General features: G+C 37.4%; 1 protein-coding gene across 1 annotated transcript; it reads left to right on the forward strand.

Annotated features, from left to right (window-relative positions):
• The first annotated feature begins 5,392 nt into the window (after positions 1-5,392).
• On the forward strand, positions 5,393-56,856 carry TMEM26 (transmembrane protein 26). The gene is made up of 6 exons (XM_063101569.1): positions 5,393-5,583; positions 28,411-28,489; positions 32,582-32,695; positions 36,554-36,774; positions 53,771-53,847; positions 56,441-56,856. Exons 1-6 carry the CDS (start codon positions 5,393-5,395, stop codon positions 56,854-56,856), a joined length of 1,098 nt encoding a protein of 365 aa, XP_062957639.1.
• The last annotated feature ends 15,233 nt before the right edge of the window (positions 56,857-72,089 follow it).

A 72,089-nucleotide genomic window follows, 5' to 3' on the forward strand; every position in this document is an offset into this window, starting at 1 on the left:
CACAGTCAAATGATAAGCATTTCAACATAAAAAAAATTCCTAAAAAATTCTAGAGATTACAAAAATACTTATCAACAAAGAGAAGACAATGATATGTACAAAAATCTTCTTATCAGTAATACTGGAGGAGAAATGTCTTCAATGTTCAGGAAAAAGGTATTACATCTGAAAAATATATTGAATAATAATGATATCTTTTAAATATTGTTAGCTGATTTTCAATATTTAGAATTGACCAATCGACAAGACACAGTAGACTTAATTATAGCTAAAGAACACAATGTTATTTTTATAGACAACAACATAATTAACAAAATTTGGGTAGTAGAGGTGGAGTGTGGAAGAAAGAAGGTACTGTAGGAGTATTGGATTCCCCAAATTACAAACTGAGAAGTAAAGAGTTTTGTAAGTTGGTGAATGAAGAAATACAGGAATATAAACTATATCTTTGAAGGTATCATTGTAACCACCAGAAAAAAATTAAAATGGAAGGTATTAATCATGAATAATTCCTCCGGGGAGCAGACTTGTACCTTCCTATATTGTATGACTTTTTCCATACATTGTACTACACATACACACATACACACATACACAAACACACCACACACACACACACACACACACACACACACACACACACACACATGCATGAGTGATGTCTGAACAGGATCAAAATGGAGCTAAAGGAAGAATAAAGATCACCAGGAGATTGGCTTCTGAGACCATCCTGCACCTTTGGTGGTCTCTGGATGCACAGGTGACTCTGAACTGCATGCCTGTGGGGTGGCCATGAGTGAGCATATAATTGCATGCACAGTGTGTAGTTAGTATTAATTAGGCAGAGACATTCTTGGCTTTGTAGGTTTATGCTGTGTGCATGCATCCCACCCCTGGATGTTACTAGATGTGCTGGTCAGTGTCTACCTTGCCCCATTCCTTCCCTGCTCAAACTGCTCTACTAGAATCTCATGTTGAAGGATGGAGAAAGCAATGTTAATGTGGTCTTTGCCTAGGGGTGGCCAATGACTGGACTATGGTCAATTAATAGCTGCTCCATGGCCCATAGTGTGGCCTGGTACCTAGAGTTGAAGGAAGTCAGTTAAATTCTTTTTTTTAGGAGTTTGAACTCAATATGGAGAACTTCGGCTGGAAGCCAATAATGTCAGAGAGTTGCTGTACAAAGGTCCATAAACTGCAACCACGTGCTACTCCAGTCTATGGCTGTCTTCCAGTCTCAGTTGCCCAAGGCCTTGTCTTATTATACCTCCTGTTCTTGATCCCACGGGATTCCATGTCCATTTTTAGACCATGCATTTTCTTACAGGAACTACTCCTCTTACTTGAACTAGCTAGAGAAAGTCTCTTTCTTGCACCCACAATCACTCTAATCAAAAGAGAAGCCTGACAACTCTGTTCACTTTGCATTCAGAAGGGAAGAGCAGCCTGGAGATTGCTGCCCTCGGGGGCAGTGGGATGAGCTGGTCTCACTTTAGTGCAACTCCAGCCTGCACCACAGAATTGGGTGCATGAGGCTGAGATTGCGTTTTCAAGAGTGGATTTTTAAAAATTGCTTTATTGTTTTCTTTTTATCTTTCTTTCTTTTTTTGTCAAGACTATTAGGGTATTAAATTGGAGATCTCAAGATATTTCTCAAAGCCTCCTGTCTTCTAAAATTGGCTTAGGAGAAAATGTAAAAGAAATAACCTTTAGATTCTCTTTCCAACCAGCCCAGTGACAACCACCGAGCCACCACTGGAAGTGCCCTAGGCCCCTGAGTTGGGGCAGTGAGAGGCCAAAGGCCTCAGCCATGCCCCCTGACATCTACAACCAGCCTAGCAATGATCACCAAGCCACTGCTGGAAGCGCCCCAGGCCCCCAAGTTGGGGCAGTAGGGGCCAATGGCCTTAGCCACATCCCCCGACATCCAGAACCAGCCCAGCAATGACCACCAAGCTGCTGAAGGAAGTACCCTGGGCTCCCAAGACACTGCAGTGTGGGGGGACCAAGGGCTTCAGCCACACCCCTTGACACCTGCGTCTGGCCTAGCCATGACTGAGTTGCCACTGGAAGCCCCCTGTTCTCTCCTGCTGGAAAGAGGTAGGTGCCACAGGCCTCAATCATGCCCCCTCCTTCCTCCTCTTTCTACTCTATTTCCTTTCCCCTTCTCCTTTCCCCCTCTCCACCAACTGCTCCACAACATCTTAGAATGAGGCATGGAGCTGGGGAAAGCTGGACCCAGCCGCAACTAGGCAAGCTGCTGCCACCACCCAGGGCACCACCAGGGTAATGAGGTATGGAGCTGGGGGAGGCTGAATCCAGCTGCAGCCGGGTAAAGAGCATAAGAAAAGCACCATTTCCTCGTAGGTAGCCCACCGTAGCCATTGCAATTGTCATGGCTGCCACAAAAGTGGCTAGTCTGTATAGCAGCAGTCACAGCCACTGTGCAGATGGCATGCCAGAATCTCAACTGCATTGAGAAGAACCAGCAGAGACCAAAAAAAAAAAAGAAAGAAAGAAAGAAAGATGAGGTCCTCTCTCTTCACAACGCACACTCCAGAGAAAGCATCTGATTTATGATAACAGGGGAGGACTGGCGCACACCTGTCTCAGTACTGGACAGATCACCTAGGCAACAAACCAACAGAAGAACAGTTAATCTATCAGACACAAAGAACAAATCTATGGTTATCAGAGGGGGGAAGGGGAGCAGAGAGAGGTGGAAAAATGATAAGGGGCGTAAAGAATAAGTATGACTTGTAACAATGAATATGATAATAAATAATTTTTTTAAATAAATTAATTTTAAAAAATAAATAAATTCTCTTTACTGACAGCTTTGTTTTTCAGATCCAGAGACAACAGAACCTATACTGAATCTAAACCTTCAAAATAGGGAAGGACAAAGATGTTTGGAAGATGTCACACTGACCTCCCTCTTTTCTTTAAAGAAACGCTTCTCCCAGAGAGCCTTTCCTAGCAGGCCTGAGAAGGAGAAAAGCAACCCCTGGCAGCAGGTAACTGGTCCAGCACCATCGTCCAGGCCTTGGCATTCTCCTCTTGAATATAAAAATTTCACAGAACATTATCAGGCAAGGCCACTCAGTGATGTGATGGACCAAGTAACAAATAGGACTGCCCGATAACAATGCCTGAGCACAGTCAAAACATGAATACTGTACAAACCACAAAAATGGCCAAACATTCCCCTATCAAAATTAGATTTATAAAGACACCAGTCATAAAAGTAACCCTGCTTCCTGATATCATCCAATCTGGAAAAAGCTTCCCTCTCTTAATTACCTCATTCAAGCACAAACGCTTCCTTGTAAGTCATTTCTAACACTTTTTAACCTTTTTAGCACCTTTTTACTGAAATGTCCCATGATTCCCCTTGGAGTTCGTCTCTCCCTAAGAAAGGAATAAACCCAGCGTGTTCAGCTCCCGATGGTGTTTGCCTGGACTGTTTTGAGAGGCCTTAGGTATGTCATGTTCCTGTGCCCCACTCCTGTGGTTACTTGTCTCAGATCATCAAAGAGCAGTTCCCTGGACTAACTTTCTTGGTCCCAGCAATAATCGCCAATGTCTACCAAGCACTTACTACCCGCCGGGCACTTCATACAAATTAATTCATTTGATCTCCACAATGACCCTGCGAGTAGATAGGCTTAGTACCCAATTTATAGATGAGGAAAGTGAGGTACAAGAGCCACAACACTATTAAGTGACTGAGCCAGGCGTCCAAGGCAGCAGCCAGCTGGAGGCACTGAGGCTCTGGCCCCCTCCATGTCCACTGCTGCCCCCACCGCCTTCCTCTCCCCCGCTCTGTGCCAGCAGCCTGCATGGCAGGAGGAGCCTGACTGATAAACAGCCCCCAGAAATCATTGCTGTGTTTCCTGTAAGATGTTGTAGGAGGATGCAAACCCACACTGGGAAAAAAAATCCTCCCGGATCTCACTACCGGAAATAACTTCTCAGCTTCTTCTAGGCAGCTGGTTTTTTTTTTTTTTTTTTTTTTTTTTTTTGCACCTAATGTAGATATTAGTCATATAACTTAGAGTTTTTTAACTTGATTTTAAGAAAGGTACGAGATGATTTTAAGTTAAATAAGCTTAACCAGGGAAAATGTTCCCTTTACGTTTTCCTTTCAACGTTACTAATGTGGTCAAGAGAGCACTTGTGTTTGGTAGTGATACGACTATCATTTCTTTATTTCCCTTTATATCAAAGGAAGAGGGAGTCTGAGGCACAGAGCTTTGGAAGGCAATAATTAATATCTAGTGGGATTTTAGTAACTTAGCTCATTTTATTTTAATTATTTTTGTAATTACCTGCTATCTGTAGCCAACTATACTGGCTTTCCATTTGCAGGTGATATAAAGTTTCTTTTTAGAGTAAGTTTATGTCAGTAAAAGTTTGAGTTCATTAAAAAATGTTCCATAAGTATTAGTACAGGTGGTAGGAAACCAAACAAGGGAACGAAAATCATGAAGGTGTTTCGAGGAATCCTGACTTCAGTTTCTACTCTGCCTAGGATGCTGGAAAGACCACAGTTTAATTCGTGGGTTGATCTCAAGACTGCAGATCCCTGATCCATGAATTTCACCTTCTAAGTCTCATTTGTGGCTTAATCTTCCGTCTCCTCCGGCCCTTTCCCCTCTGCCCTCTTATCTTGCTACCTATATCCTTTCAGGAAAAAAAAAAAAAAAAATAGTGGTGGAGGGCAAGAGACGCCATTATAAAGAACAACCTCTTTTAGTAACACCGTTTCCAAAAAGTGAACGTGACCAGGGCTACCCAGTCCCTGAGTGGGGTGCTGTCAGAGAGGCCCGCGCCTCTGACTTCCTCTGGTCTGTGGGAAACTTCAATCCTTCCAGCCGGGCCAGAGCCGCGTCTCTAAACTGCTTGCGCAGCGGATTCCCCGGTTCTGCTGCGTCCCAGCTCGGAGGCACCACGGAGCGTCTTCCTGGGAAACGTGGGAGCGGATTCAAGCACATGGGTGGGAAAGCAAGGAGTGGCTGCAGGAGAGGGATGCGCTCCCCTTCTGCTTCCTGGCTATGCAGCACCTTGACCTTCCAGCCCCTCAGACTGGGGAAGTTCTTGCGGACCCCCTGGAGGCGCGGGGGTGGGGACCGACGACGGGGCTGGAGACTGCCCCCCAGGATTGGGAGGGGGATGGGGAGCGCTGGAGAATAACGCCCAGGAGCAGGGGCGGCGCAGCCCCAGACTGCCGGGTTGGGATTCTCCCCTCTTCGAGGAGTTCTCAGGAAGTTTGGGGGGAGGGGCGAGCCACGCTCTCCAGTTCCACGGGCGTCGGGCGGTGAGAAGGGACCCCAGCAACAGCGGTCTCGGCGTTGTGACGTGGGGCCGCGGGCAGGGCGCGCGGGCCGGCATGGGGGTCCTGGTCCTCCTCAACGCGCTGGCCACCCGGCTGCTGTTCGTGCTGCACTCGCTGGTGGGGGTCTGGCGAGTGACCGAGGTGAAGAAGGAGCCGCGATACTGGCTGCTCGCACTGCTCAACCTCTTGCTGTTCCTGGAGACGGCGCTCACTCTCAAGTTCAAGCGCGGCAGAGGCTACAAATGGTGAGGGGCGCCCCGAGAAAGGGAGGGCGCACGGGGGCCCTCGGGATTGTCCCCCATGGCACCTGCGGGCAGCCCTAGAGCTCGGCTCCCCCCAGCCCGCCGATTGTTTGCTCGAATTCGGACCCCCTTTGTCCTCGCTGGGAGCTGGGCAGGCGCGCGAGATGCTTGCGCGTCTCTTGGGGACGCGAAGGGTACCCTGAGGTTCCAGGGCAACACTGGGAAGGCTCGAGCCTGAGCGCAGCCAAGCGTCACCCGGTCCCAGGTTTGGAAACTTGGAAAGTGAGGAATTTTTTTTTTTTAAAGGAAGCTCTTGTTTTGCAGAAAGTGCCCCCAAAGAGAGGAGTCGTGGGACAGGATAGTGCTGTATGCCCGGCTTTCTTTTCAATTCTGGATGTGTGGGTGTGCGCGGGTTTTTCTGCGTGCGTGGAAGCGTGGGAATGCACTTCCCAGGGCGTCAGCGACCTTTGCAAGAGCTGTGCGCAATGGGCACCATTCAGGGCAAGGAGCCCCTCGCAGTGCGGTCTGCGGTTTCAGAAGTTTCCCTTCCTTCCCGTCCCTGGCGTCTAGAGCTCTCTGGCAAGGCACTAGCTTCAGGTGTCCGGGTTTGGTGGATTTGGAGCTTGGCTAATGGTCAGCCTATCTTTCCAGGGACGGGTTGAGACATTGGTGGAGGGACCAGCAGGTAGTGGTTCAGTCTTAACCTCAACGTGGAAGAACTACAGGCTCTGCGTGGTGCTTTATTTTCTCCCTGGACTTGAATGGAAATAGAAGAATTGAGAAAAAGATTCTCTTGCCGTTTACAAAGACCCCCCCGCCCCCCCACTTCTCCGTCCACTCCCTATTCATTTTCATCCCAAACTTTTCCAAGTTAGGCCTCTTCCTGTACTCATTTTTTAAAACGGTAAGACTGTGTTTTTCATTTATGTCAATAGTTTAAATACTATCTAATGCTATGAGAAAGAAGAAAATAGTATTAGCTACTTAAGAATTCCATGCACTATGGCATGATGGTTAGCCATCATGACCAGGAAAATAAAACAAAACAAAGCCCTGTACAGTTTTGCATATTAAACTAAGAAAGGCTGTGTGTATTTCATGATAGTCAATGAAAGAAAATGTGTTGCCTTTGAATATAATGTGTATCTTGCTTGAATTTTCCACTGTTGAAAAAGTTCTGAAATTATTAATGCTCAGATTGTTCAAGAACAATTCTAATTTAATACAGTGAGGATTGGAATGTTACCAACCCCATCCCTCCTCATGTTCCTCCTCCTGAGCAGTTTATTAAACTTGAGACATTTGTGGTACTTTCCAGTGTGCATTTTGGACATGTCAAAGAAGAATGGTGTCAGCTTCCAAGTAAGCTTCTTAGTTAAAGAAACAAAAGGGGAGAAAAGCGTTTGTCCCCCCAGCAGGTTGTATAACATTGATTTAGTTCTTCTGAGTAGCTTTAATACACTAGGGCAGAAATATCTTCTGTAACAGGATGCCATCTGAGACTGAACAACGTTCCATGTAAAGTAGTCTATCACCAACCATTAGAGCTTTTGGGAGAACTGTCAACCTTAGAAGAGGGGCCAGCTCAGCAGGACCTGAAATAATCCCTCTCTCCCTCCAAGAGTAGACCAGAGGCCTCAGTTTGTCCAAATCCACTCCAGTTGTGTAGAAATACTGTAGCCAATAGAACTTCGCCTTCATGTCTACATCATCACTGACTGCTGATTCAAACTGACATGTAACTTACAACCAAAAGAGGAAAAATTTTGCGGAAAAAAATGGGTCATGATCAATGAGTTGGGTTAAACAGAGAACTGGGGATATACTAGTGTTTAGAATGTGTGCCTCAAAAATCACAGATAACAGAGTAAAATCTGGGCTTTCCTACTTACTTGCCGTGACACCTTGAGCAAGTTATACAGTGTCTCTGAGCCTCAGTTTCTCATCTACAGAATACTTACTTCTTAGGTGCTTGGAGAATTCTATGAAATAATATAGGCTGATGGTCAATGAATAAAAAAGGAACAGTCTTTTCTAGATACTAAGGTTTTTCTTTGTTTTCTTATTAAAAAATATTCTTGTACCAACTAGACACATTTCATGTCAGTATAAGTGAAACAACTTTACTTGAGAGACTAGCCAATAAACCTTTGGTTCAGAACAAAAGAGTAAAAAAAAAAAAAATCTCGCCTTTATTTCAGAAGAATAGACCCTTGATGTATATGACATTACACCACTAATTCAGGAAAAGAATCTTGCTGGCTCAGTATCTAGACTAATATTTGAAATTCAGCAAAGAAAAAAGTCGATAGACTTGGATTATAAAATTTCAGTAATAAATGAGTCTTTGTAAATGGTCTAAATGGAAATGTGACTAGTAATGCTTTGTTCTATTGATATTACCAGATGCAACTCAGTTTGCAAATGTGGTCATTTGTAGGGTGAATAAAGCCTACACAATATCCTGTTGTAAGTTTGAGAAAAAAAATCAGAAGATGAACTGCTAAAAAATATAGGAAATAATCTTTGAAATAACATGGGAAAAAGGGCTTGATTTGGGGCATATTTCATTTTTAGCTTGAAGTTTTCTGAGTAAAGCAAAGCATAATTTTTTGTTGTTTTTGAGTGTTGAGAAAAATTTCCATCAGGAAATCTAAGCTGATGGAATCAAACAGAGATAAAGTAAACGTGGCAACATCTCTACATCTATATAGGAAAATATTAACATATATAGATCTAAGTGTTGATCTATATAAGTACTGATAAACATATAAATCTTTGACCCATTGGTCTTACATTTTGGAATCTACCTTAGAAAATCAAAAGTACCTATATGTAAAGACATGAGCAAAAACAATTATTTACATCTTTTGGTGGAAAATAAAGCTGAAAACAAGTTGATTATCCATCAGAGGAACAGTTGAAAATTGTGACATAATCATACTATATAATATTTTGCTGGTATTAAAAAAAAATTTTTTTAATGAGCTAGATTTTAATCATTGGCTTATAGAGATATCCATGATATATTGTCAGGAGACTAAAGTTGCAGTGTTATGTATATTGTGATTCATTTTTTAAAGATTAACTTGTAACAGAATTGCCCTTTGTATCAATCGAAAGCACCATTTTCTACAGTAGAAGAAGAAGCCATCATTCTCCCATACTGAAATAAATAAATAAATAAATAGAATGGAACAGAGTAGAATAACACCTAAATGGTGGACTAAAATACGGTCATTTATGGGGTTTTAAAAAATCTCTTTTCCTTGAACATCAGAACCGTGAACCTCCTTTGGACTACTCTGGGCTCCTTTGAATATTGTTCTTTTTACTAAAATTTATGCCTGAAGCCAAACAAATCAAATCTACAGAAATCATGGAACAATAAACAGAGCTATATAGGAAAATATGAACTAAATTCCTTGCAATGTAGCAAACATATTACACTTATCCAAAGAATGTTTCTTTAGCTATCCCTTGGAAAGGAAAAATGGAATTAGAGTTGCTGAGCTCAGCTGTCCAGGGACATGCAACATTACATCAACTCTACTAACTTGCCAGCTGGAAATGTTAAATTTGTTGGAATCCTATAGGATAGAGAGGGTGAGCCAATGACACATCTCTTAAGTTTAATAAATATGTCCTAGTGGAATTTTCTCTTTTTTCACTTGCTGTTTATTTATTTCACCTGCATATCCCAATCACATTTCTGTAAGATGGAAATTAATATCACTTAGCTTAATTTTTTCTTGATTTTATTTCCTATTGTGTGGATGGCAATTCAATAGATGTGAATTACCATTTAGGTAAAGTCAAATAGAAGACAGTATTTTAGTTGCTTTCCAGCCAACAGTGATAAAATATTCCTCAGGGGATAGAAAAGTTACCAAGATTGTGACAAGTTTGAAGCCTGTTCATATGAAAGCAGGTGGTATCTGAGAATAAGTAGAACTCTAAGTTGAATTTACTGGCAAAAGTACAGAATTTTAAGCACTATCTTTTTTTTAAAACATTTTTAAGAACATAAGGAAATAAAATTTTTGAATTAATAGATAATAACTCACCTATTTAGTCACCTTTCTTTGTTATCTCTCTTTCTCTTTTCCTTTATAAATTTCAGCGAACTGCAAATTGCTTAATAAGTAAGCATGACACTATGCTATACACTGTGTGACCAGGCTCAAATGTGTGGGACTAAGAATAATTATGAATATTCAGAATTTACTATGTCCCAGGCTTTTTCAGTTATCCCATTTGATCCTGACAACAACTGTAATTATTTTGTTTCTTCTGTCTTCTCCCATTTTTAGATGAGGAAACTGAGGCACAGAGCTACTAAATCATTTCATCCAAGATCACTTAGCTGACAACTGGGAAAGAAAGAAGTGAAGGTTCCAGTCTCTCACTCTGGCCCATTGCACTCTTTAACAATTTAGAGGTGAAAAGATGGGATGCAGAGTACTGGGTAAGGGAGAGGGAACTTTACAGCGCTTGAGTTATAGCAGGAAAAATGGGGAAGATCTGCATCTGTGTGGGATGCAAAGGCCACATAGGTAAGGGACATCCTGAGTGAGTAGGGGAATATAGAGAATCTTGAGCAGATTTCTCTGGAGGAAGCACAGAGCCTTATCAGTCTTTATTCAACAACGATGTATGGAACATCGACTGTGTGTTAGGCATTGTTCTAGTATTGAGAATATGGAAGTGGTTAAAAGGCAAAATTCTGCCCTCAACAAATTCACATTTTAATTAAGGGGCTCAGAAAATAAAAGATGTGAATAATTAATAAACAAATAAACTGATAGGTAACAATAAGCAAGTAGACAATTGAGTGATTTGTCTAAATGATGGGAATTATAGAGTGAGGGAATAGGCAGAGGAAAGTCCCCTGGGTGGCCAGAGAGACGTGGCTGGGGAGGCGACACATGGGCTGAGGCCTTAAAGAAGGGAAGGAGCCAGGCATGGAAGAGTGCTCGGGAGAGAAGAGACAAGTCAGAGAGGTGGAGAGTCTTCATGTGCCTTGGGCCATTTCTGACACACCTCCAGATGACCAAACTTTTCTTTTCCACTCTTCCCTGTCTCTTCACAGGAGACTTCCTTCCTGTGACTCCATTAAAAGTTCTTCCTAATTTTTTTGAACTTTCCTATACCTCATTTTAGACACTGCATGTTAGAAATTGTCTGATGGCTTGTAATTGATACCAGAAAAGACAAATTAGGAATCAGAAGGGATTTTATCCTAAATTGATCTTAAATTCAAACCAATTTTGTAAAAAAATGCAATGAAATCTGTTTTTATTATTTAACTACATTTGAAAAGTTCAACAGTGAAATTAAAAACCTAGCCTTGAGAGATGCATGCTGTTTGAAGTTTGATCTTAACACATTTTGAGCAGTGCAGGAGAATTTTGTATGATGTAATTCTATAGTATTTAATAATATGTATTTTCCTCCACCAAAAGTGTTTCTAAAAATTCCAGAGAGAAAGTCAGGAAATAATAACATTCCCTCCCATCCCCTGGTCTTTTTGGACCCCAGAGAGCATGAGATGGAGAGATTTGGAAGGAGACCCTATGATTTCCATATGGCCAACTTGGGCACTGGAAATTGTCCCAGAAGACAAACTATTTCTCTCCCTGTTCACACTTGCTGTCCAAATCTCTCCTTAGCTTTTTAGTTATTCCAGTAATGCTTTCTGCTGTGCATTGGATTTATCAGCCCTGCCTGCAGTATGTATCCAGAGTTTTATAATATTCGTTATCTTCTTATGCGTTTGTGGATACCTGTTTATGTTTTCTGTCCTGAGCCTTGAGCTCAGTACAAAAGGGTGACTTAAATTTGCATTCTTTTTGGAAGTACACATTGAATATCACCAGCAAATGACTTTGCTTTTAATAGTCTAAGACATGATATAGGAAAAAGTATATTTTTTAAAAATCGGTACTGGGCATCACTCCCAAGAAGTCATATTTTCTTCTTTTATTTCATAATGGACTTAAGATGAATATAGTAATTATGTCTGCATTTATAATGGGACCTCCAAGAAATTGAACCGTTGAGTGGTGATGATGCTTTCTCCACGAGTATGCTCTACTGAGACATTTAGAACTGAAAATTAAAGTTACTCATATTTTGCATCTCCTTGTACTTGACTGGGAGAAAAAAACAAAGTACAAATTAGTGTGGGCAGCTATTATGAGTCAGTAAAATATATCCCTAATTTTAAATTTTGCACATTTTTCCTTCTCATGACAATGACATTATTATGCCTACAACATCAGGACAAATCTGAATAATTTAACATTTTTTCCAACAATGAAAAATTCACATTTACATAAAGGTTTATTTTCCTCGTGTGTGTGTGTCCCTCACTACTCTGGAAGTTCCTGTGATGTACTGGTATCAGGAGAGTTAGGCCTCAGGTGTATAAATCATTTGGTTACAGAAAACTGATGTTTCTTTTCTTTTTACAATAAAGAAAAAAACATTTTGTGTAGGTATTATAAGATGTACTTTTTTGGAAAGTAGCATTGAAATAACACTGAGGCCATGAGGATTATTAATATAAAATGCCAGGGTGGGCACTGATTTTGTTACTTTTCTCTGAATATAAACTTACTATCCATAGTTGTTTAAGGAGGGGGGTTATATTTATCTTTGGTTTGTCTTACTGACCTCAAAGATATAGATTATGTATAATTGACTTAATGTTACACATACTCTTATTAGAATACAAATTAAGTAATCCTTAAGAAAACAAGAAGTCCTCTCTAACATCAGTGCTGTTGCCAGCCCTGGTAGGTTTCTGTAGTATTCCTTTGCCTTGTTAGTTCTTGGATTGAGCCGTATATCCCATGCACATGTTTTAATCCATATGGAATAGCCTCCTAATAAATTGGCGTGCCATTCTCTGACAGTCTGCTAATAATAGTGATGAGGACCATCAGGATGGTGATGGTGAAGGTGATCACGATAATAGAGCTGGTAACTATTATCAATTATTGAGCACTGACAATGCCTGAAACCTGCTTCACATCCATTATTACCTGTAATCCTCACAATGACCCTGTGAATTAATTCCCATCAGTATTTTAGGATGAAGACATTAATACACAGCAAGGCTAAATTATGTATCTGAGGTCACAATTAGTAGTAATAAATCACAAAATTAATCCCTAGTGTCTGGCGAGCACTCACATTTACTGAGCCTGGCATTTGCATAGCATGCCTGACCTTACTAAATCCTCACAAGATCTCTGGTCGTGCCATTGCTCCTGCTTGCGGATGGAGAGGCTGAGGCTTAGAGGCTTGGAGAAGGTTGCCCCTTCCCAGGATCGAAACTTTGGTATAACTGTGTTGAGTTCTCCCTTTACTCTGTTAGCCTGTTCCTTGTGCTCTGCATTCAGTAACCAAATTGGATTTTGCCTGTGGACAGTACAACTACATAATTTGTAGTGCCAAGTATTTTCTTTAGTGGGGAAAGAGTCAAAGTTTTGTTGTTTCAAAATTGGGTAGGTAAATCCCAGGCGACTTGCAAATGGAGGACTGGCAAGATTTTGCTTAGAACCTAATGTAAAAATGTTTATACTGAACCAAACATGGCTCAGAGACACTCTTGCACAAGCAGACATCCTTATAAAACCAAAACAGGATGTAAAAGAAAAATTAAAAAGGGGGAGAAATTCTAGACTGTCTTCACTTTTGGTTCTAGTGTGAAGAGCTAACCTCATACAGAACAGAAATAAATACCATTGTCTTCATGTAGAATAAAATAAACTAAACCATTACGTCAATAATATTCATAATGCATTTCATCTTCTCAGAGAGCATTAAAATTTCTGTAGCCAGCAGCAACTTAAGTTCATTTATTCATTAAACAAAAATTGTACTGCATGCTGTGATCGTGTTCTTGAAGAAATTTGAAACATACGAGGTTATATGAGAACAGTACAAAACGATATTCTGAGAACCAAATAATTTTCTACAAATGAAGCCCAGCATTGCAGCAAGACTGCAGAATCAAGGTGCAATCAGTAAGGTAGGCTTGTTAGACAAGGAAAACTTTTGAGGTAAGTGATTTCTGTACTGGTCTTTGAGTAGCAGGTGGTTGGTTATACAAGAGTGGAGGAAAAAAATGGGCCTTTCAGGTTAAATAAATATGATGGTGGTACTTAGGGAACCAATTCATTTAGAAAGGTGTCATCATTTTCTTTACCTTGGAAATATTTTATGAGAAAAGTATTATGTAAATCCTAAAATTGATTCATATTTTGTCCCTATGACTAGTTTAGTCTTCATGAAGCATACTGCTGATCGAATGTGAGTGACTTCAGTTGTAATAAAGCTTGTGCTTGCTTTCAACATTTTTCATAATTTGGGAATATGACTTTATTTTAAAAGTAATTGACAACAAGAAACAATGGAAATTATAATTAAGAGCCCTAATATGCACCTCAGAAGTATCTCCTCTTTATAAAACCTAAATGTGGGCATTCTTCAGGGGCCTTAGAAGTACTGAGAATGATTCATTCCATTGCAATGGGTATTCCTAATCCATGTGAAATTTTCCCTGTCTCTTCTGTGATTATTTGTCTTTTCTCCCATAAGATCACTGAGAAAACAAACTTATTATCTGATCTTGGCACTTTCAAAGCATACCCCCTCTATATTTAACTTTCCATTTCTTTGGGAATTCTCACGAGGTTATGGCCATTTAGTTGTGGCCTCCCTTGCCAGTGGGCAGGTACACACCAAAGGCTGGAAGTGGAGGTGGTGTTGAGTGACATGCTAGTTAAGACAAATGGGAGGTGGCTGAGGTCAGACTAGTGACGTCCCAGGCATTCAGAGGCTATGTGTTCTGCAAAAACATGGGGTTCATTAGAGGGGTCGCAGAAAAGTAGATGAAATACTGAGGCTGTCATATTGTCCACCCCATTCCTGTGAACTAATAGAAAGCCTTTGCTGAGCAAACTGGATGGAAATCATATGTTAAGGCCCACTTAGAGAAACCAGTCTACATGTAAAGGGGACAGATAGTCCTTAAATTGTTAGATAGGGTTTAGGGGCTCACAAAGGGTATCTTGACCTACTTTCTTGATTTCCATGAAATAAACCCATTACTGTAAAGTGCTCCAGAAATTTTATTGAAAACACTCAAGGGAGTTTAACGTGAGATTTCGAAACTTGGGTATAGAACCCTTATCACTACACTCTTTTATTTATTTATTTATTTTTTATTTTTATTTTTCAAGTTAAATCATTTTTTCTTTCTTTTTTCTTTTTTTTTTTAATTTTATTTTGTCGATATGCATTGTAGCTGATTATTGCTCCCGATCACCAAAACCTCCCTCCCTTCTCCCTCCCCCCCTCCCCCCCAACAATGTCCTTTCTGTTTGCTTGTTGTATCAACTTCAAATAATTGTGGTTGTTATATCTTCTCCCCCCCCCCGGTTTGTGTGTGTGAATTTATATATTAATTTTTAGCTCCCTCCAATAAGTGAGAACATGTGGTATTTCTCTTTCTGTGCCTGACTTGTTTCACTTAATATAATTCTCCCAAGGTCCATCCATGTTGTTGCAAATGGCAGTATTTCATTCGTTTTTATAGCTGAGTAGTATTCCATTGTGTAGATGTACCACATTTTCCGTATCCACTCATCTGATGATGGGTATTTGGGCTGGTTCCAACTCTTGGCTATTGTAAAGAGTGCTGCGATGAACATTGGGGAACAGGTATACCTTCGACTTGATGATTTCCATTCCTCTGGGTATATTCCCAACAGTGGGATGGCTGGGTCGTATGGTAGATCTATTTGCAATTGTTTAAGGAACCTCCATACCATTTTCCATAGAGGCTGCACCATTTTACAGTCCCACCAACAATGTATGAGAGTTCCTTTTTCTCCGCAGCCTCGCCAGCATTTATCGTTCATAGTCTTTTGGATTTTAGCCATCCTAACTGGGGTTAGATGGTATCTCAATGTGGTTTTGATTTGCATTTCCCGGAAGCTGAGTGATGTTGAGCATTTTTTCATATGTCTGTTGGCCATTTGTATATCTTCCTTAGAGAAATGCCTACTTAGCTCTTTTGCCCATTTTTTAATTGGGTTGCTTGTTTTCTTCTTGTAAAGTTGTTTGAGTTCCTTATATATTCTGGATATTAATCCTTTGTCAGATGTATATTTTGCAAATATTTTCTCCCACTCTGTTGGTTGTCTTTTAACTCTTTTAATTGTTTCTTTTGCTGTGCAGAAGCTTTTTAGTTTGATATAATCCCATTTGTTTATTTTTCCTTTGGTTGCCCGTGCTTTTGGGGTCGTATTCATGAAGTCTGTGCCCAGTCCTATTTCCTGAAGTGTTTCTCCTATGTTTTCTTTAAGAAGTTTTATTGTCTCAGGGTGTATATTTAAATCCTTAATCCATTTTGAGTTGATTTTAGTATACGGTGAGAGGTATGGATCTAGTTTCATTCTTTTTTTTTTTTTTTTTTTTTTTAAATTTTATTTTATCGATATACATTGTAGCTGATTAATGCTCCCCATCACCAAAACCTCCCTCCCTTCTCCCTCCCCCCCTCCCCCCCAACCATGTCCTTTCTGTTTGTTTGTTGTATCAACTTCAAATAATTGTGGTTGTTATATCTTCTTCCCCCCCCCCGGTTTGTGTGTGTATGTGTGTATGTGTGTGTGTGAATTTATATATTAATTTTTAGCTCCCACCAATAAGTGAGAACATGTGGTATTTCTCTTTCTGTGCCTGACTTGTTTCACTTAATATAATTCTCTCGAGGTCCATCCATGTTGTTGCAAATGGCAGTATTTCATTCGTTTTTATAGCTGAGTAGTATTCCATTGTGTAGATGTACCACATTTTCCGTATCCACTCATCTGATGATGGGCATTTGGGCTGGTTCCAACTCTTGGCTATTGTAAAGAGTGCTGCGATGAACATTGGGGAACAGGTATACCTTCGACTTGATGATTTCCATTCCTCTGGGTATATTCCCAACAGTGGGATGGCTGGGTCGTATGGTAGATCTATTTGCAATTGTTTAAGGAACCTCCATACCATTTTCCATAGAGGCTGCACCATTTTGCAGTCCCACCAACAATGTATGAGAGTTCCTTTTTCTCCGCAGCCTCGCCAGCATTTATCGTTCATAGTCTTTTGGATTTTAGCCATCCTAACTGGGGTTAGATGGTATCTCAATGTGGTTTTGATTTGCATTTCCCGGATGCTGAGTGATGTTGAGCATTTTTTCATATGTCTGTTGGCCATTTGGATATCTTCCTTAGAGAAATGCCTACTTAGCTCTTTTGCCCATTTTTTAATTGGGTTGCTTGTTTTCTTCTTGTAAAGTTGTTTGAGTTCCTTATATATTCTGGATATTAATCCTTTGTCAGATGTATATTTTGCAAATATTTTCTCCCACTCTGTTGGTTGTCTTTTAACTCTTTTAATTGTTTCTTTTGCTGTGCAGAAGCTTTTTAGTTTGATATAATCCCATTTGTTTATTTTTCCTTTGGTTGCCCGTGCTTTTGGGGTCGTATTCATGAAGTCTGTGCCCAATCCTATTTCCTGAAGTGTTTCCCCTATGTTTTCTTTAAGAAGTTTTATTGTCTCAGGGTGTATATTTAAATCCTTAATCCATTTTGAGTTGATTTTAGTATATGGTGAGAGGTATGGATCTAGTTTCATTCTCCTGCATAACGATATCCAGTTATCCCAGCACCACTTGCTGAAGAGGCAGTCCCTTCCCCAGTGAATAGGCTTGGTGCCTTTGTCAAAGATCAGATGGCAGTAAGTGTGAGGGTTGATTTCTGGATTCTCTATTCTATTCCATTGGTCAGTGTGTCTGTTTTTATGCCAGTACCATACTGTTTTGGTTATTATAGCTTTGTAGTATAGCTTAAAGTCAGGTAGTGTTATGCCTCCAGCTTTATTTTTTTTGCTGAGCATTGCTTTGGCTATTCGTGGTCTTTTATTGTTCCATATAAATGTCTGAATAGTTTTTTCCATTTCTGAGAAAAATGTCTTTGGAATTTTGATGGGGATTGCATTGAATTTGTATATCACTTTGGGTAGTATGGACATTTTCACTATGTTGATTCTTCCAATCCAAGAGCATGGAATATCTTTCCATCTTCTTGTATCCTCTCTAATTTCTCTCAGGAGTGGTTTGTAGTTCTCATTATAGAGATTTTTCACCTCCTTGGTTAACTCAATTCCTAAGTATTTTATTTTTTTGGTGGCTATTGTAAATGGGCAGGCTTTCTTGATTTCTCCTTCTGCATGTTCACTATTGGAGAAAAGAAATGCTACTGATTTTTGTGTGTTGATTTTGTATCCTGCTACTGTGCTGAAATCATTTATCAATTCCAACAGTTTTTTTGTAGAGGTTTTAGGCTGTTCGATATATAGGATCATGTCATCTGCAAACAGGGACAGTTTGACTTCATCTTTTCCAATCTGGATGCCCTTTATTTCCTTCTCTTCTCTGATTGCTCTGGCTAGTACTTCCAACACTATGTTGAATAGGAGTGGTGAGAGTGGGCATCCTTGTCTAGTGCCTGTTCTTAAAGGAAAAGCTTTCAGCTTTTCCCCATTCAGGATGATATTGGCAGTGGGTTTGTCATATATGGCTTTAATTATGTTGAGATACTTTCCCTCTATACCTAACTTATAGAGGGTCTTTGTCATGAATGAGTGCTGAACTTTATCAAATGCTTTTTCAGCATCTATAGAGATGATCATATGGTCCTTGTGTTTGAGTTTATTAATATGGTGTATCACATTTATTGATTTGCGTATGTTGAACCAACCTTGCATCCCTGGGATGAATCCCACTTGATCGTGATGAATAATTTTTCGTATGTGTTGCTGTATTCTCTTTGCTAGTAATTTAGTGAGGATTTTTGCATCTATATTCATCAAGGATATCGGCCTGTAGTTTTCTTTTTTGGTTATATCTTTACCTGGTTTTGGTATCAGGATGATGTTTGCTTCATAGAATGAGTTTGGGAGATTTGCATCCGTTTCAATCTTTTGGAATAGTTTGTAAAGAATCGGTGTCAATTCCTCTTTGAATGTTTGGTAAAATTCTGCTGTGAATCCATCTGGTCCTGGGCTTTTCTTTGTTGGGAGCCTTCTGATAACAGCTTCAATCTCCTTTATTGTTATTGGTCTGTTCAAATTTTCTACATCTTCACGGTTCAGTTTTGGGAGCTTGTGTGTGTCCAGAAATTTATCCATTTCCTCCAGATTTTCAAATTTGTTGTCGTATAGTTGTTTATAGTAGTCTCGAATGATTCCTTGTATTTCAGATGAATCAGTTGTAATATCGCCTTTTTCATTTCTAATTTTTGTTATTTGAGTCTTCTCTCTTCTTTTTTTTGTTAGCCATGCTAATGGTTTGTCAATTTTATTTATCTTTTCAAAAAACCAACTTTTTGATTCGTTGATCTTTTGAATTGTTTTTTGGTTTTCAATTTCATTCAGTTCTGCTCTGATCTTAATGATTTCTTTCCGTCTGCTAATTTTAGGATTGGATTGTTCTTGTTTTTCTAGTTCTTTAAGGTGAAGTGTTAGGTTGTTCACTTGCCATCTTTCCATTCTTCTGAAGTGAGCATTTAATGCAATAAATTTTCCCCTCAATACTGCTTTTGCAGTATCCCACAGGTTTTGGTATGATGTATCATTGTTTTCATTAGTTTCAATAAACTTTTTGATTTCCTGCTTGATTTCTTCTTGGACCCATATGTCATTAAGTAGAATGCTGTTTAATTTCCATGTGTTTGTATAGTTTCCAGAGTTTTGTTTGTTATTAATTTCTAGTTTTAATCCATTGTGGTCTGAGAAGATACATGGGATAATTCCAATTTTTTTGAATTTATTGAGACTTGATTTGTGACCTAATATGTGATCTATCCTGGAGAATGATCCATGTGCTGATGAGAAGAATGAATATTCTGAGGTTGTTGGGTGGAATGTTCTGTAGATATCTGCCAATTCCAATTGGTCTAGAGTCTTGTTTAGATCTTGTGTTTCTCTACTGATTCTTTGCCTAGATGATCTGTCTAATATTGACAGTGGAGTGTTCAGGTCCCCTGCTATTATGGTATTAGTGTCTATTTCCTTCTTTAGGTCAAATAGAGTTTGTTTTATAAATCTGGCTGCTCCAACATTGGGTGCGTACATATTTATGATTGTTATGTCTTCTTGATGGATCAGTCCTTTTATCATTAAGTAGTGTCCCTCATTATCTCTTTTTATGGTTTTTAGTTTAAAGTCTATTTTGTCAGATATAAGAATAGCCACTCCAGCTCGTTTTTCTTTTCTGTTTGCATGGTAAATCTTTTTCCATCCTTTCACTCTTAGTCTGTGTGAATCTTTATGGGTGAGGTGGGTCTCTTGTAGGCAGCATATAGTTGGGTCCTGCTTTTTGATCCAGTCAGCCAGTCTGTGTCTTTTAATTGGGGAATTTAAGCCTTTAACATTAAGAGTTGTTATTGAAAGGTGTTGATTTATTCCTAGCATTTTATTGGTTGTTTGGTTGTCTTAGGTGTCTTTTGTTCCTTGCTTTCTGATTTACTGTTTGGTTTCTGTGTTTGTTGGTTCCTTAGGTTGTAGATAGTGTTTTTGTTAGCTTGTTTTCTCTTCATGAATGCCATTTTTATTGTACTAGCGGGTTTAGATTTTTCTTAGGTTTTTATGGCAGTGGTAGTTATTTTTCAGGAACCAAACCCAGTACTCCCTTGAGGATTTCTTGTAAGGGTGGTCTTGTGGTAGTGAACTCCCGCAGTTTTTGTTTGTCTGAGAAATATACTATTTGCCCCTCATTTCGGAAGGATAGCCTTGCAGGGTAGAGTATTCTTGGCTGGCAATCTTTGTCTTTTAGTATTTTGAAAATATCATCCCATTCCTTTCTAGCTTTTAGGGTTTGTGATGAAAAGTCTGATGTTAACCTGATTGGGGCTCCCTTATAGGTGATTTGACGCTTCTCTCTTGCAGCTTTTAAGATTCTCTCTTTGTCTCTGAGTTTTGCCAATTTGACTATGACATGTCTTGGAGAAGGCCTTTTTGGGTTGAATACGTTTGGAGATCGTTGAGCTTCCTGGATCTGAAGATCTGTGATTTTTCCTATACCTGGGAAGTTTTCTGCCACTATTTTGTTGAATATGTTTTCAATGGAATCTCCATTTTCCTCCCCTTCTGGAATACCCATGACTCGGATATTTGATCGCTTGAGGTTGTCTGATATCTCTCTCAGATTTTCTTCCATGTCCTTGATTCTTTTTTCTTTCTTTTTGTCTGCTTGTGTTATTTCAAACAGCCCATCTTCAAGTTCAGAGGTTCTCTCTTCAACTTCGACAAGCCTGCTGGTTAAACTCTCCGTTGTGTTTTTTATTTCGCTGAATAACTTCTTCAGTTCAGCAAGTTCTGCTACATTTTTTTTCAGGACATTGATTTCCTTGTATATTTCCTCTTTCAGATCCTGTATACTTTTCCTCATTTCATCATGATGTCTAGCTGAGTTTTCTTGTATCTCATTCAGTTTCCTTAGAATTATCACTCGAAATTCCTTGTCAGTTATTTCAAGGGCTTCTTGTTCTATAGGATCTAGAGTATGAGATTTATTAACTTTTGGTGGTGTACTTTCTTGAATTTTTGTATTTCTGGTGTCTTTTTTTTGGTGTTTATTCATTGTGGCAGGGGGTTTCACAGTCCACCGGTTTGAGACTAATGACTAACTAGGATGTTGCTGTGGTTACCAATTTGGCATGGCTCCCGCCGTGACTGCTCAGTTGGCCTCTAGTGTCTTGTGTGTGTGGTTGCCTCGGGTCTTGGGCTTCTCCGGGGATCCACCTTTCTGGTCAGCTTGTACTCTGCTGGGCTGGTGGATCACGTACCACAGGGTGTGTGATCTCTGTTGAGCTTTCACTTTCTGTACAGGACTTCTCCCCGTTCTGTGTGCTCTGGCCCAGGCTGTTAGATCGTGCAGTGGTGACCCCACCGGGTGTGTGGTTTCTGTCGAGTCTCCGCCTCCCTGGCCGCACGTCTCCCCCCTCTGTGCACACTGTGCTGGGCTGGGGTGTGTCTTCTGCACCCCTCGTCTATCAGCTGGGCCTTCAAGACCCTGCTCAGCACCTCCTCGCCCAGGAAGTCTACCAGGTTTCTGCTAGGCACAGACGACCGGTCTCTCTGGGTGCCTTTGTAGCACTGTGTAGATCTTTCTCGGGTCTTGTTCACCTTTGTATCCCCCCGGTATAAACCGAGTCTAGTGCCCGCCTGCAGCCTGCTCTCCGGCAGGTTCAAGCGGACCTGGGAACTCTCCTACCACACTATTCCCAACCAGAAATTCGTTAGGCTTTTTTCCAAACTGGTGGTCGCAGAGATGGTATCTGCCTCCCAGTAACAGGAAGTTTACCGGGGCTGGCGTCCAGGGTGTGGTGGAGTGACAGTCGGCCCGCCCGTACTTCCTAGCCCTCCCAACACTGGTCGGGACGCCCCACACCCCCAGCCCCGCCAGAGAACCGCGGAGGGAGTGGGAGAGGAGGCCGGCCCGCAGGGTCCGGAAAGCCCCGCGCCAGGCCAAGAAATGGGCTCAGTGATGGCCGAGCAGGGCGGAGCTGCCCGCACCTGGGAAAATGGAGGTAGCACCGGGGCAGTGAGTGGCCTGGTGGTGCAGGCGGTAGCCGCGTGGGCATCCACCCCCCGAACAGAGCTGTGCCACGGATCACTCACAGTGCTGTGCCAGGTCGGGCGCTCGCTCTGTCTCTGGTTTGTTGCCTTCCGTGTTCTCGGCGCTGCCGCCTCGGGCTGTTCAGTCGCGGCGCCGCTCCAGCGCTCCCAGGAATCTTCTTTAATGCCGGCAAAACCTCGAATCCTGAATAGGGCAGCTGGCCGCCTTCAGTGCGGCCCCAGCCTCCGGGATCCTGGCTGCATCCACAGCAGCCCTGGCGCCGTGTTCCCTGTTTCAAGACTCGCTTTTGCAGCTAAGAATCAGTTCTTTTCCTGCTCCACACTTCAAAGCTGTTGCCTGTAAATGAGGCAGCCTCTCCTGCCGGGGGCAAAGTGGCGTTGAGCCCCCACGACCGGCCAGCAGCAGCAGTCCTCCCTTAAGAGATGGCCAGAGGAAGGTCCACAAGTTTCCCGGCTGCCTGAGGCCCAGTGGCCACCTTTTCCACCTCAGCTACTCCGCGCCAGCCGCCGCAGCCGCCGCCATCTTGAAACCAGGTTCCTTTTTCTCTTTCTTTTTTCTTTCAACTCTGAGGGGGCACAGCGGTGGCCGTGAGGCGTGGGGAGTCACCCGTGGCGGTCCCGCTCCGCCCCACCGGCCTGCATGCGTCAGGGGTCACGTGCCGCGTCTCCCTTCCCTACCGGCAACCAGGAGCTCCCCTTTTCCGGAAGTCGCGCGAATCCGCGCCCACTACACTCTTTTAGAGTGGAAAATACTGAGAAATGAAATACAAATGAAGTCTAGATTGACATAGAAGTAATTTTCAAACACTGTTTTTGCTTCACTTAAATATTATCCATTTTCAGATTTATGCGTATGATCAGAAGACAGAAAAATGAAATGGGGTGGCGGGTAATATTATGGTTCATTTTTTTTTACATGCTTATTTATATTGTTATATGCTTTTAAAATGAACAAATGTTACTTTTTCAATAAGAAACAACAATAATTTTTAGAAAGAGAAAAACGGAATCCTAATTCTGTAGTGTTGATGAGTTGAAGTAAATAAAATCCATTGCAGGGCTAAATTGCTAAATTTCATGACATAGTCATTTTGTGAAAAGCACTATAATTTGCTGAAATGACAATTTTGTATAATAAATAATGTTTTGTGTTTGGATGAAATGAACTGAAAAAGAAGCAATGAGTATAGATAGTTAAAGAGCTCAGAGCAGTATCTAGCATGTACCAAGACATATATATATATATATATTTGATTAATAAAACAAAACAAATAAATTTGATAATAAACAGATAAATACATGTACAATTTTTAAAAATCCTTTCAGTTGATGCTCTTTCTTGGTGCACTTTGGAGAGAATTGGTAGTTAGGCTAAGAGCTGTGGAATTTCATAAAAATGAAAACAGAAAACAAAAAAAACCTGTGGAACGAAAGAATATTTTCAGGAAGGTTTTTAATTTAGAAAAAATAGCTGGGCAAAGTAATTTGGCATTAAAGTATTAACATTGGGCAGCTTTGTTATTCTGACAAGATGGTGGTAATTGGGATTTGTAATAAAACTGAGTTTCTGGGCAGATAGCTCATTGATAATAAAATATCAATTTTGTAAAAATTTCCCTCTTGGATGTGTCTTATTTATTTAATCGTGTATTTATGAGTTTTTGTTAGTCTAATATATTGTATTTTTATAAACAAGTGTCCAGAAACCTGATATAAGTTATTTCTGAGTGGGCCAGACCCCACTATGGTATTAGTCTTCATACAATGTGCTTGGCAACTACCTACTCCTGATGCCATCAAGGCAAAGATTAAAGTAAAATTACTTGGTAGCTCTTGAGGAAGGGCATGCAACTTGAATAATTACACAGAAAAAGGTGGGGTCAGGCCTCAAGAATACTGCAGACCTTCAAAATAATAAATAATAGCTATGATGTCACACTGAAATATTAAATTTCCCATAGGAGTAAAACAACATTAAATTAATCTCCTGTTATTCTCTCTTCCAATAAAAATCAACTTACAATGATATTTCAAGAAGAGATTTCTAGTCAAATTAGTAAAAGAGCATCAATAAAGTAGAAATTGTAAATCACCTAGGGCCTTATCGAATCACTAAATATTTGTGGGAAGCCCGCCATATGCTAGACACTCTGGAAGGGGCAAAGGGTATAAATATGAGCGGACAGGCACAGTTTTTGTGTTTGTATTATTTAGAATTGCTTGGAGACAATTAAGTGATCTCAAATATACACACACATACATATGCACATATAATTATAAATTTTCAAAATGTATGGAATGAAAGTGAACAGGGAGAGCTAATTTAGACTTGAGCAAGTAAAGTTTTTCTGGAGGAGTTGTATATAGCTGACATGAACTATGAGAAGGAGGCAGTCAGATGAAAAGTGGGGGAGAGAGGTATTTCTAGGGAGATAAATACAAGGTCTGAGTTAAGAAGGTACTTAGCTTTTTTCCAGAACTGGAAGAAGAACACTGTTATAGAAGCATAGTGAGGAACAATTACAAGCAAGAGAGCCCCAGAGGTAGGCAGGCCACTGATTGTGCAGCATCTTGTAAGTTGTGATGGGAAAATGGCCCACGTGAACAGTGACTGTATGACAGTAATTGCCTTAACATTGAATGTGAAGTTAGGCGTAATGATGTCCTCAGCAGTACAAACAATGTCCCTTGATTCAGAGTCTTAAATAGGTTTAGATGTGAGAATCATGGTTTGAAAATAGAATTGATTACATACAAGTTATTTGAAGAAACAGTTTTCTAAACTGGTATCCTCTGAGTCCTCTTTAAGCCTAAGTACAAATATGTAGCCAGGAATAAATTTGCAGAGCTGAGCCCAGGGAAGGCAGCAACTACATTTATTGAGCATCTCAAAAAATGTCAGTTGTATGGCACACATTATCTCATTTAATCCTCATAACCACCCTATGAGGTCAATATTACTTTCCCCATTTTATAGATGAAGACATCGAGTCTCAAGGCAGGTAGTGAATTTCCAAAGAAAGATGAATGGAAGAGACAGGATTCAAATTTGGTTCTTGTAAGTTTGTAAAATTTCTACTGAATCATATGGAAGTGTACTAATTCTTCCAGGGTCACAAATGAAGGGCATACTTGATAGGGAGCATTCTGAAATAAAAGGTAGGTCCTTGTAGATGCCAGCAGTGTCCGTTCATTTCATTTTCTGAGTTCTTCCTTTATTCATAAATTTAGGCATTCAAACATTTAAGCATTTACTTAATAAGCATTAATTGAAGACTTAGTAAGATACTGTGATATCACTGGAGAGAGGAGAAGATGAACGAGTGGGAGGAGAGAAGGGTTATAAAGATATATACGATCCCGGATCTGCCTTTGAGGAACTTATATTAGGAAAGCTAAGTCTTAAGTATACATAACTGTAAAACAGTACAGCATGTGTTGGGTCACAGGAAAAATATAGGTTAAGATTAATTTCTGCTGTGCCCTTTAACATCGCAGGTAGGATGTTGATGGATAGACATGTAAGAGAAGGGCATTCCAAAACAAACTTTCATAATCTGGGGATACATTTGCTCTAAAGCCATTCAGCACCTCTGTTCTCAGATTAACCAAACTGGGAGAGTACAGAGAACTTTGTTCTAGCAGACACCATAGTTAATTAAACAAGGCTATGGATTGAGTTGACTATAAATTTTTGGTCCCTTGATTTGATTCCTCTTCCTGCCCCCTTTCTTCCTTATGTCAAATAAGTTTCATGAAGAGAAACTGAAGTGAGGGGAACTTTCCAAAATATTTTTTTATTTTTATTTTTTAAATACACAGCCGTTTGGGACCATTGAGTTGCTCAGCTTGATAGGACTAGGTAAGGAAAGAGGAAGGGGAAGTAGAGATAAGATAAGACTTTGAATATCAGATTATGAAGTTTAGATTTTCTAAAGTAAGCAGTACAGAAACTCATCCTGTATCTTGAAGTTTGTTTGCTTGTTTACATAACCAGTTTTGTAATTAGAGGAAATACGTTGAAACAGTATAGTATTTTTTCCAATCACAGAAATAAATCTCATCCATAGAGGATGTTAACAGTTATTCTGTCTTTTATTTTTAACTTCCTTCAAGAGCTATTTTATGTTATATGTTCACTCTATGATTTCCTTAGATTATTATTGTAACAGTATTGTTAGGGGAGTTAATCTCAAAATTAATCCCAAGAGAGTTAACAGAATTGCAGTCCAGCCAACAATTGCTGTGTACAAACAAAATTTTACATATTCCAACTGCCCCTCCCACTAAAATTCACTTCCTTTCCCAATTTTACAAAGGAAACATTCTCTCCTGATGTTTCCTTTGATATGTAAGGTCAAAGAGTTAAATGTTCCTTCTTTTGTAAGAGCGTGCTTAACTTGAGCTTTTGATATCTCTCTGTAGCCCAGCCATCTTCCAAGTCAGGTTTTAATAATATCATGACCTATAACCTTTTGTTTCAAAGTTGTTTTTTTCAGAAAATCAAAGGTGGGGGAGTATCTATATTAAATATTGATTTTTAAAAGACCTCTCTTTTTCTTGCCCTTTATCTCTTCCTCTCCCTCAAAGTTGAGAGAAGATTTTAATGAAAGGGTAAATAGCCTTTTAAAAATCCATTTTAAATTTTCTTTTTTTATTTCCATTTATTTCCATTTCTCTCCTGGATTATAATAAGAAATTTGGGGAACATTTTATTTCAAATAATTTTATTTGTTGAGCAACTAACACTTATATTTTTTAGGTCATTTTAAACCATCACACGGGTGTACTAAAAGCATTTTAATAAAATTATATTGACTTACAGTTTTGACTTTGAGATATTCTGTAAAGCAAAAGTATGATCTAAAATAAAGTACAATTTAAAGAAATAAATTTGGAGAGTGTCTTACTTTTATCCTATTTAAAATTTTTAAGGACACATTTTTATTGCACAATGTCCCATAATAATGCTAATAATATCTACCTATTATTGAATGCTGACCTCTGTCAGGCCCTGTTTTACAAAAAATGTAAGAAAAAGCCCTGTGAGATAAATGTGACTTCTATGGGTTGAATTGTGTCCCCCACCAGATTCATATATTGAAGGTGTAACCCGAAATGTGACAGTATTTGGAGGTTAATTTGGTAATTAAGGTTAAATGAGATCCTAAAGGTGGGGTCCTAATCCAATAAAACCGGTGACCTTGTAAGAAGAGGAAAAGAGAGAGATCCCTCCACACACGCACTGAGAAAAGGTCAGGTGCAGACACATGCAGAGAGCACTGTCTACAAGCCAGGAACTGAGCCCTCCCTAGAACCCTACCACGCTGGCACCCGAACTATGAGAAAATACATTTCTGTTGTTTAAGCCATGAGTGTATGGTATTTTGAATGGCAGCCTGAGTTGACTGATACGGTGACTGTCCCCATTTTGTGAGCTGAGAAACAAAATGAGAGATCAATGGCAAAACGCATTTGACCCTGCATGTGTCTGAATACAAAACCCCACTCTTCAGATTCCCCTCTGAATTTCGAGCCAGAAAATGGTGAATCTATAGATAGCCTTTTTAAAAAAATGCCTAAGCCTTCTGTGGTTGTCTTTATTTTTACTTTACAGGTTTAGCAAACGTGCACAGAACAGGTGGATTGTTCTCATTCCTCATCCTTATCTTCTGATTTTCGTGTTCTGGCAGGACGTTATTATTTGGAAGCTCAGAATTCCAGGTTAAAGTTGAAAAATATAGCCAGTCTTCCTGAAATTGCAATGTTGAAAAAAATTCACGATTTACTATTGCTGTGTTTGCTTTTCATAAAATGTACAAAATATCCAGTGTTGTGCCTGAAACTAATTGGCAGTGTCCCATTAAACCATATTAAAATTAACATCTATTAATTGGATTAGAAATTCAGTGAGGATGACAGCTGCTAGTGCCTTTTACAGTTGCTTTGTTTCTCTATAATCATATGGCAGAAATCACATAAAGCTTTTCTTCCCATTGAAATAAACACTTCAGAAAAAAAATGGTTTGGCTCAGTGTGGTCAGGGTATGTGTATTTGTTTTTCTTTCTTTTTTTCTTTTATTTTTTTTTTAAGCTGAACTGTATTTTTTCTTCCCTCTTTCACAGGTTTTCACCAGCCATATTTTTATATCTGATTACCATCGTCCCGTCTTTATGGCTTCTTGAAATGCATCATGAGACCCAGGTACTTCATTCTGGAAAGTAGGAAATTTCAGCAACACACTACTTTCACAGCGTGATCTGATTTATTTCAGAAATGCACTTTTCTGATGGATTGAAGTTATTAAGAATTGAATAAATAAGAGGCCGTCAGCAAAAAAAAAAAAAAAAAAAAAAAAAAGAAAAAAGGGAATCCACGATATGTCAAAAAAACAATAAAAACATTACATTCATTTAAGGTTATATAATTAATTATCATTTTGTGTTAGAGATCTTGTTCCTAAGACTCCCCTCTCCCTACCCCACAATATGCTACAGTTTACACAGGGTTGTGGAAATTTGGTTTTAACCCTTGCAGCTTCAGTGAGTTTCTGTGTTGTGCTAAGAATGGGCAGGCCTCAATAATCTGGCATCCTGCAAAATGACATTTTTAGGAATTACAAAAACAAAAACAACCCTCCTCTGTACTCTGCTATATAAAGTTAATCAAATGCATAGGGGCTACTTAAAATAGTCTGTTCTAAAATTCAGTCTATGCAGATTACAGGAGATTCACTCTGGGGGGGTCCCATGGGCTGTCTTAGTGAAATAGGAATTCTATTTTAGAGCCCTGAAAGGGGAGGTTAAAAGAGAGGAGTAATGGGACCCACTATGGGGAAAGGTGGGTTTATATGTATTAGACCATATTGACCTAGAAAATAAACAATGGATTCCAATAAGAGTCCCTAATCTATATAAAGAGATTTTGAATTGAGCTGCTTCCTACATGGACAACTGTAGTTGGCAGGCCCTGGGCTGGGCTCAGTCATTTACTGTAGTTAATACTTCTAGGGAGGCCAGTTATTAAAGACCATCAGACCCAAGCTTGGACTTCACGGTTCAGGTTACAGGACTATGTTACAGATACACTGGTGGTTATGATATAGTATTATTTGGGAACCTTCACTGGTAAAATGCTTTAGGCAAGATCTGTGACAATTTGGCTCTATACAGATTTCTTTGCTACAGTTGGTCATCTTATAGTAAGGTTAAGCTTCCAATATATCATTTTATCTGGAAAATGCTTGCTCCAAATTTTATGCACACTGAGGAGAATTTAGCTCTAGGGACTAGTTTGAAGAATTCCACAAGCGCATACCAAAATGTAGGCATGAATAAAGCATTTTTCCTTCTTAAATCTCCTGCTAAAAACATTAAAGTCACAGGCTATCTCTGTCTATAGCAAAAGTATTTTTGTAACTGTAGATTAGTTGGTTCAAGTTATTACGGCTTTTTAAAACTGAAGGAGTTAGGGGACTGTTTCAATCTCCTTTCTACTTATTACTTTCGGGGGTATGAAAATAAACTCTGGTTGTTTGAATCAATTTTTCCTTCACATCCAATTTTGTGACATGGCTATCATCCACAATAACAATTCATTTCCCCAAATGCTTTTATAATATAAATGCATTGCACAGTTAATTGATATACAGGTCAAATCCCATTACAACAGATAGCATGCAACCAAAAGCTCTCTTTTTAATAAAAAAAAATTTTTGAGCCCCAGGCAGTACCTCTCTAATTTTCCTACTACAAAAGAAATTGAACCTTTAGTAATAATGGATTTGACTCGTTTTGACACGGAGAATTAAAATAAATGCCCAGAGATTGAATTGGGCAGGGTGAGCAGACATGGCAGTGGAAGAAAGTGACAGACACAAAAAAGTATTGGAATTGTATTTAAAGAAATAAGAACAGAATAAAGGGAAGTACAGCAATTCTCTTAGTGGCTCACTTCGAAAATTTTAGTTGTGATGGTAGATGATAATCGCTTCTCTTCATATAGTCCCTTGTATTTCAAAATATTTTCATATACATTTTCTCATTGTGGACCCAGCAACTCCATAAGAAGGCATGGTGCCTACATTTCTATGTTATAGAAGAACACTCTGAGGCTCAGAAAGATTAAGTAATTGTACTAAGGCCATACAGCAAATCAATAGCAGTGCTGGGGCTTGGACCCTAATGGATGTCTAGTCCCTTAAACCACACCATCTTTCTCAGTTATGTTTCTGTTTTGGAGGAGTTTGCATCAAAATCACCTGAGTTTTTCTTGATGGAAAAGAGTAATTAATTTCCTTTCATATTTTCCATTCACTCTGCATCCTAAATGTTATAGTCCGTGATATGGCATTGAGAAAACATCCTGTCCTATTTCCCAAAGACATTTCTCATGTCTCATGACCAATGTGACACCTTCATTCCTGAATCTGTCTGGGTACACATGTATGGAACAAAATGATTATGATGATTGTGACCTTAACTCAGGTCCATTTATGAAGTGGCACAATCAAAGTAATGGAAACGATCTGGCCTTTATAGTGTCACAATCAGGTTTGACCCAAAGGAATAATTTTGAAGCTAATAAAGGTTTAAAGACAGCTTATGAAAAAGTGGCATGTTGGTACCCAAATCATCTACATGAACTCACTTATACCGTGCTGAGTGTAAACAATATAACCACAATAACATCACATAGTCAGGTTTAAGGAGTCAAATTACTTGTTCTTTGCAGTTCTGTTGAAATTGTCACTTAAAGGAAAGTCTCATCAATCTATAAAAAATAAAATAACAAGTGTGGAGAGGAACGCAGATAAATCTTAATACTGTAACATGGATTACAAAACTATTTTCTTCCGAGTTATTTTATACTGCACTAAAGAATGACTTTTTTTTTTAATAACAAGATGTTTATGGATTGTTAGTTACATGAATGTCAAAAACATATCAAGGTCGCCATTTTTAATGTATAGTACACCACTTTTAATATACAGTCTACTTTCGTGCGTTCTAAGAAAGTGGTCAAAACTTTTTTCCTGTTGACCATTAAGTTCTTACATGAAGTCACAAAACTACTTTTTAATGATGATTTGTTGCTTGGTTCAAAGATTTAATTTTTTATCTTCCTTATCTTTTCTTGGATCTTAACTACGTACACACACACACAGTGTACAAACAGCTGTATTTTTGCTCCTAGAGATATGGCACATGGCCATTTTTCTTAATTATTCTTGTCATTTCACCCACAACACTAGTTGGATGGAGATTAGGAAAAAACAGCTTCTTGGCAGACTTTTTCAAGCAGCTCATAGATTAATAATCCATGAAGTATTCAGAATAATTAAGGAAAGTACACTTTTTACAGCTTTAGCTTTTTTTAAAAGATAATTTCTCTTTAAATGCAAATGTGATCACAGATGGATGTGTGGTGGTCATGGTGGTTGAGAATGTGTGTGTGTGTGTGTGTGTGTATTTCAAAAATATGTTAGCACAGCAGATGTTTAAAAAACCCTTCGACCATTTTTTTTAAAAAACCACAGTTTGTAAATTATGCATTGAGCACAGCTACATTTTTCAAATGCCACCCCTTTCTTCTCATATACTTTTTCCTTCTCTTATTCTGTTTCACATTCCCAGCACTGGCTGGATATAAATCATCTGCAGTCCACTTGCAGAAATTCACAAACAAAATGAATGAACAAGAAGAAAAACAGGTCATTTCTTTTAGGTATATCGTTAAATTTTTATAATACCTAAATTGACTTCTAAACACAGTAAAATATATACATTGGTGGGTGAACATGCTTATGTTTTGGTTGTTATTGTGCTTGAAAAGCAGGATTGAGAGCAATTGGATTATTTAAGCAAAATGGTATTTTAGATAAAGAGGCTTCTGGATAAGTAAAAAAATGATAAAATAAATGCCTTGACCAGGATCATACATGTTTTATTGTTGCTGTTGGTTGTTGAGTCGTTTTACAATTGTTCCAGAGTTTAAGAAAGGAACGCCAATTATCAATCTGTGAATTCTACACCTCTCCACAGCGATTCGGAGCACCTACATCCTCATAGACCTAGGAAATAATAAGACATGGATAGTTGACACTCTTCTCATATTAATTGAAAAGTGGTTTTCTACCTCAAGCCTGTATTTGGATTTTTGGAAATGTTTAGGCATATTGTATAACACTACATATCTGCTCATAATCTCTTGGAGAGATTGAAGCTATTTTAAACTTCACCTAATTGTGGTATTTTTTGGCATCTTGCCTTCCTCACCCCCCCCCCCAATTCTTAGTATTGCAGTGTCCAATCTGAAGGGATGTCAAAGAATACCAGCAGAAAAGACAACTTCAATCAAACGCTGACATCCAATGAACAAACCAGTGGAGCAAATGATCTCATTGAGACGGTGAGAACTTTTCCCACCAACATTAAATGATCTAGCTAATGGTGGACTTGGTGAAGATAACATGCTATATACCTCTTAGCTCACTCTTTCTTCAAGAAACTTGCCAATTGTTTAGTTGTTTGGCTCAAGAATTCAGAAAATAATCATATTGTTTATATTATTAAACATATTTAATATGCATAAGTATATAAATATAGATATATTTAACAGGCAACATTAAGGAACACTTAAATCAGTCAATATATGTGCAAAAAGAGACATAAACTTCTGAAGGAGTGATATAGTTAAGATTGGAATCCAATATATGTAATTTTAAGACAATTTTTTTTAGAGTAGCTGCAGGTTCACAGCAAAATCGAGTGGAAGGTACAGAGATTTCCCATATCCCCTTGACCCTCAGACATGCACAGCCTCCCCCATCACCAGCAGCCTGCACCACAGTGGCACATGTGTTAAAACTGATGAACTGACTTGGACACAATGTCATTATCACCCAAAGTCCATAGTTTACATTAGGGTTTGCATTGGTTTTTACATTCTATGAGTTTGGACAAATGTATAATGACATGTATTCATCACTATAGTGTCATATAGAGTATTTTCACTGCCTTAAAAATCCTGTGCTCACCTATTCATTCCTCCCTCTCCCTCCAACTTCTGGTAATCACTGATCCTTTTACTGTCTCTGTAGTTTTGTCTTTTCTAGAATGTCTTATAGCTATAATCATACAGCATGTAGCCTTTTTAGATTGGCTTCTTTCACTCAGTAATACCCATTTAGGATTCTTCCTTGTCTTTTCATGGCTTGATAGCTCTTTTCATTTTAGTGCGGAATAATATTCTTTTGTCTGGACGTATCACAGTTTATATATCCATTCATGGACTGAGGGATATCTCGGTTGCTTCCAAGTTTTGGCAATTATGAATAAAGCTGTTATAAATATCTGTGTACAGGTTTTTGTGTGGACATAAATTTTCAGCTCTTTTGAGTAAATACCAAGGAACGTGATTGCTGGGTCATATGGTAAGATTATGTTTAGTTCTGTAAGAAACTGCCAAACTGTCTTCCAGCGTAGCTGTACCCTTTCGCATTCCCACCAGTAGTGAATGAGTGTTCTTGTTGCTGCACATCCTTACCAGCATTTGTTGTTGTCATTGTTCTGGATTTTGGCTGTCTGTTAGGTGTATAACGGTATCTAATTGTTAATTTGAATTCCCCTGATGTCATATGGTATAGGGCATTTTTTATATGCTTATTTGCTGTCTGTATATCTTCTTTGGTGAGGTGTTTGTTAAGGTCTCTGGCCAAATTTTTTAATCAAGATATTGCCTTTCTTATTGTTGAATTTTAAGAGTTCCTTATATATTTTGGAAAGCAGTCTTATCAGATGTGTCTTCTGCAAATATTTTTTCCCAGTCTGGTTTGTCTGTTTTTTTTCTTTTGACATTGTCTTGCACAGAGCAGAAGTTATGAATTTTAATGAAATCCAGCTTCTTAATTCTTCTTTCATGGATTTTGCCTTTGGTGTTGCATCTAAAAAAGTCATCACCATACACAAGGTCTTATAGGTAGATGTTTCCCTATGTTATATTTTAGGAGTTTTGTAGTTTTGCATTTTAAATTTAGGTCTATATTTTGAGTTAGTTTTTGTGAAGGGTATAAGATCTGTGTCTAAATTCATTTTTTGCATGTGGATGTCCAGTTGTTCCAAATGAAAACAATTATCATTTCTCAAAACAATATCATATCTATTGCCTTTACTCCTTTGTCAAAGATCAGTTGAGGGTTTATATGGTTCTGTTTCTTGGCTTTCTATTCTGTTTTATTGATCTCTTTGTTCTTTCACCAATACTACACGGTCTTAATTACTGTAGCTTTACAGTAAGTCTTGAAGTTAGGTAGTGTCAGTCCCCTAACTTTGTTCGCCTCAATATTGTGTTGGCTATTCTGGATCTTTTGCCTGTCTGCATAAACTTTAGAATCTGTATGTCAATATCCACAAAATAAGTTGCTGAGATTTTTTTTGAGACTGCTCGAATCTATAGAGCAAATTGGGAGGAACTGACATCTTGACAATATTAAGGCTTCCTATTCATGAACATGAAATATCTCTCCATTTATTCTTCTTTGATTTTGTTCATCAGAGATTTGTAGTTTTCCTCACATAGTTCTTGTACATATTTTGTTGGATTTATACTGAAGTATTTTATTTTGGGGGATGCTAATGTAAATGGCATTTTGTTTTTAGTCTCAAATTCCGCTTGTTTGCCAGTATATAGGAAAGAGATTGACTTTTGTAAATCAACTTTATATCTTACAACCTTGCTATAAATGCTTAATAGTTTCAGAAGTTTTTTGATGATTCTTTGGGGTTTTCTACATAGACAGTTATGTAATCTGTGAACAAAGACACTTTTATTTCTTCCTCCTGAGTCCATATCATTTTATTTCCTTTTCTTGTTTTATCCCACCCTATATATTTTTTAGTTGTTTATTAATAAAATAGAGAAAGTTTCCGGCCAAAATAGAATCACTTTCTTTTTCTCCACATCTCATGTTTGGCAAACCGACCACGGCCTGTTTAAAAATGATGTAAAAGATAGGAAAGACCAGGAATAAGGCCTTTATCACCGAAACATGTTACCAACAACATGAATAAGATGGGCTATTGGTTCTGTGAGGTTTAGTAGAGTGAACCTTGGATTCTAATTCAAGTTCCAATCATATCTATATCACTTTAGACAAATCATTTAGTTTCTCTATCAGTTTTTCATCTGAGAATTAAAATATTAATATTTATCTTGCTAATGTGCTTCCTGTATGAATTAATTAAGATGTTATGTGATGTTTTATTGAAGAAATATAAAGAAGTGTGCAAATGACAGATTATTGATCTTAATTCATGGCTTCCATCTGGTTAATATCCTGCCCTGTCTTTTCTCCTCCCTTTACTTGTGCATTTGATGTTGGCGAGTGATCAAAAGGAGAAAACAGATTTTTTACAAACATAGTTAAGTCATTTACATAAATAAGTTGGAACCATTATCCAATCCACTTGAGACCTAAGTTTTTATAGTCCTTAAAATATTATAAACTATAGGATCAATTATATACTTTGAAACATACTTAGAATGTAATTGGGCGAGAGATGTCATCCAGAATACATGAGTGGGTTGTAAATTTTTCTCAGACTCCAAGAATAAGGGCAGAATAAAATTTGTTTGCTATTTTATGGATTATTGGATTATATGTTAAATATTCAGAATAAAAAATAGCTTTATAGTTATTCTCTTTCTTTACATTTAGATAATGGATAAACATTTTTACATTTTTTCCTGTTAGATATAATATAGCTTTAAAACATCAGCAAACAAAAGGGAATATTTCCACCATGCTAAAAGTATTCCCAGAATAACTAATTCAAATTTAAAATCTAAAAAAGAAAAATATAGGATTTCTTTTTATTTTGATGTGGAATTTATAAAATTTGGTATGTATTATACTTTATTACAGAGTATGATAAAATGTTAAATAGTATGATAGTATGATAGTATTTAAATAGTAAATATGTATGATAGCATATTAAAACATTGTAGAATTAGCTCTTTAAGTATCATATGGTACAATCCCACTAGCAAGTGTAAGGTTTAAATTACTTGCTAGTTATAAGGTAGCCCCATTTTGGGTTTTTTCCAGAGTGTTTAGCTAAAAGGAGTTTTACTTTCTTTAGTAAGTGAAGAATAACTCCTGAAAATGACCATTCACAAAAGCAGAGTCTTTATTAAGAGCCATGGTGAAGGAGGTATCTCTCTGGTAGCTCATAATCCTTCTGTCTGTATGACATTTCTGTTAAACAGGCCCAAGGTTTTGTAAATAACTTATCTACAGTATGTGAGAAAGTCTGGACTTTGGGACTCCATCAGACATTCCTGTTAATGCTAATAATTGGAAGATGGCTTCTACCCATTGGAGGCGGGATCACTCGAGACCAGCTCTCTCAACTTCTCCTTATTTTTGTGGGGACAGCCGCTGACATACTGGAATTCACAAGTGAGACCCTGGAAGAACAGAATGTAAGGTAAGCAAGCCCTGCGATGAAAAGACCTTCTTTTCAAGGTCAGGATCACATACCTGTCTCTTTGTTCTGTTATTTATATTCCACATGAATAAGAATTTTAGTATATCATATGTCCAATGTTAGAATCATAGAATTTGTTGCTATTTAGATACATGTTAAGAACCAGCACTGTCTTTATATTTAAAAAAAAAAATACATAAAGGAGGTTTCTGCTAGAGCAAGGGACACATTAATATTCCCTGTGGGTAAGAACAGAAAAGCTCTGCATGTTTGCACGACCACAGGTCATAGTGGGGCTGTGACCATCTGAAAACCTTCTACAGTGGATTGACCATCCCTAGTTCCTCTTTCACATTCCTAAATGTCAGGAGCATAGCCAATTTAAAATTCTCTTCTGGAGCACAGCACAGCTACAATTCGAAGAGATCACCTACAGGGGATGCGGAGAAATCTCTCTTCTATCCAGTTGAGTAATTTACATTCCACGGTGTGAATGGAGAATGGGGCAGATGAGGTTTTATTTTACTAAATTTTATTTTTAGTCAGTTTTGCTCCAAGTGCCCAAAGGCTTTCTGGTATAGATGCCTATAAATTAAAACTTATTGAGTTGCTACTTTTATTTTTGCCACAAGCAAATAAACTCAGAATCCATGATCACATCTGTTTATGGAACTCTTTCTTACCATTAGGGATTTAAGTCTCAGTGCCTGAATGTATTTTAAGCTTGGGTTATTTTGCACTCTGCTATAAAAATAAATTGAAATGAGGCTGGCTTTTAATGCTACAGTTTACTGTGTTTCTCAAACAACAAAACATAAAGCTAAGAAAAATATACTAACATACTGAGTAAATTTAATATCCCAATTATAGCACAAATTATATTTATAACTATGAGTTACTTTAATGAGATTATTTCCTGTTTCATTTATACTAATTTTTCTTATAGTTTATTAAGTTGACGTATTTTTTGAAAAGAATTCAATCTAAGTTGATCCATTATCTCCAAAGTGTTAATTTTAGTTTTGTAGTTTTAAAAACTTACATAGGGTCCATGTTTTACATTGCGTGATATATTTTCAAATACTTTAGAACAACTATAATACAAAGCAATTATAAGAAAAGCATGAAGAAATCATGACCGAGCACATAAAAACCACAAATATCTATCGTGACAAGGGCATGACAATATAAAGATAACTAAATACACCTATATAGAAATAAACACATAAATACTAAATGTTCAGGGAGATGGAAGAGAACATAGGATAGTAAAAGAGGTATTGGGGAGGGATATATTTTATGGGACCAGTCATAAAAATGTAACAAATGACAAACTCAGTTATCTTAATGGACTGTTCACTAGTCCCATCCAGAAGTGACACAAAGAGACACTTATAGATCTGTGTTTGTTAATAAATGTTGATTATTAAGTTAATAAATAAAATTTTAGTTCCCCAGAACAAAAAAAAAAACCCAAAAAACAAAACCTTGAAAGCCATAGACATTTTTTCATTCACCACCTACTAATTGGTTATCTAATATATGCCAGGCGCTGGGCTGGGATGAAAACGGTGAGCAAGAGATGAGCAAAAAGATACTCAGTCCTATCCCAATCAAAACTACTTCAATTCAGCAGAAATTTAGGAAGCTCTTGATGTTTCAAGACACCTTAAATACCCCCATTTTGTATTTCCCTGATGATTAGTGATATCAAATATTTTTTCATCTACCTGTTGGCCATTTGTCTTCTTTTGAGAAATGTCTATTCATTGGCCCACTTTTTAATTGGATTATTTGGTTTTCTGCTGTTGAATTAAGTACCTTACTCGTCCATGTTGTTACAAATGACAGGATTTCATTCTTTTTCATGGCTGAGTGTATTCCACTATGTATATATAACACATTTTCTTTGTCCATTCATCTGCTGTTCAACACCTAGGTTGATTCCATGTCTTGGCTATTTGAATAGTGCTGCAATAAACATGAGGGTACAGATATCTCTTCAGTATGCTAATTTCCTTCTCTTTGGATAAATACCCAGCAGTGGGATTTCTGGATCATATGGTAGTTCTATTTTTACTTTTTTGAGGAAACTCCATGCTGTTTTCCATAATGGCTGTACTAATTTACATTCCCACCAACAGTGTATGAGAGTTCCCTTTTCTCTGCATCCTCACCAACATTTGTTATTTTTGTCTTTTTGATAATAACTATTCTAACTAGAGTGGGATAATACCTCATTGTGTTCCTGAAAAACATTATGTTGAGGAAAGTAAGTTAGGTGTAGAAAGATAAATGCTACATGTTCTCACTCATAGGTGGGAGCTAAAAAAATAAATAAATAAGTTGAACTTTTAGAAGTACAGAGTAGAATTACCGTTACTAGACTGGGAAGGGAAGGGGTGGGGGGATAGGGAAAAGTTGATAATGGACACAAAATTACAGCTAGATAGGAATAATACATGCTAGTAGTATATAGTAATGCTAGACTATATCTATAAGTAACAATAATTTATTGTGTGTTCTCAAATGGGTAGAAGAGAGGAGATCAAATGTTTTTATCACAAAGAAATGATAAAGATTTGTAATGATGAATATACTAATTACCCTGATTTGATCATCACACCTTGTATACATGTATTGAAATGTAACTCTGTACCCCATAAATATGTACAATCAATACATTTCAATTAAAGAATAAATTCCTTTAAAAAATAAAAATACCTATTGTTCACAAATATAAATAAATAAATAAAAAACCCCAATTCCTTCTGCCAATTACAAAGTAATCTGAATGTTTCAGGAATATGTGCTTTAAAATTTTAAGCTTGTATCATATCCCAAGAAAGCTGGTGTTTAATGGGGCCAAATAAACTGTCATGGTTTGTATGGTTTATGTTTTTAAAATTTATCCTCAGTTATTATTGTCTCAGATTGAAGTCATTTTTATTTTTAATATTACTGCATTGGGTCAGTGTCTTTCTGTAATTTCTATCCCAGTTCTATTTGCCTCCGTTATTCATATACCCCTTCCCACCCAAAGTCAAGGTCCAGAAAGAATCTAGAGTTTCTCTCTGTTCTAGAAACCAGCTAACAAGTTCTGATTTCCTGTTTCAGGTCTCACCTGTACTGCAAGAATTGACACTACAAATGTCTATTTTTTCAAAGGAGATCCTTAATCCCCTCCCACTGGGACATAGCCTTCCCCTTTGAGCTCAAAGGGATAATCATGAAGAATAAGCTTAATATATAAGTAAAAGATATTTGTACGTAACAGTGGAAGGGATTACTTTATGGTAGTTTCTTTAGCATTGCCTGTTATGATATCTTATTTTCTCTTTTCATTCTGTATTTCGGGCTGATAGTTTTAGAAGGCCTGCAATGATGTCTGGCTAATATGTCAAATCCTATTTTTAAAATTTAAATCTATTTTCTTCCTTTGACCCCCATTGAAGTTCATCTGCCTAATTTTTATGAATTTACATAGGCTGGTATATCCTATGGTTTTGCAATATTTTCTTAGCAGCTTTACAGGGTTATAGATTAAGCACCTTAAAATTTAACTGTTGTAATTCTACAGCTCAATCATATTTTGTGAATTTTAGATTTGTGGAACCATAACCACAATCCAGGTTTAGAACATTCCCATCACTCCAGAAACATTCCTTGTGGTTGTTTGCAGTCAATCTTCACTCCTGCCACCAGCCCTTGGCAACCACTGATATACTTTCTGTCTCCATGGATTTTCTTTTTGTAGAAATTTCATGTAGATGGGGGCTGGCTGGTTGCTCACTTGAGAACATGGTATTTCTAACACCAAGGTCAAAGGTTCGGATCCTGGTACCGTCCAGCTGCCAAAAAGAAAAGAAAGAAATTTTATGTAGATGGAATTATAAAATAGGTTGTCTTTTGTCTCTGGCTTTTTTCACTTAGAATAATGTTTTTGAGTTTCATCCATGTTGTTTTGTGTTTAGCTCCTTTCCAATTGCTAAATAAAATTTCATTGAAAATTAATTCCACATTTTGTTTATCTATTCCACCATTTGGTAATAGATGTATGTGTGTATTGCTTCTACTTTTTTGCAATTAAGAATAATGTTGCTATGAACATTTACCAAACTTTTGGCTAGATATGTTTTCATTTCTCTTGAGTAGATACTGAGGAGTGGAATGGCTGGTTTTATGTTAAGTACATGTTTAACTTTTTAAGAGACTGCCAAACTTTTTCGAAAGTAGCTATACTATTTTACATTCCTGCCAGCAATGTATGAGAGTTCCATTTTCTTCACACCCTCATCAGCACTCTCGCCCCAACAATCTTTTTGATTATAGCCATTCTCGTAGATATGTAATGGTATCTCACTGTTACTTTAATTTGCATTTCCCTAATAACTAATGCTTTTGATCAGGTTTTCGTGTGCTTATTAACTATTCATATATCTTCTTTGGTGAACTGTCTGTTCAAATTTTTGCCCATTTTTTTATTGGATTGTCTTTTTATTGTTATTGACTTACAAGAGTTCTTTATATATTCCAGGTACAAGTTCTTTATCATATATGTAAATCTAAACATTTTCTCCCTGCATATAGCTTGTTTTCATTTTTATAATGTCTTTTGAAGATAAGATTTTTAAAAATTTTAAGGAACTTTGAAATATCAGTTTTTTCTTTTATGTAACATGCTTTTTAGCTGTTGTATCTAAGAAATATTTCCCTAACCCCAAAGTAGAAATATCTTCTCTTCTTTTCTCTTATGGAACTTTTTAGCTATTACATTTATTTCTATTATACATTTTTTTATTTCTTTTTTTTTATTGAATTATAATTGATTATACATATTTTTAGGATTCAATGTTGACATATGTTGATCAAATCAATATTACTAGTTTGTATATTGTTACAAATTGTACTTATTCTTTAGGCCCCTTGTCCAATCTCTCCCTATCCCCTTCTCCCTTCCCCCTCCCACCACTGATAACCCTAGATTTCTTCTCTCCCTTTGAAAGAGTAACAGTTATTCTGTTGATTTGTTGCCTAGATGATCTGTCCAATACTGAAAGGTATGTTCAGGTCCCCCAATATTATCATAGAGCAGATGCTTCTTCTGTCACTCTGGAATGGGCTTTGTGGAGAGAGACATCCTATCTTTACTTTTTCTGCTGTTGACTTTCCTTGTGTCAATGCACTCCAGTGGCTGGTGGACCATCTGTATGGTGGTTGTGATGTCTAGCCACTTTTGTGGCAGCTGTGGTTACTGTAATGGCTGTGGAGGGCCACCTACATGGAGGTAATGTTCTTGGCATGCTCCTTGGTGGTGGCAGTGTGCCTGGTTGTGGCGGGGGGTCAGGTCCCCAGATCCATGCCCCAGGCCCCCAGGTAGGGCCCCGAGGCACTGGTGGTGTGCGTGGTTGTGGGTGGGGGGTTCCGGTCCCTGGCTCCATACCCTGGCCCCTGGAATGGGCCCTGAGGCACTGGTCGTGTGCCTAGCTGTGGGCAGGAGGTCAAGTCCTTGGTTCCAAGACCTGGTTCCTTGGGCGGGCCCTGACATACTGGTGGTATGTATGGTTGTGGGCCAGTGGCCCGGTCCATGGCTCCATACCTCAGGTCCCCTGGCAGCCCCAAGGCAGTGGAGGTATGCCTGGGCTAGAACTAATTTTTTGTCCTTTGCTTACTTCTAAAATGGGGGAACTTCCTGTGGGAACCAGGACTTCAGCTGTGTGGCTGAGCTAAATTGCTGCTTTGCTGCTGTTTCCCTAGAGAAGACTTTTTGTGCAGCTCCGGGTTTAATGGTTTACCTTAATAGGTACTTCTGGCTCTCCAGAGACTGGGTGTAACTGGGTTGTATAGAAACTCTGATCTGGGCCTGAGTCTTTTCATCAAATTGCACCCCATGCAATTCTGCATTCCTGACCAGTCTCCTCTGCGTGGTCCCGCACTGATTGGGGGGCAGATCAGCTGTCCTTGCTGTGCCCCAGTGTTCTCCCAGTGGGCTTGTCTTCCCCACTGCCCTGCTCCAAACACTTCCCATGGGATGGCCCTGCACTGGTCCCTTGTGATGACTCACCAGCCTATGAATGGCTCCCCTTTTTCAGCTGTTCTGGCTCCTCGCTCCTGCATGGGTCCACGGGAACCCTATTAGTGGTCTTGCTGTCCTGGGGGCCACCAAGGCTCTCTTCTCACCTGCCACCTCCAAATAACTCCATCTGAAGGGCACAGCTGTGACTTCTGCCAGCTCCAGCTCCATGCGCTCAGCAGCTGGAGCCTTAAAGCAGCCGCAGCACAAAACACTCCAAGCAGTTTTTTCTTTCTCTCATCGTGGCTTCTCCCACTTCATGAACTCTGTAGGGCTCTTCTCCTCTTCCCCTGAGCTCCAGTGGCCTCGACTTGGCTGTTGTTACATTTGTATAGTTGTAAATTGGTTGATTTGTGTGAGACAGTGACACTGGGGACTGTCTATGCTGCCGTCTTGACTGGACTCCCTCTATTATACATTTTGACTTAATTTTTGTGTACAGTGTAAGCTAAGATTCCAAGTTCATGTTTTATTTTTGGCATTGTCCCAGCCCTATTTGTTGTCCAGCTGGGACTAATTGTCCCAACACCATTTGTTGAAGAGATTCTTTCCTTATTAAATTGCCTTGGCATCTTTGTCAAAAATCAATTGACTACAGATTTAAGGGGTTTTTTGTAAACTTTCTATTGTGTTCCATTTTTCTATATGTTTATCTTTTTACGAATACCACACTATCATGATTACTGTAGCTTTATAATAAGTTTTGAAATTGGATACCATACATTTCCCAACATTGTTTTAGCTATTCTAGGTTCTTCACATTTTCATATAATTGTTGTGATTATCTTGTCAAGTTCTACAAAATAAACCTTGCTGTAGTCTTGATAGGAATTGAGTTGAATCTAAGGATCAGTTTGAGAAAAACTGGCATTTCTACAATATGAAGACTTCTATGAACATGAAATATCTCACCCCTGATGTTTAGGTGTTCCTTAATTTTCTCAGCCACGTTTTGTAATTTTCAATGTACAGGTCTTGCACTGATTTTCCTAAAATTTTATCCTAAGTATTTTATTCTTTTTGATGCTCTTACTAATAATGGGATTATTTTTTAAATTTCATTTTTATATTTTTCATTGCTGTAATAGAAACCCAGTTTACTTCTGTATGATGATCTTTTACCCAGAGACCAGGCTAAACTTGCTTGTTAGTTCTAACCCTAAAGTATTTCTACATACAGAATCATGCCATAGATGAATAAAGACAGTTTTGATTCTTTCAAATCTGTATGCTTTTAATTTCCTTTTCTTGCCTCATTGCACTGTCTAGAATATCTTTCTGTGTTGAACAGGAGTAGTAAGAGTGGACAGTTCAATCTGAAAAGATAAGCAGTCTCTCTTTCTCTCTTAAGAATGATAGTTGTAGATTTTGCATAGATTCTCTTTATCAGTTTGAGAAAAATCCCTTTTATTTCTAGGTTACTGGGAGATTTTTAATGTGTGTTGAATTTTGTTAAATCCTTTTACTGCTTTTGTTGAAATGATTGCGTTGCTTGTCCTTTATTCTATTTAAGCAGTGTATTACAGTCATTAATTTTCAAATGTCAAGCCAGTCTTGACTTCCTGGGATAATTCTACTTGGTTATGATGTATTATCCTTTTTGTATGTTGCTGGATTAAGTTTGCTAGCATTTTGTTAATTTTGATATCTATGTTCATGAAGCATGCTCATCACTAGTATTCTTTTCTAATGATAGACTTTTCTGACTTGGGTATCAGGGTAATACTGGCTTCATTAAATAACTCAGGAAGTATCCCCTCTTTCTTTGTTTTCTTAAAGACTATATAGCATTGATGTTATTTCCTCTTTAGATATTTTATAGAATTCATATAGGGAACCATATGGGCCAAAACTCTATTTTTTTTTTATTACCAATTCAATATCATTACATCTTATAGGTATATTTAGATATTCTGTTTCTCTTTTAATCAGTTTTGATTATATTATTCTTTCTGGGAATTTTTCCATTTTATCTAAGTTGTATAATTTTTGGCATAAAATTGTCCATAATAGTCACTTATTAATTTAATTTAATTTAATTGTGAATTTCTCTGTGGTCAGTTGTTATGTACTTTTTTTCATTCCTGTGTTTGGCAATTTGTGCCTTCTGCATTTTTTATTGTATGTGAGGGGGGAGGGGTAGTTGTTTGTACATTTATTTTGTTTTGTTTGGTCAGTTTTATTAATTTTGTTGGTCTTTAATAATAACAAGCTTTTGGTTTTGCTGTTTTCTCTATTGTTATTGTTTTCATTTCATTGGTTTCTGCTCTGATGTTTAATTTTTCCTTCCTTATGCTTGCTTTGGATTTAATTTGCTCTTCTTTTTTTTTTTCTTTTCTTTTTCTAGTTTCTTAAGATGGATGCTGCGATTTGAGACCTTTTTTCTTTTCAAATATAGATACCCAAAGCTACACATTTTCCTTGAAACTCTTCTTTACCAGTCCTGTACTTTTTTTTTTTTTTTTTGGTGGTTGGCTGGTGTGCGTATCCACACCCCTGACCTTGGTGTTATATAACACCATGCTCTAACCCACTGAGTTAACTGGCCAGCCTCCCATAAATTTTGATATGTTATGTTTCTGTTTCATATAGTTAAAAATATTTTCCAATTTCTCCTGTGATTTCTCCATTGACTCGTGGAGTATTTAGAAGTGAGTGGTTTAATTTCCCAAACTTCTTTCTGTTGTGTTCAGTTTTCTATTTTAATTCTATTGCATTTTGAGAATATACTTTAAATTGTTTCAGTCTTTTAAAATTTATTTATACTTGATGCTTTCCCTTCTCAGTCAATTACAAAAAAAAAAAAAAAAAAAAATTTATTTATACTTATTTTATGGTCTGCCATTTGGCTTAACCTGGAGAATATTGGTTCAACGTATGCTTGAGAAGAAAGTGTATTTACTTGATTCTAGGAAGAGTGTTCAATAAATGTGAGTTATATCAAGTGGGTTAATAATGTTCAAGTCTTCCATATCCTTACTGATTTTCCGTATAGTTGTTCTATCAATTATTGAGAGTAGGATATTGAAATCTTCAAATCTAATTGTTGAAATGTCTATTTCTCTTTTAAATGCGGTCAGTTTTTGCTTCATGTATTTTGGGGCTCTCTTTTAGGTGTGTGAACATTGAAACTTTTAATGTCTTTCTGATGAAGTAACCCTTTTTCTTCATGAAATGCTCCCTTTTTTCTCTAATAATATTTCTTGTCTAAAAGTCTATTTTGTCTCATATGAATATAGGCACTCTAGCTCTCTTACTGCAGGCATGGAATATCTTTTTCTATTATTTTACTTTCACATTATTTGTATCTTTGTATCTAAATTGTGTTCTTTATATGCAGCATATAGTTGGATCTCGAATTTCTTTGCCCCAGCCAGTACAGTCTTTGTCTTTTGATTTGAGTGTACCTTAGTTTTCTAGGGCTACCATAACAAAATACCACAAACGTGGTGGCTTAAAACAACAGAAATTCATTCTCTCACAGTTCTGGAGGTTAGAAATCCAAAATCAAGTGTTGGTTTCTACTGGAGTCCTGAGGAAGAATCTATGCTTCTCTCCTAGCTTTGTGTGGCTGCTGGAAATCCTTTTTTTCCCTTGGCTTGCAGAGATATCACTCCAATTTCTGCTTCTTTTTTCACATGGCATGCTTCCAAATGTGTCTCTCTGTGTCTCCAAGTTTATTTTTTTTTCTTATAAGGATGCTAGTTTTGATCAGAGCCCACCTTAATCCCGTATGACTTCATCTCAACTTGATTATATTTGCAAAGACCTTATTTCCAAATAAGGTCACATTCCGAGGTCTTAATAGACATGAATTTTTAGGGGACACTATTCAATCTGGTATTTAGTCCATTAATGTTTACTGTAGTTATTGATATGGTTGGATTCATATCTGCCATTTTGCTATTTGTTTTTCTCTTTGTCTCATGTTTTTTAAAAATTTCTGTCACTTCTTTACTGCCTTTTTTTTAAGCCAGGAATTTTAATTTCTGATTTTTTGAATTATTTTATTCATTGTTTCTCCATGGAATACAACAGACATTTTAAACCTTCACACTCTATTATGGGTTAATACTAACTTAATTCCAATAAAGCATAACAGTAGTCTTCCTTTTGATCATAGCTCCATTTCCTCCACCTCCATTTTGCTGTTATTGTTATACATACAGCATGTCTTTGTTACGTGATAAACCAAACAATACAGTTTTATGATTATTGTTCTATACATTCTTTTGGGTTTTTAAAAAAATTAAGAGAAGAAAATATTTATCTGACTATATAATATGTTCATATGTTCCTTTTTATTTACACATATATTTACCATTTTGATGTTGTTTTTTTTCTTCATGAGTATTGCAGCAAATTTTCCAAGTCTTTCTTTATGTGAGAATTTTTTTCTTTTTCCTTCATGTTTGAAGGATAGTTTTGCTGTATATAGAATTCTTGGTTGACAGTTTATTTTTCCTTGAGTATTTTGTATATATCATTCCACTGTTTCTTGGACTTCATTGTTTCTGATCAGATGTTAGCCATTACTTCTTTTGTTGTCAGCCTGTACATGATGAATCATTTTCTCTTTCTGTTTTCAAGATTTTATCTTTCTTTTAGGCTTTCAGTAGTTTGATTATAATGTGATTAGGTGTGGATCTCTTTGTTTTTTATCCCTCTAGGGCTTTGTTCATCTTGAATCTGTAAACTATGGTTTTCCTCAGTTTTTTAAGCCATTTTTTCCCTAAATATTTTATCTGCTCTGTTCTCTCTTACTCCTACTAAAAATGTGTATACTTGGTTGTGTTTTACAGGTTTCTGAGGCTCTGTTGATTTTTCTTCAGTCTTTTTTACTCTTTGTCCTTCAGATTAGGTAGTTTTTATTGGTCCAGGTTACCAATTTTTCCTTCTGCCATCTCACTCTAGATGTAGGGTCAAATTTTAGAGTCCATTTGGCAAATTTTTTAGTTCAGTTCCTATATTTTCAACTCTCGAGTTTCTGTTTAATCCTTTCTATAGCTTCTACATCTCTACCTAGATTGTCTATTTTTGAGTCTTTGCCATCAGGTTTTTCTTTGTTTATGAATCTTTATTTTCTTTCATTCTTCAAGCATAGTTATAAAATTGTTGTTTTGATGTCTTTTTCTGCTAAATCCAATATATGGGCCCCATTAGGGTCAGTTTCTACTGACTGGTTCTCCATGTAGCCATGGTTATAGGTCACACATTTCTTTTCTTTTCTTTTTTCTTTTTTTTTTTTTTTTTTGTCACATACTTTCTTTGTTGAAAACTGGACATTTTGGATAATATATTATAACTATGTTAGCCTCAGTCTTCCTTCCCACAACCTCACACCTCTTTTGTTGCTTTTATTTTCTTAATCTGAGAAATATAACTCCCTTTGGATTGCAGCCACTGATACCTCATGTTTTCTTTGCTTCGTTTTTATTTTTTAATTTAATTCTCAGTTTTATTTTTAGCTTGGCATCTTAGCGGTCACACCTATAATTACATAGCTTGTAGTCAGCCAACAATGTGGGCAGAAATTGTGATTAAACACTTTGATCCTTTATGATTGCCACTTTCTCATAATCTGTGCATTGATAGGGCAGCGCATTTAAAGTTGAGGAAGTGTTCGTGTCTCCCTCAGCTTTTAATTTACACTAGGTCCTCTTGGGTCTTCCCTACACATGCCTGAAATTTCGTAGTCAGCCAAGCATATGGGAGAATTTATCTATCCCTTTTACAATTCTCTTATTTTCAGAATCTCTCCATTAAATTTAAAGTAAGTTCACCGCTCACCCCAACTGGGAGTGCAACCTCACAGAAGCAAACTGTGGATTTTCCCATTAAGATGGCCTTAACATTCCCACAACTTGAATAAAATTTAGACAGAGTTTTTCCCACCTATAGGCTCCTGTCTTCTCTTTTCTTAGAGCATTTACTTTAGAAATCTGGAAATTATGGATTATTTTTCTGCCCCTTTGAGGTGTAAATCTCCCAACCTCTTGCCAGTTTACAACCCAAGAATGCCTTTCTCAAGGACCTGGGAGCCATGTCTTTGAAAAGTAATTATAAAGAAAGAGCCCCTACCTTCCAGTCTCTGTGAAAGGATAGGAGCCTCACTTTAATAAGTGACAGTCAGCAAACATAAATGGCCTAATCGCCTCCACCTTTACACCCTCCAGTACTTTTCCACTAGTTCATCCCAGTGCTTAAAAATTCGCCCACCTTTGTTTCAGCAGAGTTGAGTTTGATCTCTCTGCCCTATTGCGGTAGTTTATTTTTCCTATTGCAACATTCCTAAATAAATTCTTCCTTGACTGTTTAACACCATTCAGTACAATTTTTCTTTTACACAACCAAGCGAAGGACTACCCAGGAGCAAGAATGCTGAAGACTCCCACTGCTCTCACCTGAAGTTCTGTTGGCTGTTCATGAACAAATGTTACTCGATTTGTTATTTGTCTCTGGTTGATTTCCAGAACCCTGAATGGTTGTTCTTGTCTAGTGTTACACATGTTTGTTGGAGAGAGGATTTGCTGACCTTTTCGTTTTGCTACAGCCACTTTCCAACATTGTCACAAGTCCGAATTTCCACATCATTGCTAGGAAGAGTTCACTGGTCATTTACACCTTTGGAGGTCTCTCTGTGCAGACTTTTTTTGAACATAGATCACTTATTAAGAAGAAAAAATGTGTACCCATAGCACTACTGATATTTCACTGTGAGTTTTTGACCACACAAAGGAATATCTACCACTGTTTACACTGTTTTATCTTTATTTCTCTTTATTTTGCTGTGAAAACATCTTGGGGGGGATAGGTTAACACTTCATTTTCTCTCTCTCATTATGTTTTCCTTCTCTTAAGGTGTTTGTAAAAATAATTTAAGCTAAATAAATTCTATACACTGATTTTCTCTTGTCTACAGGAATATTTACATTTCAAAAAATAAGGAGTTATGGAAATTGGCAAAATATGACTTTTTATTTTTAATTTTCACCCACCAGATTGGGTGTGCTGATTTACCAAATGCCAGTCTTTTATCCTCCCAGTTTTCCAAGTGGAGAAATGATACTCATAGCAATAATTATACTCAAGATCTTTTCTCTTTATGGATTAAGTCCACTGTCTGCTCATATGCTTCTCAGTTCACATTTGTGGAGGCAGATTACAGATACGAAGCAATGGTGGACAAATCCACCTCAAAATTTCTTTGCAAATCTTGAGTGTTTGCCACTTAAGCTCAGTGATTTATTTGCATTCCAACATTTAACTGTCCTGGGTATTTTTGCTCTCTGATCTCGTAATTCATATTTGCCTGCTTTAAAAGTTTTCTGACCTACTTTTCCAGGTATTTTTGATAATTTTACTAAAGTATTTCTCAACATCCACATTCTTCCATATTTTATGTGCAAATAGATAATATATGCATATGCAAAAAAATATGTTCATTAGTTTATGGTTAAAGTTGAACATTTTTAGGGCTAGGATTAGGCTATCATTTATTCCTGTTTTGTAAAATGATGAAATCGAGACACAAAGAGTTTAAGAAGCATGTTGGCATAATAATAAAAATACTACTGCTACTAATACTACTACAACTATTAGGTAATATTTATTTATGACTTGCTGTGTGCCAAGAAGTCTTCCAAGGGCATTAGTTTAATCAGTTATGTAGTCTTTACATTAACACTGTGAGGTAGATACTATAATTATCACCATTTTATAGGCAAAAGACTGTCAGGCAAGAGAAAGGAAGAAAGTCTCAAGATTACATGTAATAAAAATAACTAACTTGTAATGATCTATCATATTACCCTATGTCAGGTGCTGTTCTAAGAGCTTTATATGTTTAATGTATTTAGATACTATACCTAACTAAATTATCACATAAAACCCGCTGGCTATTATTATTGTCATCCTAATGACATAGATGGGTAAACTAAAGCACACAGATGTTAAACTACTAGTTCATCTTCATAAAACTAGAAAAGGGTTAGAGCCCCACATCCTGTCTCTCTAGTGAGGGTTGGAGCTGGTATTTGAACTCTGGTCACCTGGCGCCACAGCCGATGCTTTCCCTCCCCTTCTTACTGCCTTGTAGAAAAATTGCACATGAGTTTTTGGTAGAACTATTAAAGTTTGAGATTAGAAGAAAGTTGAAAAGTGACCATTTTATGAAAAACTTATTTTGCATCTGTTGAAAATGTTCTCCAAAATATCCTCAAGTTTTTCTGCAAGCTCTATTTGAAAAATTCTACTAATAGAGGATATACTAACCCAAGTGGCAACTCATTCTATTTTGAGGTAATATTATTAGAAATGCCCTTCCCCTATTGTGATGAAATCTGGATTCTTACAGGTGAAACTGACTTTCTTTGAGCCTGAATTGGCCCTCTGTAGTTACAAGTCATTGTAACTCTTCCTCATTATAGCCCATTAAAAATATGACAGGTCAGTTGGCTAGAGCACAGTCTTGTAACACCAAGGTCAAGGGTTTGGATCCCTGTACTGGCCAGCCACCAGTAAAATAAAATAAAGTAAAAAATAAAATAAAACTTATGAAATAAAGCTTTCAAGGAATGTAGTTTTCAGTTTCTTAAACTATCCCACATACAACACGACTCTGAGTTTTCTTACAATCCTTGTCTTTCCCCTGTGATACAAGTAACTTTATAAATGTTCCTCCTAAAATATGAAGCACCACACGTAATATTTCAGGTATGCTCTGAATGTTGCAGAATAGAGCTAGGCTAAAACTTTCCGTTTTATTTAGTGAAATAGTATAGTGTAGTGATTGTAAGCTATCTAGTTTTTATTTCTGCTCACACAACCACGTTACTTGGGACAAATTTCCCCAATTCTCTATGTCACAGTGTCCTCATTAATAAAATAGAGATAATAATTATGCCTATTTTGTTGAGTTGATATGAGGATTAAGTGTGATCGTAGAGTTAAACATTTAGAAAACTGCCTGCCATGTAAGTCCGATATCAGAAACTGTAGGGAACATTATTTAAACATTGGAGCATTTATTGAAGGTCTTCTGTATACAGACCTGACATTGTAAAGAGAGAAAAATCATTGTCTGCATCCCCAAGGCATTTCCATGTAAAATTCTAGACTTTAGCTTCTTGTGCAGCAACCTATGATTGCATTTGATTTTGGAAAACCACAAATCACGTCACACTGTGGAATCATAATTAGACTGTAAGAAGGGAAAACTTTTGAGCCCTTTGTCATGGCTGCTGCTGTGAAATACTGTCTCTTCTATCCTGTTCTTTCCTACTCTAGGTCATCCAGCTCCATCTTTTGGAATCCTGATTGTATCTTCCAGGGTACTGGTTTTCAATCCAAGCTCCACGTCATATGTGCATATGAGAAGTCTTCCATCAGCGTCATCAACCAAGTAATTGATGAAATGTGAAATAGAACAGAATCCAAGGCAGAGCCCATTAGGGAGCTCCCCTTAGGAAGTCATTTATACAGTTAGGTGGGTTTCTAACAGTACACATATCCAGAACGTTTCTTAATTTTGTTAATAAGGACACTATGGGAGATATTTTCAAAAGCCTGGTTTAAATCCAAATCTCTATCATCAACTTATATATCATTACCTGCTTGGTAATCCTAACTCTATTTTTAAAAAAAGAGGAAATAAGCTTAGTTGAGTACAATTGTTCTCAGAGAACCTGTGCTGATTCTTAGTAATTACTGTCTTCTATAAGGGCTCTCAGAAATCTTTTGAAGAATCACTTATGTAATCTAACTAAAGATTAATAATAAATGTGCCTTTTGTACTTTATGATATAGTACTTTTTCATTTTGAAAGTTGAGATTTTATTTTCCTGTCACCAGTCTTGTCTCTACCATTAAGTGCCAAGACAGAAAATGATGGATTAGAAATCTCATTTACAAATTCTTTCAGAGTTGTGAGATTTAATTTTTCAGGGCCTCAACACTTGAAGCATTTAAAGATATCCCTTAAAATCACTTCACTTAGTTTAGATTCAGTTACTCTTCCCTAATACTTTTCTAGCCCTTTCCAATCCAAAAATCCCTCTTGACAAAAGAAAGAAACAAAATCTGTTATTACACCACTGAACTCAAATTGAAAACTTCCTTTGCATTTTTGCTCAAAGTAAATGTGATTTTGATCCTTAATATTCTTTGCATTTCTATAACCTCTATACTTTCTGACTTTAATCTATGAGACCATTCTCCTGGGCTGTGACATTTGTATATTTGCCCAAGTATGGGTCCTTTTTTTGTATATCCACTCATTCCTTCCATAAATACAAGTCGAGTGCCTGTTATTTGCCAGGCACTGTTCTAGGCACTGAGGATACAGTGGTGAATGAAACAAACATATTTCTTGCCTTACAGCCTAGTATCTTGTGTAAATCTTTGTTTATTAAATTTATTTCCCCGTTTCTTTGTTTTCTTTTGTTTTTTTACACCTGAGGACAGTTTTCTTTTACATGCTGAGCTTTCAATTTTTGAGCCTCACCTAGCCATTTTAAGATGTCTTTTCAATTAGAGTCTTGGAATCTTAGAATAATTACCAGTTTTTCCTCTGAAGGTTTTTGAAATCAGCCCTCTGAATATGTATGTCAATATCTAACTTTCTTTTCTAGCATTTCTTTCCCATGATACTCCCATGATTTTGTAAGCCTAAAGACAGCACTATGGTACCGAGAGGCTTTGTCATAATTCATGCATATGTTGGGTTTTAGTTCTCAATTTTTTAAATTTGTTTGTTATTACATTATGATCATGTATAGTTTTATTTTTCACAGATTTATTATATCACCCTGATATTTTAGCAGCTCACAAGAGGAATATACTCAGTATGGGTTGAGAAGATTTCTCTCTTATGCATATGATAATACTTTTTATTACCAATTTTAAATTTTGTCTGCATTCTAGGAAGAGTCCTACACTAGTCTATGCCATCCTTGCTTTATGGACTTGGAGCATGCTGCAGTTTCCACTTGACCTGGCAGGTAAGTATCTTGAAATTTTTGCAAAAAAACAAAATTACAAGACTTGATTATACACTGCATTTAAAGTTAAGGAGGCAATGGAGAGGATTTTTGTTTTGATATCTTAGTGTTAGTTCCAGTTCAGCCTAGAAGAAAAATAGATTGAAACTTAGGAAACCCACGAATGGATCCACTCTGATGATACATGCTATGCTGAAGATAGTTGAGTGGATAATCGCACAGCTTCCAAAGGTGATTCCATTACCTATGATTTGTGAAACCTCCTGCAAACTACTTAACATATCTGTGCCTCATTTTTTTCATCCATGAAATGGGGATGATAATCATAGTAGCTAGGGTTGAGGGGTCTTGTGATGGCTCATTCAGATATAGTTTTTAACATGCTTAGTAAGTTGCTGGCATATAAATGTTATCTCTTGGTATTTATAAGGGGTTATTTTTATTCCTTTGTCAGACTCATGTATGATAACCTCAGAGGGATTAACAGCAGTTTCAGGACCACACATGAAAAATTAAAATTGTTCTCAGTGGTGGCCCTCGGAATCCCATTTGGTCTTACTTTAATAAAGACATAAACCCCTAAGATTTTGCAAGAAGTGAACTGTTTCTCAGGAATTTAATACTAGTGATGATCTAGAGCTGCATTGTCCAATATGATACCCACTAGCCACATGTGGCTCTTTAAATTTAAACGAATTAAAATGAAACAAAATTAGAAGTTCAGTTGCTCAGTCACCCTAGCCATATTTTAAGAGCTCAATTGTCGCATATGGCTACCATATTGGAAAGCAGAGATATAGAACATTTTTACCATCACAGAAAGTTTGAATGGACAATGTTGACCTAATGTCATCCCATAATTTCATGGAATCCTAGAATTTTGACTTGGGAATTCTCCTGGATGCCACTTTACTCTGAAGAAATTCTAGAATTTAATAAGTACATTTTCCTTAATCTGGCTTGTATTTTTATGGCGCCCTAATGGATGGCCTCAGGATTAGAAGTGAACTTTAGGACAGGGATATTTAATATTTTCTGCATTTTGGGGGTTCCCTATAATAGGCTCAGAGGTATGAGGCTGTTTTAGACCTTAGCATCCACTTTCTAAGACAAAATTGTTATCAAAATAGATGGAAAGTGTTGCTGTGGCTTTTTTGAAATACCAAAAACCTAATTGCTGACTAATAATTACAAACAAATGCATGCTAATAAAATACACACACAGAAATTCTATACTCATTGGTCAGCTGGTGTCTTCTGATAGAATATTAGGTGCCATCACTTTTGATATTGGGTAATATACTTAGGATGTCCTTTGGGAGCCATATCCTGACCCTAACTTCTTAGGAAAAGCTATTACTGATCTTATCCTGGGTTTTCTTTTGTTTTTCAATCTGCTGATCCTCACCCTCCCAGATCTTGTGGTTTATAGACTTGTTAAGAATATTTTTATTTAAAAAAGAAATTGTGTAAACTTTCAGAGGTGATAATGTTATACAGCTGTTTGGAAAACAAAGACCAAATGTTACTTCTGACTAAATCACTATTGTATTTTCCAACAAACAGTACATTATGTTCACCCATATCAAAGTAGCTTCATAATATTTGCAGGCTCCAGTAGACGCAGGCATTCTTTGTTTGAAAACTCCAAATGGAAGGCTTCATTATTATAAAAGGATTATTTTCTGCCCTTGACCCGAATTAAATTTACATTTTAGAAATTAGAACAAAAGGGTTCATCTGTGGATTGAACCTCCTTTTGTTCAACTGGAAAATTAAAAATTACAGCCAGTCTTTCTTGTAAACTGTGAAACAAAAGGGTAAGGAATTAAAAAAAAAAGTAAAATAACAATGACATTTATTTGGGCTCCCCCCCCATTAGAAAAATACATTTAACATAAGTTAAGTTTGAATTTGAATGTAAGCACTAGAATTATCACAACACAATATACACATATGCCTGAATCAACCAGTAAATAAGTAGATCGTAAAGACAGGATCTGGAATGATCTGGGCCACATACACTTGGCTCCACCTCCCAAACTTACCAGACAGGCAGTTCATTCATTATTTCCAGGGGAAGACTTAGGGACAAATAGAGAGAAGCCAGGTGTGTTTGTTTCTAATGGAAACAAGCCAATGAACAGAGGCCCTCTCTGTACAGATATCATTGTTATCCCTGTTTTCAAAGAAAAAAACTGAGGCCCAGGAAGGGGAACTAACCTGGCCGCATCTCACTGCTAGAAACTGGGCAGCCTGGCTCCCTGACCCGAGGCATGGGAGGGCTACAGTGCTGCCCCTGCACTGCGGGCACCAGGAGAACCCGTGGTGCTTTCTCTTATTCATCACTCCTTCTAGTCTATTTAGCTGTGATTTCCCCAGAGGGAGAACTAGAAGATGATCTGCCATTTTTGAAGTGGAAGAAAATCACGTGGGAAGTGCTTTCATTTGTTTTACCCGACACTACATTACAGAATCATTTCCCGTCACATGCAAGCATAGCACCCATTGTTAACGATGTGTCCCCAGTTCGTTCTGCCTCACATTTCTAGTCTCAGAGAGCTATGTTAACTGGTCTGCCTTGTGTTTTCAGTACAGCATGTCATGTGCCCCTTGTCTGAGACCTCTAGGGGATTCCCGGGCCTGTTCTTTTGCCAGTACAGAGCTGATCTGTGGAACATCGGAATTAGTGTCTTCATACAAGATGGTCCCTTCCTCATCGTGCGTCTCATACTGATGATCTATTTCAAGGTGATAAATCAGATGCTGGTGTTCTTTGCCGTCAAGAATTTCCTTGTGGTGGTGTTACAACTCTACCGCTTGGTGGTGCTGGCACTGGGAGTCCGCACTTCCTTGCGAAGTCGGTTGGAAGGCCCAAAAAGAGAGCACAATTTTCCAGGTCAATCCTCTGAGATGCGGCGCTCACCTGGGGTCTGGGACAGCGACCCTCAGGAAGGCCTGGCCATTCCTTTGGGAGCCTCATCGATCACCTCCCACTCCATACCATAGTTACTTATCCACAGAAGCTAGAATATTTGACCTCTGGTTCTTCTGACAGACAGGATCTCTCTCCCTTTTTTTTCAACCTGAGCATATGATAGTTTCCAAAAGAATCACATAAAAAAGTGATCTTCAACCAAAGGCGAGGAATTTTCTTTTTCAACTGAATGGAAGAAACTTTGATTAGTGGCTGTCGCTACAACTTTTGTGTGATGGTATCACATGTTATAGTTGTTCAATGACTAAGTGATTTGTTTGTCTTGAACTGTTTGACAAGCTATGGACGGGGTTGCGGTGATATGCCCTGGAAAGATTTAGTGCAGACAAACTGTCACGGCTGTTACCTGAAAACACAGAAGCTTTGAACTTCGGCTCCACTGTCAGACTGTCTCATCTGATCTTTTCTGCAGTGTCCCTCTGACATCAAAAACCATACATTCAGTGAATGCAGAACAAATGAAGGGAAAAGTGCCTTTTCAATTACCTCACTATGGGCTGGAAGCAGTGTACACCTCTGCCCAGCTTCCATATCATAAGAGCCCTATTCATCGCTGCACAGACCTTCCTGGGAAAATCATTTTTCTGGGCTGATGTGGTATTCTGTCATGGTGCATATGCTCTTGCAGAAATGTTATTGCTTTTGGCTTGGGTACTACGAAATTCACAGCAAGCCATTTCAGTTATATATCTACTGGTTGCAAGGCAGGAAATACTGGTAGCAATGTCACAGTTTCCACTCTGAACATGATTTGCAGTGTTCGTCAGGATTTTTCTGAACTTTACCATTTTCTGTAATGCCAAGTTGAATCATGTGGGCTGATGCAGGGAATCTCTGAAGCAGTGAATAAAGGTGTTTCGGGCCCTGTAAGTGTTACCATGGTTTCTGGTGTCTGCCAGCAATCTCGAACAAAGCTGCAGTTCCTCTGAACCACCACTCCTGGAGACAGCCTTTGGTCTCAGGGAACATGGTGATGGAAGATTCTGTCGGTCCCACCCATGGCCAACAGCCCATGATGAGTGATGGGGGTCGGAATGTGCCACCACATTGTGGGAATCAGACAATTTGCTTCATTTGCCTGCATTAAGACTTCATTTTCTCAGTATTGAAGTAGCCATACTTCCCCTTTACATACCTTTGTACTTTCCAGATGGAGGTGATTCAGAACCCTTCCAAGTGATTTTGCTCTTAAAGATATAGTGTGAAATTTTACTTGGGTGTATAGCAGTAATTACTTGAGGCAAACAATTCCAAAACTGTTCTTTTAGGACTCAAAGCATAATTATGTTCTGCTTTGCTATATTAGTACGTTCAGGAATTCAAAGGGACTTAAGGCAGAGTATGCTCTTAATTGGGTGTGACCTATTGATAACCAGTGGGGACAATTTTATCTGTAAATTTTAGTGTGACATGGTATCCATTCAAAATATTTGATGAAAAGTTCTATAGACAAATCCTGTTTTTCTACAAAGTAATGCATTTTTTCCAATAAACAGCTTCTTCAGTACCAGTTATGTTTTTCTATTTCTTTCTTTTCTTCCTTGTGTTTCTAATTTTAAAAATATAATGATTGTAAAAATTGCACAAGAAACTAATTAAATACATTTATAATTTTCCATAATAATTTATGAAAGTTAAGATCAGGAATTTATATTTATATAAAGAAATTGACAACTTTTAAGGGCGTGTTATTTAAAATGCTTAGCAATTGAAAGCAAAATAATCACTGCTATTTATAAAAATGCCTCAGCAGAATCTGTTTTTATGTTGACTGTTTTATGTTGAATATTTTCTTCCACAACATGTATGTGCTGCTTATTATTGCAGATTTGCTCATAGCATACTTTTCATGTTTTAATTTTTTTCTTCCAGCAAAACAAACATTGAGCCTCTAAAAATAGATAAAGTATAAAGTAGTAGGGCTGTTGCAAGGATATTTTTAAATGCTTTCATATCTGAGACGTAGCTTGGCTTCGTGAATGACTTTCTAGTGTTTAAATGAAGTATTTTGTAATTAGCACTCCACCAAATGCCTGGGAAATAAAAAGCCTATCCCAAACCTAGCTTTATTTAGAGTGCCAGGAAGTCAAAGAGCATCCAGAATCATCTTGGCAATTAATGGTGGCAAAAACAGACACATGCTCTGCAAGGTTTTCCAGGAAAATCTGCTAAGGGCAGCATTTGTTAACCTAACTGCCAGTACACCCACTCCCTTATACTTGCTGTTTTAATAGTAGGAAAAAAAAAAATCTATGTTCCTTTAGTTTATTTGAAAAAAAGCCCTAGTCCAGGTTGTATCCCTAGGACCCCTGATGAAAAGTTAAAAATTTATCCAGTTAATTGTATGTTTTGATTGTAGACTGCTAAACATTGTAATGTTTTAAAATATCTAAGTGCTTGCTATAAAGTGGTGGAACATCAGTTACCTCCCATATGTTGACATCCTGAGACTTGTTTACACTTTATTTGTAATAAGATAACTGACTCACTTCATCTGTATAATGTGACGCAGGCTGTACCTCCCTGCTACACCCCCACAGACATACACCACACCAGTCCCCAAACACTGAAGAAAGTGTCCTATTTGTAGTTGTTGGTGCTGTTATTATTGTTTTTGTTGCTGTTGTTCTTAAATTGCTTGATTAAAGCTCAATCAAATGTGCTTCCTGAAAGCATATCATTCCACTTGTGAGAAAAGGCAATGTACATGTTTTAATGATACTGTGTGGAAACACACCTCATGACCATCTTGTGTGTTTTCTTTGCCCCTACTGGTTGAGTCACAGAGGAAATGACTTGCCATAGTAAGATGAGGAAACTGTCTTTGTCTTTGATTATGTTGTTTTTTCAAGCTATAAGTAATAACATAAGGAAATAAAAATTTGAATTGCTCAGTAACAGTCTTTTTAATCTTCCAGTGAAGAGTCTTACAAATTTATCCATTGACGTTGTTGTAGTTCCACTGACACGTAGCACTTCAGGCCTTATAAAACCATAAAGATGTGGCCAAGAAATATCAGGATTCACTATTGTGATATTAATTGTTAACTTGTTATTTAACAGAACCTTTTCAAAGGTCTAGGAAGGTACACACAGTAGGTGCACACGCTTTAGGATTTCCAGCATGTTTCAGAGTTGGACTTTGACTCTCATCAGCTTTGACATTTAAACATGATGACTCTTGTCCAACTCTCCTGTTAAAAGAGAGAAAGAATAACAAAAGCCAGGCCTCTGTCCGTCTTTGCTGTACTCCAGCGCAAAGAAAGAGAGATGTTGTTAATATACTGCAGAGCCCCAGAGATGTAAGTGAAAAACCAAACAGCCTTGAATTACAAGAATAAAAGAGACTGTGACTTTTTTTTTTCTAATTTCAGACTTTGCTTGTCTTACTTAGTGGGCATTCTGATCTGCTCTCAGAAGCATCTGATTTGGGGTTAAACTAGGCAGCTGGAGGATGTTTACAAATTTGAGGCTTCAAATAACTTTGCATATGATGGGAGTAACTCTAAATAATATTTGAAAAATTAACTGCTGCAACCTTATATTTTATGAATATCCATCCTCTGAATCTTTCTTACAAGAATACTGGATAAGAATATCTTTTCTGAAGTATTTATATTTATACCATTTTGCTATGAATGACTTTTGTATTTTATTGTATACATTAAATAGTGTGTGCACAACTTTATCTTAATGTCTATTTTTTGCCTTCTTTTCATGTCTTTGTTCTCTACAATAATTCATTTCCTTTGTGGTTCTTAAACTCCATTTTAAAAAATAAAACTGATCTATTTAGAATATGATTAAAGTGGCATTTCAAACCAGTGAGGAGAGGCTGACCAATTTTATAAATGATGTTGGGAAGTTTTGCAATCCATCTGGAAAAAATAAAGTTAGATTTCTATCTCATGCAATATATAGAAATAAATTCCAGATGGATTAAAGATCTAAATGTAAAATGAAAACTATAAATATTAGAAGAAAATATGGAATGTGTCTTTAGCATTTGGGGGATGGGAGAGACCTTCTGAAGCAAGACATAAAACCCAGAAGCAACAAAAGAATAGATTGACAGATTTTCCTACATAAAAGCTTAACATTTCTGACTAGCAAAAGGTAGCATAAATATATCACTATTACTTTCTTTTTTGGAAGAGTCAGTGCAATCAGACAAGAAAAATGAGAGGTTTAGAAACTGGAAAGGAGTAGCCAAGTTTATCTTTATTCATATAATATTTTACAGTCTTGAACACTTAAGAAAAGCATATTAAAACCAAATAAACTTTAAAAAATCTGAAATTAAACAAAAATCAATAGCTTTTCTATATACAAACAAACATCACATAGAATATTTGTCTGAAGGTTTTCTTTATAATATAAACTAAAACCTTATAATACATTCAAATGAACTTATGAAATGTACAAGATTTATGTGAAGAAAACTTTAAAAATCATTTTGAGGGCCGTAAATGAATAACTTAAAGACACAGAAAGATATATTCTATTGATGAGTGCTAAGAAGCCCTGATATTTAAAAAAGTATCCATTTCCCCTAAATTGATCTATAAATTTAACACAATGCCCATAATGATATCAATAAGATTTTAATCTTTAGTGACAAGCTGATTCTAAAGATTTCATGATAAAATAAGCATCAAAGAATAGTTGGAAAATACTAAAAAAAAAAAAGAAGAAAAAGGAGAGAGCTTTCAATATATTTAAATATACAGCTACAATAACCAAGAGAATTTGGTTCTGGCACATGAAAAGATAGGCACACAAATTGAAAAGAATAAGGTTAATAAATAGACTGAACTACATAAGGCATTTTGATATATGACAAATCATTGGTTTACATTTTGGAAAATATTAAATTGGATCCCAATACTTATGTCTAAAATATTTCCAGATGGATCAAATAATTAAACATTTAAAATAAAAAATAAACATAGAGAACTTTGCTTTTATAAGTGCAATCGTGAAAACATTTTCTGAGCAAGCTATAAAACCAGAAACCTAAGATTCATAAATTTCAGCTCATAAAATTAAAATTTTTAGCATCATAAAAATACTGTAAGTGAATTCAAAAGTTGAACAACAAGCTGAGTAAATACGTTTGCAACAAATGTAACAAAGCACTAGTTTTCTTAATGAACAAACAGTTCTTGCAAATAAGAAAAAAAAAGTAAAAACCCATTGGAAAAATGAACAAAAGACACAATTCAGTGCAAAAGGAATAGCTTCAGAAATGCAAATCAAACCACAATGAAATAACATTTCTCAAATGCAGACTAATCTACAAGGTAACCATTTTTCCCTTATTGGGTTGGCAAAGATCCAAAAAATTTTTAAAATTGCTGTCTTAGAGGGAGTCAGGGGAAGCAGTGAGGATGTAAATTGGTACAACTCCTTTGGAAGACAATTTAGTAATATCAATCAGAATTAAAAGTACATTTATCATCTGACCTAACAACTCAACTTTTAAGAATGTGTCTTACAGATACATGTGTGCAAAGATGAATGTGGAAGGCTATTCAGTTGTGTATTTTCTACAGTTGCAGCATAGTGTCTATCAATGGGGTCATGGTTAAATAATGGAACCTCTATACTACATAAACCATGTAGTTTTGAAAAATAATGAAGTAGATTCACAGGGAACAATTGCTTAGATATTTTATTAGGTAAAATTAAAGATGCAAAACAAATTAGTATGCCATTCTTTTTGTAAATGTTTTCTATACTTCACAAGTTGCTAATAAACATGAAATGATGCTCAAGTTTCTCATGATCATGAATATTCTCTCCTATTATTTTTTCCTTTTATGCTTCTTTTATAGCTTGGATTTTTAAAATTATGCATTACTTTTGTAATTTAAAAAGTTAATTATAAATAAAAGGAAACTTTACAAACATAAAAGCTTTACACAAGCCTACTGCCATGTCCAGATGCTTTGATATCATTTTGTAAATAAACTATAAACACAGTGTTTATTTTCATCACAGAAAATAAAGGCTTTGCCATTATAACTAATGAAGATCTTCAGAAGCTTTAGATAAATCAAGAATTTAAACCATGTCAAATTCTGCTTGCTTTACGAAGTGTCAGATACTTGGGAAATGAACTTATGAGTAGATCTATAAGAGCACAGGAAAATCAAACTGACCAAAAAGATTCATTAGATCCTTCTTGATGAGTACCATGGCGACTACTTTGCAACTGCTAGCCTGACACTTCCACACTCTCTTACATTTATGGAGCCACCAAAATAAATGAGGAGGAATTTCACTTTGAATTAAATAGTCAGGCTGATTTTCCCGGGAGAGATGGAGAACTTAAGGAACCCTGGAAGAGAAAACTTGAGAAAGAATCTATGCATCTGTTTCCAAGTCTGTACCCATAACCCAACTAATTTGAGTATGCAAGCGTTTTGGACTCGGTCAAATATTTACTAAATTTATAATTGATTGTGGTAAGTCATCAAACGGATCATATGCAAATATGATCAAATAATTGAGGAAAACAAAACTTTCTAAACCAACCATATGTCAAATATCGTATAGTCTTTGTATCCAAACTAGGAATTTTGGGCAAGGAAAATTGGACGTACAAGACAAAATATGTTTTCTCTGTGGATGCTAGTGTTCAGCTTCTGCCAAATACAGAGCTAGAGAATTTAAATGGTTGTGGTTTGGGGACCTTGGGAGTTGTTTCTACCTTCTGGCAAAAAATGTTCTTCTCTATTATTCAAGAGTTCCCATATGACCTGAGTGACAGCTAACAGCTGGGTCAAAAACTGTAATTATTTCATCAGCTCTCTTGGTTTCAACTAATTTCTGTAACTAGTGGTTTTTCTTGGTATTTCTAACTTCAGCCTCTTTCTTGGACTTCATGCCTGGATTTCATCTCCTCCTGGATATTCTTCAAGTATCACAGGCTCAATATATATATAGAATACATATGTTACCATACTCAACCCCCAACTACTCCCCTTGCTGTGTTCCACATAATGGCTAACAGCATCTCCAGCCACTCAGGCACCCATGTCAAAACCAGATAGATCTCTGACCTTCGTCTGTTCTTTCTCATGCCACCTTCCTAAGTGCCCCTAAATTCTGGCCATTATGCTGCTTATACTTCCTTTCCAACTTTCCATCTTTATCTTACCATCTCTATTCCAAGTGCTGCTATTTTAATTTAGTGTCGTGACATTTCTTACCTCAGTGACTGTAGTCATTTTTCAACAGCTCTTCGAACCTCCTGGTTTAATCCTCCATAATAATCTTCCAAATTGCATTCAGAGCTGGCTGTTCTAAAATGCACATTTGATTCCATGTCTCTTCTAATTAAAATACTTTCATGATGCCTCACTGCCAGCAAGATTAAACCTAAAGTCCCAGGAAAATTATTTAAGACCTTTCACAAGCTGGCCTTCAGCTTTGTTTCCAACACTGCAATCTTCCACTCATTCACTCACACATACACATGCACACTCACACACACAGCTGCCACCCCAAGAAACTACTCGTGTGCCTGTAATCCTGCCATCATCCTTTACATCACTCTATGTTTGAAAGTGCTATTTGTTTTTCTCTATTGCCACCACTCCATTACTGATTGCTTGTCTACTCACACCTCTCCTTTCCTGGGTAGCCTAATTTCCCCATGCAGAGTTACAACTAGGGGAGGAAGAACAATCCCAGCGCTGAAGTTGTTGTGCACCTGGTGGGAATCCCAGGAGAGCTATGTAGCCACTACCACCCCCCCCCCCGGTCCTGAGGGCAGAGACATCCTCCAGTCCTGGGCCCCTGATTTCCCATGAGGCAGCAGTGCTGAGAAGGACACCAGCTAAGACAACGTGGATGGAGAGCTACAGAATTTATCACTTATCGTGGACCTTGACTAGAATCTGCGGGAGAAGCAACAAATTAATGGTATCCAGAAGTTTCCTCCTCTTTTTCTAAAGCTTGGCTGAACTATGCAGTTTCTCCTGTATTTACTAATCTAATTGCTTCTATTTATGCCTCCATAGTGATGCCTTCCCCTGGTCTTTACAAAGATTGCCCCTTCTAGCAACATCTCCCACTCAAGGCTTACCATCTTCCTGGCAAATCCCCCACAAAACTTCACAAAATTTATCTCAAATATCACATCCTCCTGCTTGCAGAACTGAGTGGCTCTCCTCTATCACTGTATATTTATACCACTGTCTACTTGTCTCCATCCCAGTGTGATGATTTGTTTATTTGTCTGTCTCTCCCATCAGGCTGTGAGTTGTCTGAGGGCCTGGGCCATGTCGTATGCTCTGTTGTCATAACCACAGAGCTGCAGACACACTGAAATTCTGTCTGCTCTTGGAATTCGCCAAGCTTCTGTCTGTCCCTGGGACCTTGTAGGGGCTGGTGTTTCTTCCTGGGATGCCTCTGGCTACGGCCACCCCACCCCAGAGCCAGCTCCTTCTCATTTGGATTCCAATTTGGGTGCAAGATCCTCAGAGAGGCTGTCATGTTTTTCCTTCCTCGGTAATCTCCATCACATTTATCTTTATTTTCTTCCCAGCATTTGTCACTAGTTGAAATTGTTTTTACTTGATGTTTATTTATTTACTGTCTATCTTACCTATAATGAAAATGTAAAGGTCGCAGGTAGCTGCTCAAAAACTGCTGGCGAGTGCAGTATTTTTTTGTGCTTATTTATGTGTGCGATAACTAAAATCATACTTCATGTTTATGTGTAGGTCCTGCTGTGTTCATCTATTATCATTTCTTGGGCACTTCCTAATGTGAACTATTCTTTGAGAACATAATGCTGACCTACTATTCCACGTGGAAAAAGACCTGCTCACAGTGACTGTGGGCTTTCCCAGCCATTATCCTTCCTGATGACCTGCCTTTTCTTTGTGTCCTCTTCCACTCCATGAGCAAGAGAACTGGCACCTCCTGGTTCTCATAATTCCTCATTTGTGGCGCCTTTTATATCCACGGGCCTGTTGACTCCTTCACTCTTTAAATGTACAAGTCCTATCTTGTCCAACAGGGCTAACACCTCCTTTTGTGACTCCATGACCCTTTACTCTGTATCCCCAGCTTTCTTCCAAGCTTCTCTTCCACATTTCCATGCAGTGCCCTTCTGGCACTTCCAACTCAACATGTCCACAATTAGATTCAAAACAACTCCTCTCCTAAATCTGTTCCTTTTCTTGACCCCTCAGTTTCTGTTAATAGAACCGCCATCCTTCCAGTCATTTGGGCTCCAGCTAAGGAGCTTTGTCTTTGACTGGCTTTCCTCGTTTACACATTTGCTGAATGTTGCATCTTGTTGTGTATATTGAATGTAATTTTGTTGCTTTCTCTGATTATTTAAGTCATATAGTATAATGATTTCAAATATACAGAAAAGTGTAAGGAAGAGAGTAAAAAAATCACATGCAATCCTGGCTTCCTGTAATTCATCATTAGCAATTTGGAAGTTATTCTTTTGGGAATTGTGAGCAGATAGAAATATAGATGATAGATAGATAAACAGATATACCTGAGATAGTAAACTGGTTAATTCTTTAAAGATAAAAAACATTCTTTTAAGGAGTTGCAAAACTTGTGGCTTAATTTAATTTGTATTTTGAACAGCTTCAGCTCCCAATATTGTCCGTATTACCTCCCTGAAGGCATATGTAACCTCACTTGGTGAAATGAAAAATGGTTTAGGCCTTTTGTGAATTTGAAGCCTGGATCAAATGGTGCCCCTGTGGTAAACTCTGGAACCGGGACCTCATTTCATTCATCTTTCTTTTGAGGTCCCATGGAGGCTCTCATGGTACATGCAAAATAATTTTTTGCTCTATGAATGATCTATGGCATCAACAAATATCTTTTAGTACCTGCCATATACAAGCCACTGGTAGCTATGTGAGGATACACAAATGAATAAGACATTGCCCTTGCTTTTGAGAAAATTTATATTGATAGTCTTTTAAAAAAAATGCTGCTATAACGTCCATACACTTTGCTCCCTACCACCCATCTTCATGACTGTGAAGGCCCACTTTGGTTCTCTGTGGGTTTTGTGTAGATCCTGAAGTCTCTAGCCTTGCTTCCAACATGAGCTTTGAAATATGAGAAGGGAAGCAAAAAAGAAAGGAGATCTTAGAGAGATGACTTAAAAGAATCGAAAGTTGTTTGTTTTTTGAAAACATATTTTTATAAGTTGATGGTCTTTGATCACTATGGGATGGCCACCATAGGATCCCCCCAACATTGCAAGAGCTCATCTTGGTCCTATAATGATTCTGGTTATAATCTGTTATCTTTTTTTCAGAGGATGCAGCTTTTCTGGAGAGGCTTCTCTCTGAACTCAGCAATATTCCTATACTCAAAGTGGTAAGGCCCCATTCATGGGACAGCCCCATGGAAGACTTAAAAGCATTGCACAGACCTTCAGAATAATCTAAAGTGTATTCCTGGTAGATGTCCAGGGCAGAAGGTGCTCATTTGTCACATGTGAGAGAGTAGTGAGATCTATTTTTACAGAATCACCAGCTAAAAGGAAGAATACATGGGGCCACCATATTCTAGCAATCTCAATGACAGCAAAACAATCTTAGGAGAAAGACAGACTTGGCCCATACTTGAAGATTATAATCTCTTTCATTAACACTTTTCAAGTATTTTTCAAAAAGTTTAAAATTATACCTAAGTGACACATGGCATAAAAGCCTTAGAGAAAATACTACTTTGGAGAATATGTCAGTCATTTTTAGCAGCAGATGTCCACCACTTCTCTCTTTTTGGAAGCAGCCCATTAAGCTGAGTGCTGCTGAATCAGATATGACAAAAAAGTTCATTTAGTTTGGTTTATTTTGACCTGAGAGTTAACAGCATCAGGGGCAATGGCTGGTATTCCTCGATCCCCCATTGCTTCTACTTCAGAGACTGTTGAATCAGACTTGATTGAACTCACAGACCTCTGTGGTTCTGCTGCACACACGTGCCTCTTTGCAGTCTGAGTGCTGGCAATCTATAGCATCTTGGTAATTCGTGTCTTAAAACTGCACACTTACCTGCATAGATATAAAATCAGTACCAACCAAACTAAGCTCACCCATGAATCTTTGTGTTCTTCCACAGAAGACTAAACATCCAAGGACTGATCCATTTATTATACCTTACATGGCATGTTACAGCCACATTCATCAAAGCTCCAGTCCCTCAAAAGGGCTAATGTTCAGGCAATATTTGAGCAACTACCAGAGAATTTATCCTTGCCTATGGCTTTCCTAAAACTTAATAAAAATCCTCTTTTCAATCAGAATCTTCCGAAGAATACAGATCTCATTTCTTCATCTTCTTGGGGAAGCCAAAACAAACATCAACTATCATAACTTCTACTTTTTAGCTTCAAGTCCCTCAAAAATGCTGTTTCACTTAGTGTCATGCTGTTGACTTCCTTTCAGAAGTTGCCTGCACAAGGATTTTACTCATGATAGACCCTGTTCTTTCTTTATGTTTCGAATCACATATTCCCAGAGGTTTTGAGCTTGGAGGGATGTTGGATATTCTTACCTCTCTGAAAGCTAAGAAATGAAAACTGAGAGAAGGATCACCCTAGTTGTACTCTAGAAAATGGCAAGTTCAAGACCAAAATGACTTGTACACAAAAGAAAAATGCAAACAAAATTATACATCAAAACAAAAAATAAAGCATTTTTGTTATCTGCTAATGACATATAATACCTATAATATCCTTGAAATAAACTTGTTTGCCCTGCATTTTAGAATTTACACAACACTTTCACATCTTTATCTTAATTCTCATGATCACTCTGAATGCAAGTTTTTTTTAAAAAAAAGAAAAGGAGAAAATGAATTCTCAGAGAGTCTACAGACTTATATAAGGTCATGTCAATGGATCCAAGAAACTCAAGTCCAAAAGTTTGGCTCCTGAGGGAGGAAAGCATTATGAAATTATTGTGTTCCATCGGTGAGCAGTACTGAGCGCAAACCAATCTAAAAATCTGAATAGATTTACTTTTTCCACTGGTCTGAAATTTTCCAAACTTGGCTTTGACGAGCAAAATTGTCCTGCTGTCTCTGTAAGCCACCTCTATAAAATGAAAACTACATCTATCAGCATAATCAGAAAGGGATTAAGATACCACCCTATTTCTTTGAGCCCCGAACTGGGTTATTACGAACAGATTTCATCCTCAGGAATATGCTAATAATGATCAAAAATGAGAAAAGTAATTTGACTGCCTCTTCCCAAAACAGGTTTTTATTGTGCACATTTGTTCAAAGAAAAATATTGCTGTTGCTTTAATTTTTTTGCTCAGGATTGCTTTGGCTCTTCAGGGTCTTCTGTTTTTGCATATGAATGCTAGGATTGCTTTCTCTATTTCTGTGAAGAATATCATTGGTATTTTGATGGGGAATGCATTGAACCTGTAGATTGCTTTGGGTAGAACAGATATTTTCACAGTAGTAATTCTTCTAATCCAAAAGCATGGAATATCTTTCCATCTTTTTGTGTCCTCTTTAATTTTTTTCAGCAGTGATTTGTAGAGATCTCGCTATAGAGATCTTTCACATACTAGGTGAAATTTATTTCTAGGTATTTTACTTTTTGGTGAATTTTGTAAATGGTCTAGCTTTCTTGATTACTTTTTCTGCTAGTTTGCTGTTGGAGTAAAAAAGTGCTACTGATTTTTGGCTGTTGATTTTGTATACTTAAAATTGTTTATCAACTGTTAAGAGTTTTTTGTAGAGTCCTTACGGTTCTCTCTATATAGGACCATGTCATCTGCAAACAGGGACAATTTGATTTCATCTTTCCCAATCTGGATGACCTTTATTTCCTTTCTCTTGCCTAATTGCTCTGGCTAGTGCTTCCAATACTATATTAAATAGGAGTGGTGAGAGTGGGCATCCTTGTCTTGTTTCCATTCTTAAGGGAAAAAAATTCAACTTTTCCCCTTCAGGATGATATTGTCAGTAGGTTTGTCACATATGGCTTTTATTGTGCTGTAATTCTTTCCTTCTGTACCTAATTTGCTGAGTCTTTATCATTAAAGGATGCTGAATTTTGTCAAAATTTTTTTCACATGTATTGAGATAATCATATGGTTTTTGTCCTTAATTTTGTTGATGTGGTGTATCACATTTACTGACTTGCATATGTTGTTTTTGTAGTCCTGGGATTAATTATGTCAGAGCACTTCCTTTTGATTGTCTCCTTTTCTATATTTAATGGAACTGGAAAAAACAAAACTCATTTTTCCTCCTTTTCACACTGAAACCTTTACAGCATTTTCTAATACAATTAGGAAGAAAAAAAGAAAGAAAGACATAATGTCAGGGAATATGTGGGGTTTTATTACAGAAGGCCTTTTGAGTTTTCATGACACAGACTTTCCCCTTCCCTAGCTCTTCTCTTTGCATACAACCACTTTTGGTCAGGGGAAAAAGAGTCTGCAGTAGGTAAAAGTGAAAATAAAACTGCAAGTCTTTCTTTTACTTCTCTCCAACTTCTTCATTCATGTAAAATAAAACCTATTCAAAACTGGCTTTGTCTATCTTTCCTTCAGCATGAAAATAAGTTCTTCAATGCTCATTAAATGCCCATTCCTCATGGTGTCGCCTCATCCTGCCTTCTGCTTCCTTAACTTTTTGTCCCTCAACTTCTCATGGATATCTCTTGTCAGACTGGTGTAATTCTTTCTGTAAAACCTGAATTGTTAACCTTGGAAAGTCTGAATTGCATCCAAAAAGAATTCATTACTGTGTGGGGGTGACTTTGACTTTCATGAAAATGAATGCTCTGAAACCATCAGCTTTGGAAAATAATTCATTACACTTTTTTTTTGGTAGGGAGGGAGACAAAGTGTCTTACATAAAAGCACCTCTCATATGGATATCCTGCCTGACCTATCTCTTATGAAAGAAAATGTTAGGACAGTCAGCTATTTGGAAACATTGTACATGCAAGCTTTTATGCTGACTTTCAGTTAGAACAAAATGAATCATGAATACTTAAAATTTTTTCCCCATGGTTCTGCTTAAATCCTAGTTTAATTGTTTCAGAGTATGCACTTGGGAGACTCTGCATGCAATATGGATTTGGAAGCTGGAACTTCCAAGAATTGTCCAGCTTCATGTCCAGTGGGAATGTAACTCCCTGTGATGTTTATCTCAGTCCTCCCTTCTCTCATTATTTGGGAAGATACTTTCATGTCTCTCTTTTTCTCAGGGTTAAAGAATACTTACCACTAGCTCCAGTTTTCTGAAGGTTAACGGAATGCCTTAAGAGATTTTTCCTTAATTCTGAAAAATTAGAGGAGAGTACAGAGTATAAGATTTATACATCTAAGATCCAGGTTTAAAAATTTTAATATTTTGTCACATTTGCTTCAGATTTTTTTCACATGACTACATAAACATAATACAGATTAAGTGAAAATCCTCTTTGTATTTGTACTTAATTGTATTCCTCTTTCTCCCTCATTAGAGATGCACACTTTCATGAATTTGGTATGTTTTCTCCCAGTCCACATTTTTATATCACAATTATCTATCTTTAAGCAATATGTAATGTTTGACACTGACAATTCTAATTGCCAACCTAATGGTCATTATTTCCTTCTGCTCTGTCAGAGCTCTCAACTTGTTCAGGAAGCAGTGGTCCAGCAAGTTCTATTTAATCCCCTTTCTCAGGTTCTTTTGCCACCATCTAAAGAGTGGAGTACTAGGTAAGGAAGGACATGACCTACTTTTGGTCAAGGAGCCATAAGCAGAAGTTTAAAGGTTGAGTCTTCCAGCAAAACTATTTTTTTCTTGGTAAGAGGGGGCAAATTCAGATTCAGACTGATTATTTTACCCTCTCCCTCTCTGGGCATGAGCATGGATAAAATGTCTGACATGGTGCTATCATCTTGTCATCTTGAAAATGGAAGGATGGCAGAGAAGAAGGTGAAATAAGATATGATCCTTGTGGAAGGGACCGTGGTTGCAGGTTGGAGCCCCTGTGAAAATAAAATTTTAAGTCCTCTAGCAAAAGTGGATCAATTATACATATTTATTACTAATGTTATACCCTGTTACCCTTGTGGACCACCAAGCCAGGTTAATTGAATGAGTGTCCCCTCCCTCATTTTGTGGGACCTGATTGGAGGCATGTGGGAGCCACCATCATTCAAACCACCTTCAGCTGAATTCTTACAAGGCAAATTGGCAAACCCATATTTGGTTAAGCCAC

Source organism: Cynocephalus volans, chromosome 7 (genome assembly GCF_027409185.1).
Source record: "Cynocephalus volans isolate mCynVol1 chromosome 7, mCynVol1.pri, whole genome shotgun sequence".
Classification (NCBI taxonomy): domain Eukaryota; kingdom Metazoa; phylum Chordata; class Mammalia; order Dermoptera; family Cynocephalidae; genus Cynocephalus; species Cynocephalus volans.

Coding starts and splice junctions, on each gene's coding strand:
- TMEM26 (XM_063101569.1), top strand. CDS start 5,393: ATGGGGGTCCTGGTCCTCCTCAACGCGCTGGCCACCCGGCTGCTGTTC. Junction 32,696..36,553: donor CAAATGATCTCATTGAGACG/GTGAGAACTTTT, acceptor TCTGTTAAACAG/GCCCAAGGTTTTGTAAATAA. Junction 53,848..56,440: donor GTTTCCACTTGACCTGGCAG/GTAAGTATCTTG, acceptor TTGTGTTTTCAG/TACAGCATGTCATGTGCCCC.